Raw genomic sequence first — 71,232 nt, forward strand, 5'->3', positions numbered from 1 at the left:
AGTGAGAAGGTGGGAGAAAACAGTCTTTGTGGCAAAGAAGAGCTCCAGGGAATGCGCTAGGCGATCAGAGCAGTCTTCCAGGTCTTGATTTATTGCTTCTTCTCCCTGTCCTGCACCCAGCCTCTTGTCCCCCTGCCCACTCCCACCCCCCATGGCCTGGACTCCACTCCCCTTCGCCCGTGGCTACTGAAGGCCTGACTCAAATGACCGTGGACTCAAAGCTCCACCCCCTGCCTGTCTCCAGCCACCGGTTGCCACCAGCTCAGAAGCCCCTGGGCCCTGCACTTCCCATGGGCCCCCTAAGTGCCTACACTGGCCTAGATCAAGTCCCTGAGATCAGATACACTGGTCCAGAGAACATCTGGGCCCACCTGCAGGCCTCCTCCCAAATGCCTACATGGACCCAAATCTCATCCCACCCCAAGGTCAGCGACCATGCCCAAATCAGACTTCAGAGCCATCTCCAAAGACCCCCCCCCAGGGCCGCGCCCAGTCTCCCCCACCCCCCCACCTGGCACTGAATTCAGAGCATTGCTCCCCACCTCCGCCAGCTGTACCTGAGAGTTGAGTCATAGCCGCCAAGGACTGGCTGAGAGCACCTGCCTCCTGGTTCCGGCATCCAGCCCCGCCCACACATCTGTGGCACAAGCCTCCTGCCCAGCCCGGCGCACCCAAGGCCGCCAGAGTGTGCCAGGTGGGGGACAGCTGCGACTGGGGGGGTGGGTGTGGCGAGACGCGGACGTATCTGTGGAGATGCTCTGCCTTCTGTGGCTCCATCTCCATAACCAGCGTCACCATAAAATGATAATTTAAATGATATATAATAATGGTAATGATTAAGCAGTAATTCCCACAGAGCGCCTCCAAGTCTCAGACACAGCTCAAGGGCTTTGCATGGATTATCTCAACAGAGCGGAGGTAGATGGGATTATGCCCATTTTACAGGTGAGCACGTTGAGGCACAGAGACATGGTAAGATTTGAGGAGGCACAAGGAATCTGACCTTTTCCAGACCCACACCTCTTCTCAGGCTGTGAACACCCAGGAAACAACCAGAATGACTTGGCTGGTCATTTGAGGAGGGAAATCATTTCTGGCCTTGGAAGCGACACAGGAGCTGACTGGTCAGGTTTTTCTGGTGTTTAGAAACGTGCCTGGAGACTGTTGGTGGTTGTGTGATGTGTAGGTTTTAATCCTAACACCACACAGATTTCGAGCTAGGCACACAGTATTTTTTTTATCTCTGAAGGGAAGAGTATGAAAGCTACTGGTCTGGCCCTGAGGGACCCCTGCAAAATTCCAAAGTCATGGAACAGTTTATACAGAGGCAGTGGTGCTTTATACCGCCCCTATTACAGGCACTAGTTCAATGAATCCTCCCAGTGGATTTCTCAAGCATTCCTCCCCAATTTTATGGGTGAGGAAATCAAGATCATGAGAGATGAAGTATCTTGAGGAGATGGTGCAGTTGGACAGTGGCAGGTATGGAGTCCAGACCCAGATTTTCTGACCCCAGATCGAATCCTCCAACCCCTGCCCTTCTTTTTCCCCATTCTCTGATCTCTCCCAACTCAGAGGTCTTTCTCCCCTGCTTCAGATTCCCAGGACTCTGCTGCTTCTTTCCTTGCCCCCATGAATGGTATCAGATAGCAGTCATTTACCTCTTAGTATGAGTAAGTCTCAATCAATATATACTTTCTCCAAAAGCAATTGTCCTTCATTTTATTCTGGATTGTAGAGCCAGTCCTCTGTAAAAGGACAATCTGGTATCAGCAAACAGGCGATGTGAGCTGAGAGCATACCCTTGCAAGTAAAGGGCACCTTCTTACCAGCCCGTGCATGGTTTTCACCAGACTGCTTTCTTTCATCTTGGAAGGAGTGCTGGAAACATGGATGAATAAAAGGAACCTTCCTTCCCATTTTTCTGATATGCCTGGTGCCTCCTTCCATCCGCAGGGTAAGCCTGTGATGACAGCTTCCAGAGCTCTGTCATTGCTCATTTCTGCACTTGTGGCTTGTGGCTGGTCCTGGACCCCGTGTGGGATTGCGTGGAGCAATGCTGGAAAATGATATATAGGCTTGGGGGTTTCCACATCACTTCTTCACCCACATAGCTCGGCTTCCCCAGCCATTGGCCCTTTCCTTGGTCTCAGGTAGACAGCCACTCTGTTTTCCTCAATTTCTAAAAACTCAGAAATGAGTATTTCCCATCCTTGACTGCACTGTAGCACATAAAACACCCAGTAGTTACCCAAAGACGGACTTCTTTTCCTGTGCTAACTAAATTACCTACAGACCTCAGCCTTCCTTAAAACTCTGTTCTCACTGCCTGATCCATTATTATAGCATTTTCTATTTGATGGGGAAGAACTGCCCTGCTCCTGGGCCTCCAGCAGCATTAAGACCCCAACACACTCTCTCCAGATGCCAGAGGATGAAAAGGATGAGCAGTACGTGACTTGGAAGACCAGAATCAGCTGTTCCTCATGTCCGTTACTACTACTACTATTATTATTAATTACTGCTATTATTACTAATTATTATTAAATTGCCACCTTCACATTGCCTGTTGCATTTGATAGCATTGCTAACATCTTGGTGGAGTGGGCAAAGCAGGTACTTCTGTGATCCCATTGGACAGATGGAAACAGTGAGGCAGAGAGAGGCGAGGCGACCTGGGCCAGGTGGCCCGGCTAATGCGTGATTGCCCGGGATTAGAATGCAGGTCTCCCTGGCTTGAGGACCTGTGCTGCACCTCGGGACCACAATGTCTCCCTGAGAGTGGGGCTGAGAGTGGATGAGGGAAGCCAGACGCTGCTGGGTTGTTTGGAGGCCTTGACTTCATTCAGTGTGCACCTGTGATGGGCGCGTGCAACAGTGAGCCCACCCCACCCAAGTCTCTGCCTGTCCTTGACTTGGGGTGGCCACAGTGTGCTGCAGCTTGAAGCAGGATCTCAGTTCCCTGATTGGGAATCAAATCAGACTGCGGCGGTGCAAGTGCTGAATCCTAACCACTGGACCACTGAGCCACTTCTAGTGGCTAGAAGCAGGGCCCTGGCTCTTGCCTTCTTCAGAGAAAGAACTTCAGCAAAGAGACGGAAATTTGTAAAGCATATTGAGCATTTATTAGAAGCAAAGTAGGTGCAGAAAGACACACGGGTGGGTTCAGACAGTGTCGGCCGCCTTGGGATGGTTTAAACATTTATACGGGGGCAGTTTTCCAGGTTCCCTCTGGCCAAACATCTCGCGTTGTCTGGCTCAATGTCCATATTTGGTCTGACTCAGGGCCCTTCCAGATGTGCATGACATCTTTTAGCCAAGAAGGATTCCAGTGCGAGGGTCTCTGGGATGTCAGCAGGACATATTATGGGCTAGTGACCTCTCCCTTCTCTGACCCCTGAGGAACCTTTCTGCGAAGGTGTAGTTTGGGAGGTCTCCTTGACCTCAAGGATGAGGAATATGTAGCCACCTTATCGTTTTACCCAAGCAGGGCTCAGCGCTCCTCTCTGCTCCTGCCATTATATTGATCTTGAAGTGTCTGTCCTCAGGGGACACACTGCAGCTACTCAGCCTGGGGCCCATCTACCTCCTGCCTCATCCCGTCTGCCCGCTTCCCTGCTCCGAGCCTGCTCAGCCCTGCCTTTCTCTTCTCTCTGTCCCCGAGCCCAGCATGATGGGAGAGTTTGACAAATATCCTGCAGGCTGTCCCCAAGAGCTCAGCACTTAATAGCAGTGACCTTAAGTGGAGCTGTGGAGAGAGTCCCAGTTTTTCCTCAATTTCTCCCAAACTTTTTCCGCTAATAGTTTCTACATTTAATTTTTTTCTTTCCCTTATATCAAGATATTCTTAGGAGGATGTACATCCACTTACTAACAATATGATATTCAACAGATTGTTCACTATCCCGAACCTCAATTTTCTAATCTGTATAGTGGGAGTTATAGCAGCCCTTCCCTCATAGAAAGAATTAAATTTATATATGTGTGTGTGTGTGCTTGTGTGTGTGTATATGTGTGTGTGCCTGTGCACACACTGCTGGAATCAAATTGGCGGGTGTAGTATTGTGATATAATAAGAAATATGTGTTTGGTTTTTTTCCTCCATTTCCAGCATTGAGCTCCGAAAACCCTTGGAATTTCCTGCGATGAGATCAATAAAGATGCCTTTTGTTATGTTAATGAGGTGACTTTTGGAAAGCGCTTAGGTAACCTCAGGATGAGGGGCTGGTTGCCAGGAGAACCAACTGTGTGATTACAGGACTGGGACTTTCCATCCCACCCTTCTGTCCTCTGGGGAGAGGAGAGAGGCTGGAGGGCGAATGGCTACCAAAGGCCAATGATTTAATCAATCACGAATATGTAATGAAGTCTCCCTGAAACACAAAACGACAGGTTTCAAAGAGCTTCTGAGTTGGTGAACACAGGGAGATCTGGGGAGAGTGGGGCTTGGAGAGGGCATGGAAGTTCCATGACCTTTCCCCCTACCTTTCCCTATGCATCTCTTCCATCTGGCTGTTCCTGAGTTACATCCTTTTACGATAAACCAGTAGTCTACCGAGTAAATGGGTTTCCTGAGTTCTGTGAGCCACTCTAGCAAATCAATCAAACCCAAAGAGGGCGTCTTGGGAACCTCTGATTTGTAGTCAGTTGATCAGAAGCACAGGGAACAACTTGGACCTGTGACCGGCATCTGAAGTTGGGGGAGAGGGGGCGCTGAATCCCTAACCTGTGGAATCTGATGCGATCTCTGGGTAGATAGTGTCAGAATGGAGTTAAATTGTGGGACACTCAGTCGGTGTCCAGAGAATTGCTTGGGGGGAGGTAAACTACCCATCCCCCCATTAGAATTGGGATCTGGACACTTTTAGTGGGCTTATCCTAAAGGGTAATAAAACCTTAAATTAGGGGCTTTGGGGCGGGAGGGGAGGGGGGAGGGGCTGCAATTTACAATGTTCCTCCCATGAAGATTTTCTTCTGTTGTTCTGCTGTTGCACTGGACTCTGGTCCTGGCTAGACTTAGGTCTGTGTTATTTAAAGTGGAACCGATTGACAGCATTGTTGCCAAACCAGGCTTGTATGCCTGACGCACAGCAAGCCGTACGCTGAGATGCCGAGGTCTGCGGCAGAGAAAGTTTATTGACAAGGCAGCCAAGTGAGGAAACAGAAGAACAAACGTCCACCAAAGGCGAGAGACTTGAGATATTCATAGGATAAGTAAGCTGGGTGGTCTTAGATGTGGGGAAAGCAGACTGGCAGGGGGAGAAAGTGAGGGAATCAGTGTCCTACACAGGCACATCTGGGTTACATGCTTCTTCATGGGATACATGTTCAAAAATGGAAGGGCTTAGCCTAATATGAGGGCGGAGTTTTCAGCCCTCCAACATCAAAAGGTCATCCGTCAGACACCTGTGCCGGCCCAGTCTGGAAGTCGGCGGTCCCAACCAGTCTTGGCCAGCTTGAACTGGGCAGGCGCTGACTCCAGGTTTCTGGAAAACAACTAAAGCCCCCCATTACTTTAGTGCCCCAAACATCAGTGGTGTTATCTATAGCGGTGGTTAGGAAGTCTTGTGCTGTTACCTTGGCTACATGAAGCTTGGAGGGTATGCAATTAAAGGGAAAAAAAAGAAAGCGGCTTAATCAGTAAAGGCGGGTTACAGGCAGAGGGGTTTTTGAACAGGCTGTTCCCTTGTCTGCTGTTCTGTAACGGCACAGAACACTCAAGGATTTCTGTTAAGGCACCAGCTTCTGTGCCTGTGAGGCATGGTTTCAGGATGACTAGCAAGAGATCGGCCTCCTCGGGTAGCCATAGACCCAGCGCATCCCCCCGGCCCCCGCTGAACACGGTGACTCGCTGCTTGCTTTGCACACGTGCATACCCGGGCTGTGGACCCTTGGTGACCTTCATGTGAAATATCCGTGGATTATTTTGATGTATGATTCTTTGTCTTGAAAACGTATATGACGGCGCCCTCGACTTCTCACAGGTGGAACAGTTCTCAGAGCTTTCTGAGAATCTGCTTCCTGGGTGATAATCCTCAGTTTGGTGTGAATAAAATTTCCTTCTTTTCTTCTTGACTTGAAAGTTAATTGCATTTTTGTCAACAGTATGTATGAAAGTGTCTGTTTCTGCCGAGGTAAGGGTAACGGAGAAATTAAGATAAAGAGAATGAGATGAAGAAAAGCAAAGCCAGACCCCATTCACAATGCTTCAATGCGTATTTCCCCACATTCCTTACCTGCCCATTAAGGAGCATATATGGTTATTACTGATGCATAAGAAGTCTCCATTGTGAAGACCATTAGGTCTCTACCACGCACACACGTTCCTGTTTGTGATTGGTCCTTATTTTGTGTATGCTGTGCAGAGTTTTAAAACATGATATTACTTTATATCCATCTTTCCTTTCATGGTTTCTGGCTTTTGTATATATAGTGCTTAGGAAGTTCACTCTAACAGATTTTCCTTTAACTTAATTTAATTTTTAAATGATGTGTTCATTTCCCAATATTTGTAGAATTGATTACCTTGTCTCCATTGTTTCAAAATGCCATCTTGGATGCAACGAGTTTTACTATTTACAGAATACTTCCTAAATTTCTTATGACTTGTATTTATACCTCTCTTCTTCTTTTTTTTTTTTTTTCTTACCTGTCTAGATTTTTTTTTTTTTAGGAAAGAGTTTCAACATTTTGTACTGAAACCTCTTTGGGGTGACCTAAAGTCGTGTTGGAAATTGCTTTAAAAATAAATGTTCATGGGGCTTCCCTGGTGGCGCAGTGGTTGAGAGTCAGCCTGCCGATGCAGGGATCATGGGTTCGTGTCCCGGTCACGGGAAGATCCCACATGCCTCGGAGCGGCTAGGCCCGTGAGCCATGGCCGCTGAGCCTGCGCGTCCGGAGCCTCTGCTCCGCAACGGGAGAGGCCACAATAGTGAGAGGCCCGCGTACCGCAAAAAAAAAAAAAATTGTGTTGAATGAATGGATGAGTGGAAAGGTAAGTTTGAGAGTCACCGGGCCTACTGTTGGTGTTTAAATCCACGACACAGAATGAGATCCCTCAGGAGGAAGAAAAGATATACAAGAGAAGAGGAGCAGTGGGGAGCCTGGGAGCACCATGGTGATGAGACAGGCAAGGAGGCGGAGCCGCAGAGGACGAGAGGAGTGGCAGTAAAGGACGGGGAGAGCAGAGGGCATGGACTTGGGTGGGAGCGCTTCGAAATGGAACAAAGCGTTGACTGTCCAGTGCCGCTCTCGGAGATTCGGCTGCTGGCTCTAGCAAGGCAAGGTCAGCGGCAACTCTGGAGAAATGGGTTGAGGCAATAATGGGAGAACGTGGAGATGGTAGAGACAGCTTCTGCCCTGAAAGAAAGAAAAGACATGGGCTGGAAGCTGGAGGCGTGACTAGGGGCCAAGGGAGATGTTTTTGCTTTTGATTTGAGGATGGGGGTTGTTAGAGCCTGCAGTCTGCCCCGGAGGGTGATCCAGTAGATGTCATTTATGGACGGTGCAGGAGAAAAAGGAAACGAAGGCAGGAATGAGGTCCTTGCAGAGGCAAGAAGAAATGGGGTCCACGACCAGGTGGACAGGAGTCCAGGGTCCACAGGTGCCTCAGGACATCTGACCCCAGGCCCAGGGCAGGGAGGCCAACCCAGGTCCCACCCACGGAGGACGTGAAGCTACTCCTTCAAGGCCAAGGGGAGACACTGACGCTGCTGAGAACCTTCCACGCATTCGCTTTAGCCCTCTTCTGGCCCCGTGGGTGCTACCATCGTCATTTTCATACAAGTGGCTTAGAGAGGTGAAATCATCTGCTCCGAGTCACAGAGCTCACGGAAGGCAGAGTGGATTTGAACTCAGTTCTGCCTGGCTTCCGACCTTAGGGCTCTGCTGCTTCTAGCACCAGATCGCTGGGGTCACGATTAGCTCAGGGCTTGGGCATGGCTGAGGCTACAGTGGGGATACCCTCAATGGCTGCGCTGAAGGCGTCCTGAGACGTGGGGACTCGAGGACATTTCTGTGGATGAGGACACGGGCAGTTTTGATGGGAAATAGGAACACAGTTCAGAGAGCATGGATGTTTTAAAACCCCATCCCAGGTTTAAGGAGCCTCTCCTCATTCTGTGGATGGCGAGGAGTTCTGAGACCTCAGGGGCTGGGAGGACAAATGCCTCATCATCACCTCTCCTAAAGCTGCCTGGAAAAGCGGCAGGGTCCTTCTGCTCATCTGTGTCACTTTCTACTCCCTAGGGTCACAGATGTGTTTGTGCCCCGGGTGTTCATCACCGGAAACCTCGACCTGAAGAAGACTCTTTCCTACCTGGGCATCACCAGAATCTTTGAGGAACACGGTGATCTCACCAGAATCTCTCGTCATCGAAGCCTGAAAGTGGGTGAGGTAAGCCTGCCTGGCCCAACGCTGCCCCCTCCAGCACAGGGAGTCTTCATACAGCCCCAGGCCAGAGCCACTGTCACAGCAGCTGTACGAGCCAAGAGTTCACCCACCAGTCAGGCAGGGCTGAATCCAGCTCCGCCTCTAACCAGCCATATTGATCCTGAGCAAATCACATAACCTCCCAAGCCTCGTGTTTCTAGTCTTTAAAATCTGAACCATCAATCTCCTGGTCCTACTTTGGAAGTTGATTCAATGCAGCAAACAATGGATGGAGGCTTGGAACATTCATCAGGCCTAGAACTGACCCAGGCTTGCGAGGATTAAGTCGTAAACATGTTCTACGTAATGTAGAGATAAGCAAGCAAAGGACTCCATGGTCTCCAGCAAGGCTGAGCACCTGCCTATTGGCAGCAGTCAGAGAGGACCACTCGGGGTAGGGTGCCCAGATTTAGCAGATAAAACACAGGACACCAGTGAAATTCAAATTTCAGATAAGTGATGAATGATTTTTTTTCGTATAAATATATCCTGAATATTGCATGGGATATACTTGTGCTAAAAATTTCATCGTTTATCTGAAATTCAAATTTAACTGGACATCCTGTATTTTATCTGGGAACCCTACTTTTAGGCTTAAAGGGCACTGAGAAAGGGGAAGATTTCAGCAAGCAGAGAAGGGTGCGGGCAAGATCTACCTGTAGGGGGAGCAGCATGGCCTAAGGATAGGAAGTGGGAAGGCGTGGAGCCCAAGTGGCTGGGGATTGGCTGGGGCTAAATTCAAGCCAATCTAGGAAGGATCTGAGTTGCCAAGATGAGCTGACAGTAGGTGGATCACTCAGCTGTATTTTCTAGCTTGCAACAGGAAGAAAGACAGTTAATAGAACTTTATTGCTTTTAAAAGTTTTCCTGCTGCAGACTTTGCATAAACATTCCATACCACCTGCCCCTTTCCTATAGGCCTTTATTGAGTTCAATGGCCCTTTTCTTTTCCGCAGTCAGATGTGCTGATAGCTGCGATTCTATACGTAAACATCAGCTCTTGGCTTGCCAGTAAAATTGTTAGCATTTTGTAGAATGGAATGAAATGTATCAGTATTTCACAGAAGCCCATCAATTTCCCAGTGTCAATTACTTAGTGGCAGATGTTGATGCCTTTCAGGTGGATCTGGGGTCTGAGTCATCAGTCCCTGGAATCTGACTCCTTCTTAACGTTCCACCAGGAGGATGAAAGGAGTGTGAAGCGGGCTGGAGGCTTTGGGCCAGGGATGCCACCATCTCCCTTCCATCTAGCTAAAGTTCAGGATAGCCTTTCTGCCATTATTACAATTGATGCTGCCCTGTAAGTCATAGCAAACCCCACTCTGTCCCCCTCCCTGTAGCTGATGCCCCCCGCATCATTTCTTTCCTTCATGCTGCATCTACTGTTGAGCATCCTTCAGTGATGACAGCAGAAAAGCCAGGAGCCCTGGGGCAGCTGGTACCAGCCAAGTTACTGCTGTGCTGGGTGACTCTGGCAAAGGCCTCTCCCTCTCTGGGCCTCTTGCTGGCCTTTGCCCATCCAGGACCTCCAAGTGGCTTCGCAAGCACTGACTTCGCTCCTGTTTCCCTCAGGCGATGCACGAGGCTACCCTGAAGATGGATGAGAAGGGCACAGAGGGGGCCGCGGGCTCCGGAGCACAGACACTGCCCATGGAGACACCGTTTAAGGTCAAGATAAACAAACACTTTCTGCTGATGATTAGGGAGAATGGAATGAATAACCCGCTCTTCCTTGGAAAGATTGTTAATCCTTCTGGGAGATAAGGGGGAAGTCTGACTTGCTACAGACCTCAACTATGTTCTGGGGTTGAATGCGTTTTGTCTCCCTGGGATTGAGACCACAGGGACTTTCTCACCTAATCTCACACTGTCGTGCGCTCCCCAAACCACTGTCCAAACAGGCCGCACCACTGACTTGTGGCCATCAGTTTTCTCCCCATTCAAATGTCAGGATTAGATGCTCCACCCACAACCACTTGACAGTGATCTTCTCCCCCTCTGGCCGGTGGAGGGGTTTTGTGATTTAATAAACGACACCCCCAAGGTCTGCTGACTGTTGGTGGACAATATGGGGAAGCTGTGAGCCACGACGAGTACCTGGGGTTCAGAATGAGTGAGACCCGGGTTCTAATCTTAGAAACAAAGTGTCTTTGGGAAAGCCATACCCTCTCTGTGCCCCTGTTTCCCTACAGAAACAGACAATGATTGAGGACAAATGATAATCCCCTCTAGGGCTCTGAGGAAACTAGCGCACTGCTTCAGAGAGGTTAATTCCCCTTTGAGAGCCCTTGGCTTTGAGTGTTTGGCACGTGAGCTACACAGATATCTCCCCAACAGGGTCCACACGGGAGCTCTGGACTCAGCCCAGCAAAACAGGAGTGGGCCTGGTCCAGCGTTAGAGTACATGCAACCTAGAGTAGCTGCAGTCAGGACTCAATGCCAGGTTTGTCTGACTCCAGAGCCACTATTTCGGCCCAAAACGAAGAGCCCTGGGGCTTGAACCTGTCAGCAAGCTCAGCTGAAGAGTGAATGGGGTCCATGCACCGCCCCTGGAAAGCATGCCCCTGCAGCGTCTGCATATGGCCACCAGGAGGCACTAGTGTTCACAGGGCTAAGAATATGAGTATGAGGTTTCTTTAAGCACTTGATTCCGTTGTTTCCTGCTGTGAATTCCCAAAGCCAGCGCTGAAGGTGTTTTGGGAGGAGGGGATCCTCACTGGCTTGACCCTAAGGAGCCTGAGCTGGAAGCAGTTGCCAACCCCTAGCATTCACAGCTCACAGTGCCTTTTGTGTTCTGGTCTCGGCTACCCCTCGGCAGTCAGAATGGACACTCATAGGCCAGATGTGGAAAGTGAGGCTCAGGGAGGTGAAGTGACTTCCCTTTGTCCTAGTGGCTAGGCGCAGGCAGCAAACAGCTGTGTCATCTGGTTTGGGCAGGAAGGGAGGGGCTCCCCATAGACCTGGGGGTCCGGCTAGTCATTCCTCAGCTCCAGTCCAAGGTAAGAGAGCTGCCCAGTCCCGGTTAGCATGTGTGTGTGTGTGTGTGTGTGTGTGTGTGTGTGTGCACGTGTGTGTGTTCAATAAGCACCTCCTCCTCTGTCCTGGGTACCCGCAGGGCCCTGGAGATCTACCCCCCACAGAAGACGGTAAGGAAGGCAGCCTGGAGAGGGATAGAGCCGGTTTAGGGTGTTAAGTGTCAAGATTGGGGAGCACCAGAGTAAGCAGCCTCTCTCTGAGAGGGTGGGGAGGGCAAGAAGGTTGAGATCCTGCACCCAGGACACAGATGTGGGAGCAAAAGGACCCCCATGGAGTACTTTGCTGACAGTCACCATTTCCCTGGCACCAGCCTGGGGATGGAGGTAGGAGGACACCAGATGAACACCAGAACCCTCATGAGTCGTCTCAGGTCCATGACGTGTGCCACTGGGGACATGGGACAGGAGGGTAAGCCACTTAGTAGCTGGGTGACTTGTGCATGTCATTTAAAGCCTCTGAGCCTCAGCACCCCCTCCTTTGTTGAAAGGTGCTGTCCCCTCTACTGGGCATGCTCACCTCCTGCCTAATGAGCTCCTACTCATCCTTCAATGCCCAATCCTTTATGACCTCTTTATGGAATTTTCTCTACCAAGAAGCCCTTCAGTAAAGTACTCACCTCCACGCATTGTGATGGCTCCTGGGTCTGAATTTTCCCTCCACCCCCATGTGGGCTACAATCAAATCCTGCATGAAACAATGACTTATGGCGCAGCAATCCCTGGGCTAGAAGCTGATACAAACAGACCTGGCCCCTGCCTTCATGGAGTTAATATCCAGTGAAAGAAACAGCCATGAATCGAGTAACAACACATAAATGTATGATCATGAGCTCTAGTGAACATGATGAAAGGCGGTCATGGGGTGCTTTGAGAGTTTGTAATGGGAGGGTCTGACCCAGTGTGGGGGATCAGGCCCTGGGAACATGACAATTGGGAAAAGCTCTGAATGCTGGGAGCATATCTGTTTTTGAACCATAGCTATTAATTAAAACTGCCTATGGGTGTATTTTTCCTCATGTAGTTAATAATATGTAAAACACTGGTTGGTCTTTCAAATGGAAATGAAGCTTAATATCTAGCGCTTTATTCATCTTTATTTTAACTAACTTTATTCTAAAAAGGACTGTTGCACCTCTTCAATATTTTTCTATATGATTTCCTACTTTCACAGCCATATTTTCATTCTTCACTACAGAAATAAATTCTATCTGGGCAAAAAAGAGGGGGAAGCAGCTGGGATGGGGAGCAGAGGGAAACCATACCAAGCAGAGGGAACAGTATGTGCAAAGGCCCTGAGGTGGGATGGTGGTGTGGACAAAAAACTGACATGAGATGAACATGCCAGAGCAACAAAATAAGGCAGGAGGAAGTGGGCGGTGAGGCTGGAGAGGTAGGCTGGGGCCTCGTGGGCCACGGGGACAATGCTGGTCTTTAAATGAAGGACTGTGGACAGCTTTAGCAGACATTTAGTTGGAGGGTGACCCAGACAAACTCGTGCGTTGTTAAGTGTCCCGATGGCTGCAGACTGGGTGTCCCTGTGTCCCCAGGGCCCAGAGCCAGGTCACATGGAGAACATGCTCAGTACGTGTTTGCTGAAAAGAAAGACTGTCCCAGAAATCACCCATGTTGCAGACACAGCCAGCCCCACCCAGAGCTCTCCTCTCCTCAGGGAGGGAAGGCCACGCGCCTTTGCCTGGCAGGCCTGCCGTGGGGCTCAGCCATGCCTGCTTCTTCAACACACCCTCTGCATCGCCACCTCCCTGCCCTGCTCCTGCCGTCCCACCCCGCCCGGATGCTCCCCTTGTTCCCCATACTCTCCCCCTCCCACCAGTTCCTTTCAACGTGTTACTCATCCATCCAGAAAAGGCTGACTCCTACTTCTTCTAAGAAACCTCACCAGGCCACATGTTTGGGGACTGACAGACCTCATGAGCGGATGAATGTGTTTTGACTTTGATGTAACCAACACTGACTATATGCCTCTCAGGATCCCGGCACTGCATAGGGCCTTTCCCCAAACCCCTGACACCCCAACCCTTCAAGTTAGTGTGGCCATTCCATTCTACGGATGAGAAAACAGAGGCTCAGGAAGATCACTTAATTTGCCCAAATCCCCACAGCTAGAAAGCCACAGAGCTAGGACTCTGGAACATTTGTCCATCCATCCATCCATCCAACAAAGGTTTGCCAAGAGTCCACTCTGTGCCAGGGACTGTTCCAGGGGCTGAGACACATCAGTAAACAAAACATATCCAACTCCTTGCCCTTGCGGGGCTTCCAGGCTGGGAGACAGAGGCAGATGACAAACAGGAGTGATAACTAAACAAGAACATTGCATAGCGCAGGTCAGGGTGATTGGAGGGACTGCTGGTGGTCAGGTCGACCTCTTTGGGAAGGTGGCATCCCTGAGGTGCTGCTTTCCGTGGTCTCTGAGGTATGATTGGTGTCTGGAGACTTCTGACCCAGGAGATGCCCACGAATGGGTGTACTTGATGAGAGGAGAGAGGCTAGCCTCGGCCAAGGACGGAAGTGCCCAGCATCACAATCCCAGGGTAGGAAGGCCCCTGGGACGTGATCCAACTTGACCTTCCAGTAATGCAGAAAGCCTTTATGTGGCTTCCGAGCAGACGGCTTTTCAAGCACACGCAGGGCGCCAGGAGGCTGGTTTCCTGTCTGCCTGGGCTGAGGTCATTCGTGTGGTCACACACCGGAAGTGACAGGCTGGTGTGCTGGCGAGGATAATCACAGGTGAGAAGCCCTCCTTCCTGGCCCTGCTTTTCCTGCAAACCGTGTGGCTCGGGCAAACACCTTCTTCTTCCCGGGCCTCCATTTCCCATTTGTGCCATGATGGGGTGGCCCTGGATGGTCCCCCAAGGCCCTTCTATCTCAGAAAATACTTGGACACTCATATCGGAAATGACAGAACTGACTCCAGAGTTTTATCTGCATGTTCATTCTTCCACGCATTCGTTGAGTCAACAAACATTTTTTGAGCATTTGAGTCTGTACCAGACAGGGTGCCAATGTGGGAAAGCCAGGCGAGAGCTTGGGGCCCCGTGGCCGGCTTCCTCTGGCTCAGGCCCAGCCAAGGGAGCGTTTCCCACCCTCCTGGGCCACCACGTCAGTGAGCAGGTGTGACAATAAGAGCCCGAGGCCAAGGCACCCTTTTTCTTTGTGAAACGTGCTTTCCATTTCCACTTAATTTCCCAACTTTCATCCACTCCTGAACCACTTTGACGATTGTGGCTGAACCCCCATCTCTTTCATTCCATTATTTACCTAGCTTGATCTTCAAATCGATGCACGTTTTAAAACAAAAAAAGTTTAAGCAGAAAAATTAACATCACAACCAAATATAGAAAACGAAAAATAAAGACTTGACACAAATAAAAATTAATTGTAAAAATATACAACGCAACCAAGGTGGTGATTATATTCCACCGAGACCGTTTTCTCCTGCAGTCTCTGAGTCTGAAGCCTGCTCTCTTTGTTAAAAAGGAAAGTTAACAGCCACCCGATGGCTGTAGAGACATGCTGGCAACAAGGAGAGACTTCCTCCTTGAGGAGATCAGGAAGGAGAGCTGGTAAAGGAAGGATATTGCTCCTGCACGGGTCCACGTCACAGGCAGAAAGCACTTGAGGTTGTTTCATGGAAGTCACCTTCCCCATCCCCTGACCCGGAGTCTCAGGCCAAGGTTGGAAAGTGTTCATGACTTATGTGCCTGATTGGCCATTCTTCTTTCTTAAAATAAATTTTAAGCTTTTGAATCACTTTAGATTTACAGAAAAGGTGTGAAGATAGTACAGAGTTTCTGCTTCCCCTGGCCCCGATTTCCTCAATGTTAGCATCTTACGTAACCATGAGGCATCTGACACAATTAAGGAGCTAATGTTGGAACATTACTCTCAACTGAACTTTATTTGGACTTCAACAGTTTTTTTTCACTAATATCCTTTTGTCTGTTCCAGGCTCCAACCCAAGATACTGTGTTGCGTTTAATGGCCTTTCACTTTAAGGACTTCGGCAGGGGCTTCAAGGCGCTGGAGGTTGGCAGGAGGCCCTGGCATCAGATAGGCTGAACTTCAAATTCCAGCTCTGTCTTGCATTTGGTTTGTGACATTAGGCAAGGCACTTAATTGGGCCCAATCCTTAGTTTTTCCTCTCTGTGAAGTGGGGATGGTCAGAGACGTCTCACAGGGTATCTGAGGGGCTTCCATGATGTAATGCGTGCGAATCTACTTTGCACGTGGTAAACATCCATCCGGATCTGTGACGCCTGTTAAAGGCATCCAGGCTGGGGAGGGAAGTGCACTGTGTGCGCTTCCATGAAAGCCGCTTGTCCTTCCAGCACAGGTAACATTTTGACTGTTGTTTTTCTCGGCATGATGTAAACAAAAGACTCACAGATTCCTGGAATAGGCTGGGGAAAGGGGCCCCCCAGGAGAAAGATCCCTTCTGGAGCGGGAAGCCTGTGTGTTTCATAACGTTGAAATAGAGACCTCCTTTCCAAAACCAACCAGAAACAGATGAACAGTCAGAAAAAAAAAACTCCTCAGGGCTTGGGCATCTGTCTAGATCTACCCACCTTCCACATCTCCACCCTCAGCTTGACTCAGATGCCTACAAGTCAGGTGATCATCCAGGCAGGCTAAGAAATGAGCAATGTTGCAGCAAAAGAGGTTGCCAGGAGCTCTGGGTAGCCCTTCCCCTTGAGACAGGTGCACAGGTCCACAGTGGGTAATGTTGGGTCCTTGTTGGGAGGCTCTGAAGGGTCACTTGTGGTTAAGATGGCATTGCAAGGTCAGCCTTGAGGCACCCGATCTGCTCCACAGTTAATAGCAAAAATACATTAAAGAGAAAAGTATATGAAGTGATATGAAGGTCTTCATAAACCAGGAATGGGACCAAAGCATAAAGATATGTGAGGCAGGCAGGAGGTCCTATAGCCCAGAAAGGAAGAGTCTAGAGTGGCCCGGACACAGCAGGAGAGGCTCCATGTTGGAGGATGGACTTGGGAGAAAGATTCCATCCTGATGGGACCATGGATGGGGGTCCGCTCCTGCTTTGTTGCTGAGCCAGCCAGATTGGTCTTATGATCTGGGGAGAAACAGGACTTTGCTTTCCAGGAAGTCCAAGACCTCAGCAGCTGAGGAGCTCAGAGCCAAAAGTAATCTTGGAGAGCTTCTCTCTGGGGCCAGGGCACAAGCTGTGTGGGGAGGGAGCAGCCAGCTTTCTCCACTCCCAAACCTTCTCATATTTCCCTGGAAAGTCTGACTCTGCAGTTCTAGGTTGGGCCTGGGAATCCGAACTTTTACAAGACTACAGGCTCTCCTGACAATTAGCCAAGCTTGGAGAACCCCATACTCCTTTAGGTTGCCAACTTGCGTTTCGCCAACTGTAGGTCTTTACAAAAGGCCCTGGGCGTGGGTGAATCAGCAAAGCCTGGCCCTCGGGGCTCCCACCTTTCCTCCCACTGCCCTCCCACTGCCTCTACCGTCTTTATATTTCCCTTTATTCTTCTCCCCATCACTCCCTGATCATAGTCCCTGTCCCAGAGGAAGCCACACAAGGTCCAGACTGTCTGACCAGGAAGACAGACACGTAGGAATGTAAATTGCTCTGGTTTGCTCCAGGTGTTTCTAAAGGGAGGCACAGACTTTATATGGGATCCAGGAATACTTGGTGAGTGGGTGATTTGGAACTGGAGCTGGCAGGTGGAAAGGAGTTTGTCAGGTGAGAGAGTGGAGAGGGCAATCTAGACAGACTGAAAATCATGTGTGATCATACTGCATAGGGAAAGAAATGGCAGGGCTGCATTCATTTCATTTTATTTTATTTAGTCTATTTTACTTAGGTATAGTTTATATAGTGTAAATTACACAAATATTTCTGGCCATTTTTTCTTCAAAGCTTCTTCTGTCCTCCCCTACCCACTTTTTGCCTAGACTCCAATTACACATATGTTAGGCCACTTGATTTTGTCCCACAGGTCACTGGGACACAGTTATTTTTTTTCCCCCAGTTTGCTCTCTTCAGTTTGGAGAGCTCCTGTTGCTCTATTTTCAAGCTTACTGACCTCTTCTACAATTTAGATTTTCTTATGAGCCTAGCCAGTGAATTTTTCATTTTAGTTACTGAATTTTTCATCTCCCAAAGGTCAATTTGATTCTTTTTTATACATTTGATTTTTCTCACATTATATCAATGTTTTATTGTTTAAGCATATTTAAATAGCTATTTTAAAGTCCTTGTCTGTTAATTCCATAATTTCAGTCATGTCTATGTCTGTTTCCACTGACTGATTTTTTTCTTCTGGACATGGATCACATGTTCCCATTTCTTAGAATATTTCACAATTTTTGATTGGATGCTGGACATTGTGGCATTACAATTTTTTGATCTGGTTTTGTTGTCTTCCTCTGTGGTGTGTTGACATTGGTTTTGACAGTGAACTAAATTACCTACAAAACTGCTTTATTCTGTCAATGCATATTTTCAGGTTTTGTTAGGGTGCCTAGAACAGCTTTAAACCAAAGTTAATTTAGCCTAATGTCAAGATGCAAAACTTCCAGGGTCTCTACTGAATGCCCCAGGTGTTCCATGAGGTCTCGTCACTCTGGCTGGTTATAACCTAAATACCTCCCCATGCTATGTGAATCCTAGGAATTGTTCTGCTTACATCTTAACAGCAGGGTTTTTTTGTTTGTTTATTTTTGTTTTTGACCAACTTTGTGGAATTTCACTTTGTGCATGCAGAGCTGAGCACTTAGCTTTGGATTTAAGCTAATGTACATTTTTGCTGCACAAATTGTAACTTCTTCAGCTTTCCCAAACTCTGATACCCATCTTCGAAGCAAATCTACCGTGTTCTTCTTGGGCTCCCCTCCCTGTGTACAGAACGTGCCAATAGGCAGAAAATTGAAACAATTATAAGACTTACCTCTTTTGTTTCCCTTCTCTGCCTGTTGTTCAGTGTCTGAATTGTTTCATATTTTTTGTGTCTCAATTGTTTCATATATTTTGTCCAGTTTTCTAACTGCAAGTCCAATGTCAGACTTATCTTGGCCAGAAGTGTAAGTCAATTCACATTTTATATACGTATATACCTGTGGAATGATCATCCTAATTAAGACCCTAAAAAAGTCTCTTTTGCTCGTTTCCAGTCAGTACCACCCCTCAGAGATAAATCGCTCATTTAATTTTATTTCAATTATTGAGCACTTATTATTGACCACACAGTGCTGTACAGGGAGAACAATATAGACAACTTCCTGATTCATTAAATTTTCAGCCACACAAATAAAAGCAAAATTATGACAATGGTAGGTATTTCACTAAGAGGTTAATGGTGCTATGGAAACATTTCATAGGAGGAATTTTTCTTATCTGGGTAGCCAAAGAGATCTTCCTTGAGGAAGCAACATGAGCTAAGATCTAAACAATGAATATGAATTAATTAGGGGGAAGATCAGTGAGGGGAGTGTGGGTAACATTCTAGGAGTAGGGTCCAACAAGCATCACCTGTGAGGATCATGAAAATGGGCAGAATGGCTGGACATAGCAGTCTGAGCATTGGCTTTCAGATGTGTGATGAAGTTAGAGAGGCCAGCAGAGCACAGGCTCTGTGGGTTGAATTAAATGTCAGCTCCCACTCTGGGAAATAGGAGGCTGTTGGAACATTTAACCTACGTAAGTGATATGTTGACAAGGGGAGTGAGGAAGAAGGAGGTGCAAGGATGAGTCCTAGGTTTGAATAACTAGGTGAGTGGTGGTGCCGTGGAAGGAGATGTTGAAAGGAAGTTTCGGTTGTAACTTTGGTTGGGAGATGGTGCTTGGGAAAGAGTCTCAGTCCATTTGGGTCACATTGAGCTTAAGGTTCTTTTGCGACATCAGAAGGAGATATCAAGTAGGTGGTCAAATACATGAAGTTCAGAAGAAAGGTCTGGGCTGGAGCTTGAAAGTAATGAATGATTTGCGTCTCTTAGTAATGAAACCGTGGGCGTGATGAGGTCAGCTGGAGAGAATGGAGAGATTAAAATGAAGAGGGCAACACAGCCAAGTACAGATGCTGGCAGGCTCGCCAACACGTGAGGACTGGGAGAAGAGGAACCAGCAGAGGAGACAAGGGGGAGGAGCAGAGAGATACGATAAATCTAGGAGGACGCGGTGTCCCAGAGCCAAGGGGAGGGAATGCTTAGGGCTGAGTGTGGTCTCCAGTGTCAGAGGCTCCTGGGAAGTCAGGTAAGATGAGAACTTAGATATGTTCATGGCCTGGTCCTGGTTCTGTGGATCCAGAAGCCAGGCTAGAGTGGGCCAGGGGGTGAGTGGAAGGTGAGGCCATGAATACACAGCTCTTTCAGATTTGGGCCGTGATGGAGAGGATGGAGATAGAGCAATAGCTAGAAGGCAATGTGCTGGTGGTAGTGGTGGTGGTTTGTCTTAATGGACAAGACCTGAACGTATTTATAAATAAATAAAAACAAACTTATGGGTACCGAAGGGGAAAGGGGGATGGATAAATCATGAGTTTGGGATTAACATATACGCACTACCATACATAAAATAGATAACCAGCAAGGACCTACTGTATAGCACAGGAACTATACTCAATATCTTTTAATAACATGTAAGGGAAAAGAATATGAAAAAGAATAGATATATATGTATGTATAACTGAATCACTTTGCTGTACACCTGAAACTAACTCAAGTTTAGTTGTAAACTAACTGTACTTCAATAAAAGATAATTAATTAATTATTTTAAAAAGCCAGTGGCAAGGATCCAGTTGAGTAGTGTTTAAACACAGAAGAGAGAGATATAAGGGTCCTACGATGGAGATAAAGGAAGGTTTCTAGAGTTTGGGGAGGGAGGCGGACCTTAGAAGTAATGGGGGAGGGGAGGCAGTTCCTTTTCTGAGGGTCTCTCTTTAATGTGAGGTAGGAGGCAAGGTTGTCTGGTGTGTGTATGTGTGTGCACGCATGCGTGGGTACATGCGTTTGTGGCAGGGTGAGGAGTCCATCTCAAGGAAAAGGAAAAGGTTGAGAGATTCCCCAAAGTCCGTGCACGAGTGCATTGGTGAGAGCTCTGTTGCCAGGCAAATAGAGGTGGCTGGTTGGGAATTCACAGTGGACCAGCTCGCCTTACTGAGCCTCCTTCCCCACAGCACTGGCAGAGAAAGAGCAGAGAGGTGGCTTATTCCAGGTGTGGGGACTCACCAAAAGTGAGTGTCACAGACACAGCGGCCCCGGGGAGCATAGGGTTTGGGAATGAAATGAAGCTCTTTGACAGCAAGCTAGATAAGGAGGCAAATGAAGACAGGAGAGGGTGGGTGGACTAAGGGAAATGGGACCAGCTGTCCAGGAAACAGGACCAGCTGTGTGCTCCAGGATAAACCTGGGGGGCAGGTAAGTTGGGGCCCAATGGAGAAAGACCTTGAATGCTAGGAGTTGGGCATCCCTCCCCAGGTTGGTGGGGAGCCATGGAGGGATCTGAGCAGGTGGGTAACCCCCAAGATTTGCATCTGGGGGAAGCGCAGGCTGTCTGCAGTGTGGTTAGTGACTGGGGCTGGTAGACTGTCAGGGATTGAGGGCGTGTGAGCCTGTGGAGGGTGAGATGAAGGCAGTGGGGTCTGGGAAGTAGGACCCCAGACGGGGCGAGCACAGAGAGGACGGAGTGTCCCTGTCACCCCGTCAGGCAGAGCCCCCAGCAGGACGCACACATACCTCCAGGCAACAGTCGTCACCACAGAGAGAGGGGCGAGGGTCTTCATGGGGCTGGGGGAGAGAAGGAGTGGCCTCGGGTGGACAGGAGTTTGGGAGGAGAGAAGACAAGCGGGGAAAGAGGTTGGATTTTTTTTGTTTTGTTTTGTTTTGGTTGCACTGTGAGGCATGTGGGATCTTAGTTCCCCGACCAGGGATCGAACCCACGCCCCCTGCAGTGGAAGCGCCGAGTCTTAACCACTGGATCACCAGGGAAGTCTCAGGAGGTTGGATTTGAAGAGACGACAGAATAAGATTTTTTCCTGGTGCTTTTCCCCCAAGAGCATAAAGACCTGCCTCTTGAGGCCTGTGGATGTGGAGCCCAGGCTGTCGAGTAAGGAGCCCTTTGAGGCCTCCTCCCTGAGGCCCAGAGAGAAGCAGCAACTTGCCTAAGGTCACGTGGAGGCCACCGCCATTGAGGGGGCCGGGACTCCTAGCAGCCAACACCCATGAGAGGCTACTAGTTCAGAGGGTGCCCCCTGCTCAGCCCAGATCCCCACTCAGCAGGATGGGGGGCACGGAGTTCGAAGTCCTCCAGCAAGGCCGTGTCTGCTGATGGGGATGTGGGCTTCCGGGGAGGCACAGGGTGTTAGCAGGTGCCCCACCCCACCAAGCCCTCTCCAGGATGGGACTCTGGCCCCTGGTAGGATGGCCCCGTGCTCGCTGGTGCCTCATCCCTGAACCTGGCAGCAACTCCCTTCCCTCTGGGCCCGGCCTACAGCCTCTCCCCGCTCACAGTCGCAAATATCCAGCCAAAAGCCTGTCTCTCCACCCCGCTCCCAAGTGAAGAATGGAAAAGCACCAGAGCCATGAAGGAGAAGCGGCTTTGATCTATGCCCCCTGGGCCCAGGGTGGGATGGCTTAGGGGCTCAGCTTGGAACGTGTGGATAAAGAGTCCAGTAGGTGGGTGGATCTATGTGAGCCCCGCTTAGAGAGAAAACTCAACTCTAGTCAAACAGACACAAAGCTACAAAACAAAAAATGGGTGAATCAAATAAATGGAAATGGAGAGAAATTTGCAGTTTCCTAAAGGAATTACTCATTCAGCAAAAAGATTCCTCATATACTTTCCTCTAATTTTAGTCATATTTGGTATAATAAAGTGTTATCCAATTTACATAAATTTAGTTTCAACAAAGAGGCTGTTGGGAACGTGGCTATCACGTTGGGGCTGGCCTGACATAGGCAAGCACCCTATTGCTCTCCATCCTCTCTGAACAACTCTACAGGGTGCAGGTAATTACCCCTATGTCACAGAGCGGAGAAAGAAAACTGAAGTCCAGAGAGGTTAAAAACTTGCCCATCGTGGGGCTTCCCTGGTGGCGCAGTGGTTGAGAGTCCGCCTGCTGATGCAGGGGGCACGGGTTCGTGCCCCGGTCCAGGAAGATCCCACATGCCAAGGAGTGGCTGGGCCCGTGAGCCATGGCTGCTGAGCCTGCGCGTCCGGAGCCTGTGCTCCGCAACGGGAGAGTCCACAACAGTGAGAGGTCCAGTTGATACAAGCCCAACACTGACTTACTCCAAAACTGCTGGAGTTTCCAACTGCTGTCGGGTCACTTAGTCTAAAATCCTCCCGGCGCCAGTCTTGCTGGATGAGGCCCGTGGAGGGAGCAGGAATCTTAGTATTCTTATAAGGCAGGTGTGCTAGGGACAAAACCTCTGCTTTTGTTTATTATTGGAAAATGTCCTGATCTCTCCTTAACTTTTGAAGGGTAGTTTTGCCCAATGTAGAATTCCCCTGGTTGACAGGGTTTTTTTTCTTTTGGTGCTTTGAATGTGCAATCCAACTACCTTCTAGCCTCTCTGGTTTCTGATGAGAAATCAGCTGTGAATCTTACTGAGGATATCTTGTACATGATGAATCACTTTTCTCTCGCTGTTTTCAAGATTCTTTCTTTAGCCTTTGCTTTTGACAGCTTGATTATGATGTGTCTAGGCTCTGGATCTCTAAGTTTATACTATTCAGTTATTGTTGAGATTTTTGAATGTTGTACATGAATGTTTTTCATCAAATTTCAGAAGTTTTGGGACATTATTCCTTCCCATAATCTTTCTCCCTTCTTTCTCTCTTCTCTTTTTGGGATCCCATTATGTCTATATTGGTATGCGTTACAGACTGTCACAGGTCTCTGAGGCTCTATTCATTTGTCTTCATTCTTTTTTCTCTCTGTTCCTCTGACTATATAATCTCAATTGCTGTAGCTTCTGGTTCACCAGTTTTGGGGTTTTTTTTTCCCTTCTGCCTAGTCTAAGCTGCCATTGAGCCTCTCTAGAGAATATTTTTTAATATTTATTTATTTATTTATTTGGCTGCACTGGGTCTTAGTTGCGGCACATGGGATCTTTAGCTGTGGCATGCGGGACCTAGTTGCCTGACCAGGGATTGAACCCGGGTCCCCTGCATTGGGAGCATGGAGTCTTAGCCACTGGACCACCAGGGAAGTCCTCTAGAGAATTTTTTATTTCAGTTACTGTGCTTTTCAACTCCAGGATTTCTATTTGTTTCTTTTCAAAAATAATTTCTATCTTATTATTCATGCTCTTTATTGGGTGAGACGTCATTCTCATACTTTCCTTTAGTTATTTAAACATGGTTTCTTTTAGTTGTATGAACATGTTTAAAATAGCTGATTTAAAGTCTTTGCCTGAACTTCCTCAGGAAAATTTCTTTTGATTTCTTTCTTTTTTTGGGGGGTGGGGTCTGCGTTGGTTCTTCATTGCTGTGCACAGGCTTTCTCTAGTTGCAGCGAGCAGGTGCTACTCTTCATTGCAGTGCGTGGGCTTCTCATTGCAGTGGCTTCTCTTATTGTGGAGCACGGGCTCTAAGCATGCAGGCTCCATAACTGTGGCTCACCGGCTCAGTAGTTGTGGCTCACGGGCTCCAGAGTGCAGGCTCGGTAGCTGTGGCGCACAGGCTTAGTTGCTCCGCGGCATGTGGGATCTTCCCGGACCAGGGCTGGAACACGTGTCCCCTGCCTTGGCAGGCGGATTCTTAACCACTATACCACCAGGGAGGCCCTGATTGCCATTTTAAGTTGACTTTATTTTTTAAGAGCAGTTTTAGTTTCACAGAAACATTGAGGGAAAGTGCAGATTTCCCATCTACCCCCCAACATGCAGAGCCCCCTCCTTTACAAACATCCCCCACCAGAGAAGTATGTTTGTTATATTTGATGAACCTACATGTCATAATCACCCAAAGTCCGTAGTTTATTTTCACTCTTAGAGTTTTACGTTCTATATTTTTGAACAAATGTATAATAATATGTATCCATTATCATGGCATCATACAGAGTGTTTTCACTGCCCTAGAAACCTCTGTGCTCTGCCTCCCACCACGGATCTTTTTACTGTCTCCAAAGTTTTGGCTTTTCCAGAATATCATACTGTTGGAATCATACTGTATATAGCCTTTTCAGATTGGCTTCTTTCACTTAGTAATATGCATTTAAGCTTCCTATTTGTCTTTTCATGGCTTGATAGCGCAGTTATTTTTATCTCTGAATCATATTCCATTGCCTGCTTGTACCATAGTTTTTTCATCCATTCACCTACTAAAGGACAACTTCGTTGTTTCCAAGTTTTGGCAGTTATGAATAAATGCTATAAAAATACAGGTGCAGGTTTTTGTGTGGACATAATTTTTTATTCCTTTGAATAAATATAAAAGAACATGGTTGTGGTATCATATGGCAAGAGTATATTTGTTTTTGAAAGAATCCACCAAACTGTCTCCCCAAGTGGCTGTACCATTTTACATTTCTACCAGCAATGTATTAGAGTTCATAGCCCCACATCCTAGCTAGCATTTGGAGTTGTCTGTGTTCCAGATTTTGGCCATTTGAATAGGTGTGTAATGGTATCTCACTGTTGTTTTAATTTGCAATTCCATGATGACATATGATGTGAAGCATCTTTTCATATGTTTGTTTGCCATCTGTATATCTTCTCTGCTGCAGTATCTATCAGGGTCTTTGGCCCATTTTTTTAATCAAGTTGTTTGTTTTCCTGTTGTTAAGTTTTAGGAGTTCTTTGTATATTTTGGATAACAGTCCTTTATCAGATGTGTCTTTTGCAAATATTTTCTCCCAGTCTGGCTTGTCTTCTCATTCACTTGTCATTGTGTTTCACAGAGCAGAAGTTTTTAATTTTAATGAAGTTCATCAATTATTTCTTTCATGTATAATGCTTTTGATGCTGTATCTAAAAAGTTATTGCCATACCTGAGATCATCTAGGTTTTCTTCTATATTATCTTCTAGGTGTTTTATAGTTTCATATTTTAAATTTGGGTCTGTGATTCAAGTTAATTTTTATGAAGGGTATAAGGTCTGTGTCTATGTCTAGATTTTTTTTTTTTTTTTTGCATATTGATGTCTGTTCTTCCAGCACCATTTGTTGAAAAGACTTTTTGCTCCATTGTATTACCTTTGCTCCTTTGTCAAAGTTCAGTTGACTGTATTTATGTGGGTCAAGTTGGGGGCTCCCTATTCTGTTCCATTGATCCATTTGTCTGTCCTTTTATCAATAACACACTGTCTTGATTACTGTAGCTTTGTAGTAAGTACTGAAGTTGGCTAGTGTCAGTCCTCTCACTTTGTTCTAGGGTTCCAGCCCTATGTTTTCCCTTCAGTGACTGCCAGGCTGTTATATCTCACTGCTAATTCAGGCCATTATATTTTCAGGCTACAAAAGAGCTGGGAAGTGGAGAATGGACCTAGGGCAAGTTAAAGTACCACAAAGCTCACTGTTCTTACCAAGATTTTGTTGTTTTCCTTTAACAAATTGTTCCCTGATTTTCTGAAAGCATTTGGTTAATTTCCAGAGTTCTAAAAAAGTTAATTCTGACCATTGTTGCAGTTTTCTCATTGCTTTTATGGAGGAAAGAGTTTTCAGAGGTCCTTACTTCACCATTCTCGCTGTCTTCACCTCACTAATTGTACTTTGACATAAAGACGTCTCTTCTCTCTTTGTGCTGGCCAAGTAGGAGAAGCGCTTTAACCCTGCATACACAAGTCAAAGCTTCCCGTTCCTGGTGGGCAAGAGGACCACTGTACATGTTCCAATGATGCACCAGGCGGAACAAGTTGGTTTTGGGGTGGATCCAGAGCTGAACTACTCTGTGCTGCAGATGGACTACAGCAGAGACACTGTGGCCCTCTTTGTCCTCCCTGGCGAGGGCAAGATGAGGCAGCTGGAACACGCCTTGTCAGCCAGGACACTGAAGTGGAGCCGCTCACTCCAGAAGAGGTGGGTATGTATGCCAATTTGCTGTGGCCTGAGGCAGGTGATGGTGCACATCCAAGGATGAGGAAAATGTCATGATAACAGCTGTTGCATAATCACTCCTGCAGATTGAGCACCAACTACATGCTGGACAGTGAGCTTGGGACCGCAGACATGTTCTCCCTTGAACTTCACGAATACCTGACAGATGAGAAGTGTTACCACCCCGATTCACAGATAAGGAAATAGAGGCTCCAAAAGGAGAAGTGGATCGCCCCAGGTCATATAGCTAATAGATCACTGCAAAAGTATTACGTCACGGTAGCTATTCTATGTTAGCAGAGCTCACTCTATCAGCCAATTCAATATTGAATTCTGTAGAATTATTGCATAAACACACACACACAAAACTTGCTCTTCATCTATAAAGTGAGGATAATAATATTATCAAACTCACAGGTTGTTGAAAGGATAGAATAAGTTGCTATTTTTAAAGTGCTTAGGAGAATGTCTGAGGGATGGTAAGTGTTCAATAAATGTTACTCAGTCGTAATATTCTTAGTAGTTCTGTGGTTATTATGGAGGGTATCAAAAGGATGTTAGTCATAAGATAACAAGGCATGTCAAGGTCTAATGCACAGTCTCGTAGCAATATTTTCCTGGCATCGTTAGCATCATTCCCAGATGCTCATAGTCTAGGAGGAGAGAAAAGACAGTTTTAGGGATAACTGTAATTCAAGAAAGACAAAGGTCAATGGGTGGGCAGAGTCCTGAGGCGCTTCTGAGCAAAGAGAGATCAGAGCTGGGATTGAGGGAAGGCGTCAGTGAGGTGACACATTTGAGCCACAGGTATGGAAAGGACTCAGGGGCTTGGGAAGGGCATTTTGATGACAAAGGCAAAGGGGGATCAAGGGACACTGTAGGACGTTTCAGGTTCCTTCTTTCCTAGACTGCAACCGGGGGTGGATGGAGAAAGAGGAGGCAGCACGGAGACTGGGGTGGGGGAGGGCTCTCTAAAGAGCAGCGGACAGAGCAGAGAGAAGATGGAGATGGCCAAGCCAGTGCCGGAGACGGTAACAGGGGCGAGAGAGCTGTCCATTGTGCTAGATGTCCCAAGAAGTCCCCCAATGAGGAATTTAAATGTTCATCCAACACTTCTGTACTTTCACTTCTGTGACTAAGTACATGGCCTTGGGAAAAGCACTAAAACTAAGATTTACCGTCTTTAACATGGAGATAATGTTGATGAATGTGTCTGGGACAATGCCTGGCACATAATAAGTGCTCAGTAAACGTGAGCTATTCACTCTTGGTTCAGAAAAAACCATCGCAGAGAAAGAGAAAAGTGTACCAAATTCTAGACCTATGCTGTTCGATATAGGAGCCACCAGCCACACGTCATAACCTAAATTTAAATTACTTAAAATTAAGTACAATTTTAAATTTACTTCTTGGCACTATCCGCGTTTAAGTTGCTTAATAGCCACATGCGGCTGGCTAATGACTACCATATTGAACAGCACAGGTAGAGACTATTTCTAACTTTGCAGAAAGTTCTACTGAACTTTGCTGCTCTCAGGGATTAGCAGGCTTTGTCTCAGGAAGGGTGGTGAGAGGCACATTCTGGGCCAGGGATGGTAGACACACTTCCATCGCTGCCCAGTGCCTCCCCTGGGCCTCTGCTATAGTCACCTTTGCTTGTCCCCCTTCTCAGCTCTGCCCCCTACTTCATTAAGGGGCCCATTTTTCATCTCGTATATCTCCAAAGCTGGACTTGCTCATCCAGGAGGCTTACTTCCAGAGCAAGCTGGGTTGGTGGTCGGGGATGTACTGATCCCTCTAGCAGCAACTGGTGCCTGGAGGAAGAGTGGAGTCTCCTGAAATGTCACCTGGAATGGTCACCATGGGCTCGTGATCACATCTTGTTCTTTCTTCTTTTCCACAGGTTCTTAGAGGTGTTCATTCCAAAATTTTCCATTTCCTCCTCCTATAACCTGGAAATATCCTCCCCAAGATGGGCATCTGGGATGCCCTTGACAAAGATGCTGATTTTTCTGGAATCACAAAGAAAGACTTCCTTCAAGTTTCCAAAGTGAGTTGGTCGATTAGCACATTTGCATGAAAGCGTGAGTCGGAAGGGCCCGTAGAGACTGGCCTGTGGAGCAACCTCATCTCATTGATTAGCAACCAGAGGCCCTAAGAGGCAAAGTGACTTCTGTGTAACAGGAGGGCTGCATCTCACGGCTGCCAGGCCTGTGGCTTTATGGCCATCATACCACTGATACACAGGCATCTTTTATCCCTCTTCAAATAAATGTTCCTAAGGTCCAACTACAGTGCTCTGAGAATCAGACCTGTACTCGGCAGGCAGCTCTGCTGCCCCAAACCCACTGCAGATGAGTAGCTGTCCCCTGGATGTTTGACCTCACCTCCCTAAAGCCTAGGTGCTCACACCGAGGTCATAATGTAGCTGCTCATAGGCCATGAGTACCCTGTAGATGTGTTGTGTTTGGTCTGCAGTCAGAAGAAAGGAAGAAGGAGAAGAAGAAAGGGAGGAAGAAAACGAAAAAAAGGAGAGGGAGGGAGGGAGGAAGGAAGGAAAGAAAAGGAGGGAAGGAGGGAGGAAAGGAGGAAAGGGAGCTGACTTCTAAAATGTAACATACTGGACCTAAACATTTAGATTCTGATTCTCTTTATTGAGCATTTACTATGTGCCAAGCCCAATTCCCACATGGCAACAGTGAGCCCAAACAGTCAGCCCAAGGGAGCCCTCCAGGTTCCCCATGTGCCCCCTGCTCTTACAAGACATCTCATCATCTCATGGGGGTTACCTGCCCAGCCTCTGTCCACATATGAGTTTCTGATCCCCAACCTAAACATTTATTTTTATGACAGATTATAATCGTCAGAAGTGGTCCTGGGCCACAGAAGGGGATCTGTGTCACCGGTGTTCAGGGAAAGAATTCAGACAGGTCTCACTGGAATACGATGACCATAATGAACCTTTCCCACGAGATGCTTTTCTGCACATATGAAAAACAGTGATTAAAGTTCAAATTTTAAAAAAGAAAAACAATGGTTGTAATTGTCGGGAATTCTCCAGCCCCCTGCAGTTTGGGAGTACATGAATTTCTTCCCTAGAAGACCAAGCAGGGATCCAGCATTTAGGAATCCCTAACCTAGGTCTCCTGTGCAGCAATGGTAGCAATTACAAGTGCTAGCAAGTTCATGAGCACTCGCTTTGTAAGATCTTTAACTCACTGGATAAACTTGTGGGAGGCATGCAGGTACGATCATCGTTGAACAGAAATGAAAATTGAAGCACACAGCACCCAAATAAGTTTTGCAGCAGTAAGTGGCAGAACTGGGACTCATTTAACTCCGTGCTTAAGGGCCAGCTGACCAGTGACCACAACAGCTGTAGTTAGTTGAGCCAACCTAATGCCAGGTATCACCTTGGAGCCACCCGAGGGGGTGTCCCTGTTCCTAGGCAGAACACCAAAACTCAGTACATAAAGGTGTGTGCATGTGAACTGCTGATGTTTCCTTTTCCCTTGGCAGGTGGCTCACGAGGCTGTGCTGGACGTCAGAGAGGAGGCGACCCAGGTTGCAACAGCCACCGTCACCAAACTCAGAGTCCAGTCCACGTCCCTTCTTACTCCACCATCTGTTTCAATAGGTCCTTCATGCTGCTGATTATAAACAAGGCCACACAGACCACGTTCTTCCTCGGGAAATTTGGGAACCCCACTGAGTTCTAGGTGGAAAAAGCCCTGTCATCTGAAGACACACTGACATGCACAGAAAACGATCCTCCGCACTGTCTGACCCCCAGATGTGGAGGCGTGCCGCCTTCTGCTCTCAGGTTCCACCTGACCCTGGCAGAGCTGCGTTCCACTCAGTCATCAGAGGCAGCAGAGATCCCAGTCACAGCCAGAGCCCATTAACCTCCAGTTTCTTTTCCACAAATTCTCCCAGGTGACTAGCTTCATGGAACAGTTCTGGGTTGGTGTATTTCCAGTCCTCGGAGCCCCTGGGAAGGGTGACATATAGGTCAGTCACCTTTATCGCAGAATTACAATAACAAATTCAATAAACCCCAAGTGTGAATCCAGTCAGCAACCGTGTTCCCACACGCCTCCAGGGTCTTCACCTGAAGAGGGTCCATCGTGCTGACTGGCAGTGGCTGGGTTGTTAATATGTGACGTTTCAGGGGCTGCATGAATTCATTCATCCATTCATTCAACAAAAACATATTGAGCAACTACTATGTGCTAGGAGTCAACCAGACAAACGAGTCCCTGGCCAATTGGGCCTCCATGGGGGCAACAGACGGCCACCACCACAACTGTAAAACCAAAGCTGTAAATAAACATGATTGTTGCAGGTTACGATCAGTGCTGTGAAGGTATGGAATAGGATGAGTTGAAGGAAACGAGATGGCGAGGGGCGTTTCTGTGAGCACAAAGGCTGAGTCCGGGGTGAGCAGGTGTGTTGGAGGGACAGCAGATGCCCGTGTGGCTGGAATGGCAGAACCAAGGTCAGAGAGGTAAGGGGCAGTCAGACCGCGTAGGGTGTTATCGGCTAAGGAAAGGAGTCTGGGCGTGTGGGGAGAGGGCATTAAACCAGTTGAGTTTCTCAAACCGGAAAATGAAGGGTTAAGGTATGGGCTGTGAAGACCTCTCTGAGTCTGTGCAATGGTTTTCCACCATCAGGGCTGCTGCCTTCCTGGCTCTGACGCTGTCACACACACGTACACACAGCCCTTGCGTTCGTCCTCCTCCCTGCTGGTTGGTAGTGACGACGGCCCGGCTGCCTTACTCTGATTCCTCAGGACCAGCGTTGCAGAGGGTGCAAGGGCCACAGGTGTCAGGCAGAGACCGCTCCATCATCCTCCCCCCTCCCCCATCCCCAAACCCTCTGCAGACAGGCTGTACTGGCTCCTTCCTTTTCAGATTCTGAGGGCACCAGTGTCCCACACCACCTCAGATGTGCTCGGGGGCCTCACGTTGTCTGTTCCAAGTTCTTTACACAGAAAGAAACGGGGACTGAAACCTGGCGGTCCAGTGGTTAAGACTCCACGCTTCCACTGCAGGGGCGTGGGTTTGAGCCCTGGTGAGGGAACTGAGATCTAAGTTCTCATTGATCCAACCTTCCAGATCCACCTAGCGTGGATGCTGGTTAACCAGAGCACGGCAGCCACCGCCTTTGAAAGCGAACTCCCCCGCAGTGTCTACTGCTAATGGGATTCCTCAGCTGTTAACTACCTATCCCTAGAATGTAAATAAAAACAGTTGCTACCTCCCTCATGTCTGTGCAAGGACATCATAGAAATATGGTCACTCAGGACATTGGAACATCTGGCTTTTCTAGGTGAGTGTTTCTTCTCCACCCCCCAGTCACCTGCCCAGTGGACCCACATGCAGGCATTGAGGTGAGTTGAGTACATTCTGTGGACCAGACACGGCACTGAGGCTGAGGCTACAACAAGGAACTAATCCTGCCTCGTGGGGTTTACAGTCCGGCGTGGAGGAGGGGGAGATACCGTAAGTGATGTTCAATACGGCCCTTCACGAAATTTTAGGACAAGAATCTGGAGCTACTGATGTGACTCGAAAGCATCCACCTGGGCACAAGCACTAAGAAAGCCCCCCAAGTGCAGCACAGTCACCTCAAGTGGCACCATTGCTCCCTGGGGAACGGCGGCCACCCATGTGCCGAGGCAGGCAGAAGCTGGGCCTGGGGATGTGGCATCCGTGACCGCCCCCCTGCCCCAGCTCCACCCCTGTGCGGGACAGCTACACAGCACGGGGACAAAAGGGACAACGAAGCTCAGGAACAAGGATTTCAAAAGCCTCCAGTTCCAGCTCCCAGTCACGGTCGGAAACCCAGGGCTCCTGCATCACTGGGTGGTCATGTGAGTCAACCAGAAAGCCCTCAGGACAATGCCTTGCAGACTGTCCACGTCCAGTGAAGGCTACCCATTAATGGCATTGTTCTATTGTTTCCATATCAGGAACATTTTAAAACAACAAAGACGTTTCTTTCTTGCTCCTTTCCCAGCTGGGAGTTGAGAAGAAAAGGCAAGCGTCTGTGCAGAACGTTGTGCCCCAGAGCATCCCTCACAGTGTGCCCAGCGTCCTCTGTCCCACTCAGACCTCAGGACCATCTACAACCCAAAGGGTCCCTTTTCATTCCCCGGTGTGCGGCTGATCTCTGGTACTAATATACCCTCATTCCCCCCAGCTCAGCAGATCCCACAGAAAATGTGTTCAGAGGCCCAGCTTTTAAATGAAATACTATGGGGCACATTTATTAGTTGAAGCCAAAAATTAAAATCTCTCTGTACCAAGGAACTTACATAAAATTTACTTAAGAAAGGAGGCTGACGTTGCCGTCCTTGATAAATAACGTCATTACTGAAGATGAGATGAAGCATTTAAAGAATTTTTAAAAGCCCTTATCCCTGAAAGTTTGCTCGCTACACTTTAGTCCAGGATCTACTACCAAAAGTGGAGATGACTGGCCAGGAGATGACTGGGTTAGGAGCACGGCTGTGGTGTCAGGTAGACGTGGGTGTGAATCTCAGCTTTGTCCTCTGCTAGCTGTGTGACTGTGGGCGAGTGACTGAACCTCTCTGAGCCTGGATCCACAGCTCTAAAACAGGAACAGTAATAATACTACCTGCCTTGGTGCGATTGTTGTGAGGGTTAAATGAGGTACTGCAGATCAGGTGTGACATCCGGTGACGTTCGGCACAGGGGTGACCACTGTTGCTATTCAACGTACACAGTGGTCTAGGCAGAATGAGGGCTGGTAGCCCCACCTCCTCTAGCTCAGAAATGCCCCAAGGGACCCACCTCATATGGGCAGAGAGGGCTGGCCCTTGGGAGGGCATGGGGGCTTCTCTGTGAAGACAGGGTCCCTCAGAGGAACATAATGGACTCATTTGTTCATTTACTCCATGTTTGTACACCTACTGTATGCCAGCACAAGGAGAGAGTCATGAATTACATACAGATTATTCCAACCGAGCTTTCACAGACTCGAGGAGATGAATCCAAGTATGTGAGCCAGCGTGATGAGAGGTGAGCACGGAGTATTATGGGAGCTCACAGAGCCTAACCCAGCCCAGGTGGAAGGAGAGAAGGGTAGCTGTCAGGAAAGGCTTTCTCAAGGAGAGATCTGAGTTGAATCCTGAAGAGTGGGTAGGAGCTGAGTTAGCCTGAGAAGGGGGAGGAGTGGAGACAGCGTTCCAAGGCAGGAGGAACAGTGCCTGGCTCCCAGGGGACTCAGAACCCCATAGAATGTCCGATGTCAGCCAGGAGAGCATCATGTATTGGGTGCCTACTGTGTACATACATTAAGTCATCAAGCTCTCAGAACAAGCTACAAAATAGATACTATTTCCTCCATTACCGAGGAGGAAGCGAAGGCTCAGAAAGATGAATAACTTGCTCAAGGTGGCCCGCACACGACAGTCAGGGCTCTGGTATTCACTTTCAGGTCCATGTGACCCCAGCCCATTATCTTTCCCACACAGCCTGCTGCCACTGCCCATCTTTCTATGTTTTAAAATGGCTTTATTGGGTTCATAATTTGCATACCGAAAATTTCACCCATTGTACATGTATAATCAATGATTTCTCATTCATTCATAACATTCTGCAGCACCACCTCTATCCGGTTTTAGAACATTTTAACTACCAGAAAATGTCCTCAAGCCCATTTGCAGCCTATCCTAGTACTCATTCTCCACTCCAGGCCACCACTAATCTGCTGTCTCTTTCTAAAAATTTACCTTTCCTGGATTTCTTATATAAGTTGTATCTTACATAGTCTTTTGAGTCTGGACTCTTTCACTAGACTAAAATGCTTTTGGAGTTCATTGATGTTGTAGCAGGTATCAGTATTTTACATTCCAACCTGCAATAATGTATTAACATGAGGGTTCCACTTTCTCCACATCCTTATCAACAATTGATATTTTCTTTTTTATAATAGCTATTCTGATGGGAGTGTAATGTTATCTCATCATGTGTGAAATTTGCATTTCCCTAATGACTAATGATGCTGAGCACATTTTCACGTGCTTATTAGCTATTCATATGTCTTCTTTGGTAAAATGTCTATAGAGTCTTTTGCCCATTTTTAAAAATTAATTTATTTATTTATTTTTGGCTGCACTGGGTCTTCATTGATGCACAAGGGCTTTCTCTAGTTGCGGCGAGCAGGGGCTACTCTTTGTTGTGGTGCACGGGCTTCTCTTGTTGTGGGGCACGGGCTCTAGGCGCGTGGGCTTCAGTAGCTGTGGCTCGAGGGCTCTAGAGCACAGGCTCAGTAGCTGTGGCACATGGGCTTAGTTGCTCCATGGCATGTGGGATCTTCCTGGACCAGGGCTTGAACCCATGTCCTCTGCATTGGCAGGTGGATTCTTAACCACTGTGCCACCAGGGAAGTCCCTTTAGCCCATTTTTAAATTGGGTTGGTTTTCTTTTTATTGTTGAGTTATAAGAGTTATTTGCATATTCAGGATACAAGTCCCTAATTAGATACACGTTTTACAAAAATTTTCTCCCAGACTGTACCTAGATATTTCATTTTCATTATGTCCAAAGCACCAAAGTTTTAATGAAGTCTAACTTATCAATTTTTTTATTCTTGTATGACTCATGCTTTTGGTGTCAGGTCTAAGAAGACTTTGCTTAAACCAAGTTCACAAAGATAATTTCCTCTGTTTTCTTCTAGAAATGTAATGATTTTAACACAAACTTAAATCTGTGTCCCATTTGAGTTGAATTTGGTATCTGTTGAGAGGTAAGGTTATAAGCTTTTTGGTTTTACTTTTGCAGATGAGTTCTCAATTTTCCAAGCGCCATTCGTTGTAAAGACTAACCCTCTCCCCCTTTAATTATCTTGACACCTTCTTTTCTGATATACGTATTTAAAGTTATAATTTTCCCTCTAATAGCTGCTTTAGCTGCATCCCATACATTTTGAAATGTTGATTTTTTTTGTTTCATTTACTTTAAAATATTTTTACTGTCCCCTGTGATATTTTCTTTGAACCATGAGTTATATAGAAGTGCTTTGTTTGTTTTCCAAATATTTATGGCTTTTTCAGATTCCTTTCTGTTGTAAACATGTCACAGTCAGACACCATACTTCTTATAATTTCTGTCCTTTCTGTTTATTGTTAAACCTGTTTTGTTGACCAGACTATATACTATCCTGAATAACATTTCCCATCATTTTAACCTATTTATGTCTTTGAATCTAAGCTGTGTCTCTTGTAGACAGCAGGTGGGTGGGTCTTGCTTTTTTATTCAGCCTGACAGTTTGTTTCACTTAAATGCAATGTTTAGTGCATTCATATCTAATGTATTTATTGATATATTTGAATTATGTCTCACATTTTGCCAGCCTCATGCCCTTTTTGCTTTTCTGTTCCTCCTTTATTGCCTTCTTTGGGGTTAAATAAAAAATTTTAGTGTACCACTTTAATTCCTCTTTGAAAATATTTTTCTTCTTGTTGGCTCGAGGGATTACAATATACACCTTAACTCATCACAATCTACTTCAAGATAGTATTAATTTCAGTAAAATATAAAAACTTGAGACCAATATAGCTTCATTTCCTCCTCCTCCTTTTTGTTATTATTGTATGTATATTGTGTGTATATATGTTATAAATGCAGCAACACATTGTTGTATTTATTGCTTTACACAATCTTACGTATTTTAGAGAAGTTAAGAGAAGAATGAGAAAACATATTTAGAGTCTCTATATTTACCATTTTTATCATTGTTTATTTCTTCCTGTAGATTCAAGTTACCATCTGGTGTCATTTCCTTTCAGTCTGAAGGACTTGTTTTAGTATTTATTGTAAAAGAGGTTCTCCAGCAACTATTCTCTGAGTATTTGTTTACCTGTAAATGTTATTATTTCACCTTCATTTTTCTATCCAGTTTTGCTGGATAGAATTCTTTGTTGACAGGTTTTTCTTTCATTCAGCACTTTAACTATGTCATCCAACTGCATTCCTCCCTCTATTGTTTCTAACTAGAAGTCAGCCACTAATTGTTTTGTTATTCCCTTGCATGTGATAAGTTATTTTTTCTCTTGCTGCTTTCATGATTTTCCCTTTGTCTTTGCCTTTCAATAATTTAATTATGGTGCCTAGGTGTGGATCTCTTTGAGCTTCTTGGATTTGTAGATTAATGTTTTTCCACCAAATTTGAGGAGCTTTCCATCAGTATTTCTTCAAGTATTTTTTCTGCCCTTTTCTATCTCTCCTCTCCTCTGGGACTCCCGTTACAGTTATGTTAGTATGCTTGATGCTGTGTCACTGGTCAGTGAGGCTCTGTTCACTTATTTTTCAATTTTTAAATGTTCCTTTCTCTGCTCATATTGGAGCATTTCTATTGGTCTAGATTCAAGTTCACTGATTCTTTCTTCCACCATCTCAGATCTACTGTTGAGCCCTTTAGTGAATTTTTATTTCAGTTATTGTACTTACAAATCCAGAATTCCCATTAAAAAATAATTTCTATCTCTTTACTGAGTTTCCCTATCTGTTGTATCAATGTCTTCATATTTTTCTTTCATTCTTTAAACTGGTTTCCTTTAGTTCTTTTGACATGTTTATTACAGCTGCTATGAAGTCTTTGGCAGCTAAATCCGACATCTAGGGACACTCAGAGACCACTTCTATTGACTTCATTTTTCCTGAGTATGGATCACACTTTCTTATTTCTTTTCATTTCTCACAATTTTTTTGGTTGAATGCTGGACATTTTAGATAACATATAGCAGTAACTGGATTCTGACTTTTCCCTCTTGAGAGTTTTTGTTTTTGTTTGTTTAGTAATTTGCTTGGACTGAATCTGTGAAGTGTGTTTCCCCTGAAATTTATGACCAATGATGTTTCTTCTCAGTCTTTATTTTTAAACCTGCCTCCTAGAGGTCACCCCTGTGTCTGTATTGCTTATTGTTCAGCCACATATTGGCCAACCTCAAGTACCATCATATTTTACTTTCCCCCTTTCTCTCTTGCTTCCCCAAGGGCCAGGGAGGTGTGGGTATCTTGGGTCTGCTCCAGTCTCTGTTTGCACATGTGCAGAACCTCCTTTCAACTTGGGATATGCAGAGAGCTCATCAAGCCCCCAGTAGCTGTCACACCTCTTGGGACTCCCTGTTTAATCCCCTGCTAATCCATTAGTCCCTTTATTGCTCCAAACACAACTCCAGGCTAACAGAACTGCTGCCCCCACCCACACTCACACACACTCTGCTTGCCACCGATGTCATCACTTTAACTGGCAATGCTCCAAGTCAAGTGAGTCTGCTCTGGCGACAGCAACCCCCTCCGGTTAGACAACCCACCAGCAGAGCTGGATTAGGGTGGAAGCAGCCCCAGACAAGCATGCCACAGGCTCACTCTGTTCTTACACGGAGTTCAGTACTTTTCATGAATGAACACTTATCTGTTTGTTGTGGGCCTTTGGTGGATTTTCTATAGCGCCGAAACGGTTGTTTTGACAATTTTATCCACCTCTTTAGTTGCTATTGAAGAGAACATTTGGCATTCACCTCACTCCACCATGCCAGAAGTGAATTTCTCCTAGACTTGGAGAAACCCTGCACACACAGCCTTGACCACCACTCCCCCAGGGAACTTCACCCCAGCCCGGCATCTAGAATTCCCTCTTCAGGCTTCCTGGACAATACATTAACTCTTGTGTACTTTTTTAAGACTTAGAGGAAATGTTACTCAATCTCTCCTAATTGTCCTAAATTATTAACTGTGCCCTTCTCTTTCCATGCACAGCCCCTTACTGGTAATGCGGACTCTCCACGAACTAGTCAAAATGTAGCCCACAGTCCTTTTACATGTTTGTTTCTTCCTCAAAACCAAGATCTCCTTGAATTCAAGGGTGAAGTCTCCTCAAGGGTGGAGGTCAGGCCTGAAGCCTTGTGTTCCCCCAGTCCCTAGCCCAGAGCATGGCTCTTAGTAGGAGCTAAGTAAATGTTTGTTGAAATAGCACAGGAGTAATTTAATGAACAGTAGCTCAAACGGTACAACAATCCATTAATTTGTTTATTGTCTCACTGGGAACTGAAATGATTCATCTCTTGTTTGTTCTGGACAATATTTGAACACAATCTTTTGGCCAAGTTAATATTAATTCAGGTTTATCCATTTCATTACACCAGTGGCAGTATAAATAAGTCACTGATGGACGCAGAGAACAGCAGCAGTAGACAACAGCAGGCTCTCCTGGAGGGTAAGTCATCTTTCTCCTCTTGGGGACAGTGAGGGTCCACATGGGTAGGCATTTTATTGCTCTTTTGCTATGGTTCAAGTAGCATCTGCCTTAGTGCACAGCAGATGCTATTTCAGTAGCCATGAAAAAGGTCACCAGTGGTGGCAGTGATGATGCAGAGAAGTGGACCCTGTACCCAGAGCTGAGCTGGTTACTGTAGGAAAATAAGGAAGGGAGGACATGGCCCTGCCCTAAAGAGGTGAAACTTGAACGCAAGCTCAGGTCATGGTTCTCATCTTCTCTTTTCCCATCAGTGGGGCCAGAAATCCACCATTGGTGCCCCCTTCAGATGCAAGGCCTGACTTTTGGTCTCAGTCAATCATGGGGGGCACTTATGGGGGCAGAGAGGGTTTTTGCCCTGACAGTGGGTGAGGGACCATAGCTGTGAGCACAGGGAGGGCTTAAGTGAGGTGACCAGGATTTCCTGAGATGACCTTTGCCAGGCCCTTGATTCAGCTGATGTCCAAGTCGCCTGAGCACCACCTGGGCTTTACTTTAGAAATCACGCTGGCAGCTCTAAAGCCAGATTTGGCTGGGTTGCATCTGGGCCAGCTGCTACTAGCAAGTTGCTTTTGGCAAGATTGAATTTTCATGTAAAAACATGGATTTCTAGATGCTTCAGAAACAAAAAAATCCGGCACCACTGACCCAGCACTGCCACTAATCACAGCTGGAGCTGAGTGACACCTGCCTCTTCAGCCTGGCCACGATGACCCATTTTCCACAGTCCCCAGCACACCTTATTGCATTACACTTGCTGTCTTTCCACGTGGGTATTTCTGGCCAGATCTCTGCAGATGTTTGAATCTGCAATCTGTGCTCTCTCTCTCTCCTCTTGTTTCTTTCCTTTCCACACTTTTCAGGATTTTTGTCATGACCTCTGTATTAAAAAAAAAAAAAGAAGAAGAAGAAGAGCAAGCAAAAAGGATAGAAGAAACCCCAGTGTGGATGGAGAAGACCCACTTGCAGCGTAGGCTAGGGGCAGAACTGAATCCCTGTTAATCAGGTCACTTACCTTTAATTTGTCTGAAGTCATGTTCCAGAATGCTCATTAGACTTTCCTTGTTAGACTTAGCTAGGATCCTTCAATTAAGGACAAATAGCGACCCCACCCAGGTGAACTGCACCCAGGTAAGAATGAGCCTTTTTCAATCCCCTCAGCATTGAGAACACGTTCCATAGAATATTCACCCGTATACCTCTTCCTTCCAATAACAGCTCTGGATTGTTGCAGAAATGTCCCACAGGAAAATACATCTGGTGCTGTCTCTGGTCCTCATCCTCTGTGGCCTTTTTAATAGCATCTTCTGTGAAAAGCAGCAAGACTCCCAAAAGAATATCAACTTAGTCTTATTAAAGAAAATTCCATCTCTCTCCCAGAAGACGGAAGCTGGCCATAAGGCGTTTGCCCAAGAATTGTTCAAGGCTTTGATAATTGAGGATCCCAGAAAGAATATCATCTTCTCCCCTGTGGCCATCTCCATCGCCCTGGTCACCCTCTCCCTGGGGATCAAATCCACAACGTGCACCAACCTCATTGAGGACCTGGGACTTGACCTCAGAAAAATCCAAGTGTTAGACAAGGACAAGCATCTTGCCCAGACGTGGAATGAGCTAGTGAAGCAAGAGCAACTGAAGCACAAGGACGTTCTCTTTATCGATAACAACAGGAAGATCAACCAGATGTTTCTGCAGCAGATAGACAGAGTACATGAAGTGGACATCCAGACGATTGACCTTAAAGATACAGAAAAAACCAAGAAGGCCATCAATCACTACGTGGCTGAAAAGATACATAAGAAAATCAAAGACTTAATCACCCACCTGGACCCTCAGACTGTCCTATGTCTTGTCAACTATGTTCTCTTCAAAGGTGAGGTTTATTAAATGCATGAATTCTCATTTGGGGTAAACTTTGCCCTTGTGTTTCCTAAAAGATTTAAGTCAGGAAAAAAACCCATTTTGTCAGTATATCCCATTTTCCCAGAAACCAGTAGATCCAAAACTTTTTAAATGGACTTTGATATCATTGTGTTGTCTAGCATTTTTCAGTATTTCTCCTCTTAGTCTTCTCAGTCATCTTGTTTGCCGTGCTTAAGATATTTTGGAGTAAAAAGGCAATGACTCTTGCTGGTAAAAAAGGGAAAAAGAAATCTTTTTGCAGAGGCAGGAGCATTGGCTAATTCACTTGTTTTGTAAGGTCAGATCAGCGTGAGATGAGATGCGTTTCGAAGTTTTGTCCATTGTTGAATTCAGGATCACACGCCAGGTGTCTAACCTAGCAGTTTAAATTCCAGGTCACAGATCTTGACGTGGCCCTTGTTTCTTCAGGTGGGCTCAGAGTTACCGCTCACTGGCATATATTTATACCCTCTTCCTCCACTTAGCATTACCAGTCTCCTTCCGCCATGGACTCTCAGTCAATGGCCTTGCCTCCTGCCTGAATGGGGACAAGAAAGCAGTTCTGACAGGATGTCCTCCATGTGCTGCCCAAGGCTCACATACCTCTCCTCTCACTCTCCCCTCTGGTCACAGTGAAGGAGAGCTTGTCCCCTCCCCTTCCTCAGGGCAGGTCCCCTTCCATCCTCCCTGCCCAAGGACTCCCTCCACTTTCCTCTTACCCCATGGCTCATGCCTCTTTTGTCTCCTTGGCTGGTTTCTCCTCTTCTGACTTCTACAACTGTCTCCTGCCTCACCTGAGCTCACGACCTCAAACACCATCTGTACTCGGACTATTCTCCGCACTCTAGATGCAGCCTGGACCACCTCTTCTGAGATCCAGACTCTAGTACTCATCTGCCTACTGACATCTCTTTGGGGATGTTTCACAGACCCTCGAACACAATCCCCCCAACCACGCCCAGCATCTGCTCGCCTCAGAGAATCACAATGCCATTCACCCACACTCTCCTGACAAAAGCTCCCCTCCAACCTCCAGATTCAAGAATACAGTAAGTCCTATGGATTCTGCCTGCAGAGCTGATCTGGAGTGTGTTCGCTTCTCCCCATCTGGTCTACCACATTTGTAGCCAAGGCCACCACTATCTCTTGCCTAGATGACTTGCCCCAGCTGTCTAATTACTATGTTTCCATTCGTGCCTGCCTCCAATTCCTTCTCCATTAAAAGACCAGAACAATTTTCTTAAAACATAAATCACATCATTCCCCCATCTGAAGCCCTTCCATAGCGTCCTGATGCACTTGGAATGCAATCCCACCCAGAGCCAGCTGTGCGTGCTTTGAGCCCTGCCGATCCCTCCAGTGTCTCCCCGTCACTATCCCTCTCATTGTTATGCTTTGCCCACGGAGACCTTCCCTTCTTCCTTAAATGCATCCTGCTTTTCCCTGTCTTAGTCCCTGATGTTCCTTCCCTAGGAATGTTCTTCCTCCCCTTCTTTGCCAGATGGAGCAGCCTCTTCTTTTAAGCCTCAGCCTCAATGCTCCCTCCTCCAGAAGGCCTTCCCTGGTCTTTCAGAGGAAGTGCTTCCATGCTAGCACTCAGCTCTTTGCTTGCATCTTTCTTAATGCTCATCACACGTTTGGCCATTTACAGTGGGGGCTGCTTTTCTCTCTGTACCCCTAGAAAGTAAGCGCCTTGAGGACGCAGGTCCCTGTTCTATTCACTGCTGTGACCTCAGTTCTTAGCGTGGTAACTGGCACATTTTCTGAGCTCAAGAAATTTCAGATTTGAATATGAGTCAGTTAATGGATAACCTGTTGTGGATTAAACAGGGTTCCTACCAGGACATGCAGATTGTTTGTTCTTTACATGATAAGTGAAGGAAATGTTCATAAAAACAATGCTTCCCAGCACAGGATGCTTGCTCAGGCTACTGGGACCATTATTCATCTTTGGACTCACAGTCCTAGACTAGGTGCCTGGGACATAGAAAGTGCTCCACAAATGATCTTGGAGGGATCATGTTCCCGGATGCTTCAGAGAACTCTCGGGCATGATTCCCTCTTAAAAGCTTTATCTATATCACACTTTAGAAGGCGAGTCGTAAAAAGAGAACAGAGAGGACCGTAAGCCTGGCTATAGAATCGGAAGCAAGGCTAACACTTGCAGAGATTTTCCAGACCAAACTAGATGGCCGTCACTCTGGGTGACATGCATTTTTTAACTGGTGTGTACCTTGAATCTTTTTTTAAATCCACTGGGGAAGTGCATTAGCTAAAGTAGGATTTCACGCAGGGGTGTGCATGTATGCTCAGGTGTGTGTCTTTCTGATGAAAAGTTTCCCTCCTGGAATAAGTTACGTAAATTTTAAACAGATTTCTTTACCATAGGACTTCTTTGAACTCTTAATACACTCAAATGCAGTGGGAGTTTTCAAAGAAGGGTTGCTGTGATCAATGTTTCCTAAATTATTTGATGACAGAATCCTTTCTTGGTGTTATAGTTCCAGAGGCAGGTATTTTGGTAAACATCCTTTGAGAAATACAGATTTAAAGAAATTCTATGGTGAATATCTTTGAAAATCATGTGTTAGCTTTTCTTTCCTTTGCACCAGTCTGGAATTTTAAATATTCTGTTCACTATGGTCAAGGTATCACCAACAATAGACTGCTTCCTTCCCAAGCTGATGACCTCTGGGGTCCCCAAACCTGGGGGTGGTGATGATTTTCCGCCAGATCACTCTTTGACTTTTTCCTTCCTGATTCCCCCAGGCATTTGGGAAAGAGCTTTTCAGAGCAACCTCACGCAGAAGGAGGACTTCTTTGTGGATGAAAACACCAAGGTGCAGGTGGACATGATGAGGAAGACAGAACGGATGGTTTACAGCCGCTCCGAGGAGCTGCTTGCTACGATGGTGAAGATGCCTTACAAAGGAAATGTGTCCATCATTCTTGTGCTCCCAGATGTAGGACAGTTCCACTTGGCTCTAAAAGAGATAACTGCTAAGCGAGCTAGACTCCAGAAAGCCAGTGACTTCAGGTATCCTGTTCAGGAGGAACATTCTATTGCATTGCATTTTTGCTCAGCCCTCACTTCCTCTATGTAAAAGCCTTATTGTGGGGGGGTGGGAGTTTGGCATCTGGTTATTTCCTAGCATATTTGTAGAAAATGAAACAAACCAAACAGAAAGAATAGCAGCCTGAGTCCCCTTACCAGCCAGAAGCCCCTTAAACTGTTAATTATGGTCCTTTTTGTCACATGTACAGCATCAGAAACCCACTTCATACAAGCTCAGGATGGGTAAAGAGAGGAATTTATTGGAAAGATACATGGGAATTTCATGGAACCCCAGGGAATATACACACCCGGGTCTCATGAGGGATTGGAACAAGGGACTACAAGGGCACCCAGAGCCCCATCTCTCTTGGTGTCACTAGTCCTTGCTTCTAACCTCTCTAGCTCAGCAAACCAGCTTTTCACACACAGGTTAGCCCGTGATCCACTCACCCAAAAAATATTTTCTGAGCACCTATTGTATGCGAGAAACTGCTTGGTGCTGGGAATATAATGGTTAGCCAAACACTTCCCTACTATCGTGGGATTTTCAGTCCGGTGGAAGAGGTAGAAAGTCAACTAACAAATACACAATTTCAAACTGCAGTAAAAGCTAAGGAGATAATGAGTAGGGTGACATCAGCGAATTCAGTTGTGAAGTATTAATTAGGGCTCTTAATTAGTTATGACAGTCAGGGGAGGAGCCTACGCAGGTAAATTTCAAGCTGAGACCACTGTAGACAGGCATGGCTCTCTTTCATTCAATCAAATGCTCCTCCCCACACTGAACTGAGTATCTTTCGATTCCTGCTGCATATTCCTGGAAGGGAGCGTTGAACTAACCGAGCTTGGGTATGCTATTCACCAAGGTCCCATCAAATGTGGGTAAATTAAATAGTGAAATCATGATTTTCAATGGCCCACTGATCTGAGCGGCAGGGTTGGGGAGACAGTCTTCAGGCAGTAAATGTGTAGATTGGGAAGAAATCTCTCAACAGCGTTTACTCCTACAGTTGAGGGCCACGGCAGAGGGGGTCTGCCATCTTCTGCCATGGTTGTGCCTACCACAACGTTCCTGGCTGGGACAGAGGGGGTACAGCAGTAGAGAGACCCAACTGAACGGGTTGCTAGCCCATCAGAAGCTCAACACCGCACTGACATAGTCTAAAATGTTGGGTGGGAGGGCTGGCGCTACGCACTCTGATACTCTCCCTTAGTCATAGAGTGACTGGTCTATAGAGGGAAGAGTCCTCTCTGTTCGATAGCTTCTCATCCAGGCTGGAGCCTCCTCTCCTGTGAAAACTCCCTCTGCTCTACCTGCAGCATGGGGACCTCATGCCCTCCATCTCCCTCACCACATGTAGGGTCATTGCCCAATTTAAACCCCTGCTTCCAGAAGAAGGGTTGGAGGGACTCGGCTGGATGCTCTTGGGCTGACCCTCATCTTCTCTTGCATAGAGAGCCTGTGAAGGGAATCATTTGAATAGCAAGGCATATTTTGAGTAAGCAGTTTGCTTGGAAATTCAACATTGCAGCTCATACCCCGGCATCTTTAATATCTCCCCAACCCAGCACTTCAGAACAAACACTTCTGTTACCTTTTCACTCGGAAGAGGTCTTTCAGCCTAAGCAAGGTGCTTCCCCTAGACTCCAGGAGAGGGACGTTGTTCAGCTTCCTTGTCGTTTTCATTCTCAACAGATTGGTGCACTTAGTTTTGCCCAAGTTCAAGATCTCCTCCAAGATAAACTTAAAACATCTGCTTCCCAAGATTGACGTCAAAGATGCGTCTACTACAACAGCGGCCACCCAGAGCATCACAAAGAAGTCTTCTCTATCTATTTTGGAGGTGAGTGGGGCAATTTCTAGAGTCTCTGTTTTATCCACCACAGTCCTGATAGAGAAACATTTTTTTTTATACAGCAGTTATAACTCTTATCTGACTGGGTCCCTGGGCTTTGGGGGTTCTTTCGTCATTCACTCACTCAAAAGTAATTGCATCAAGCACTGGAGGCACTGAGGGTGAAGTCGTGAGCCAGCCAGACAACACCTTACTCTCGTAGCCGTTCCATTCTATTGACGGGGTAGGCAGTGAGCACGCCAACAGACAGATATGTATTACGTCCCCCAGTGATACTTCCTGTGAAGAAAGGAAAGCAGAGAAACTGGGAACGGCATGCTGGGGTGCAGTGAGCAGGCTTGAGAAGGCCTGGGTTGGCCTTTATGCCAAGGCCTGAATGAAGGGCAGGAGAGAGAAGGGAGCAAATACCTGGGGACGTGTGTTCCAGACAAAGAGAACAAGTGTATCCTAAGGGAATGTGAACTTGAAATTTCTGAGGAACCCCAAGAAGGCCCAGGCAGTTAGAGTGCTGAGTAAGATGGAGCCTGGTAGGAAGTGAGGGCAGAAGTCAGGCAGGGCCAGGTCATGTAGGTGTCCCAGGCCCTGGACAGGATGGGGGTTTATTCTGACTGACATGGGAGATCACCGAGGCTGACATGAGCTGACATATGTTTTACAAAAGACCACTTCTTGCCGCGTGGAGAACAGGTAATGGCTCTGGAGGAAGAGGGGGACCCATTAGGAAGTTTGGCGGGTAACCCAGGTGAGAGGTAATGGAGGATGGATGGGGCCTTCGAGGGAGGGTTAGCTGTGGTGAGAAGGCTCTGTGTGCCTTTTGAAGACAGAGCTGGGGAGCAGGGAGGGAAGAGTCGGGCTTGTAAGCTGGAGCCTGGGAAACGATGGAGCCAATGCCTGAGGCAGGAAAGATGGAGCAGGAGTGGTTTGGGGGAGCAGACGGAGACTGGCTCTCTAAACTTGAGGTGCCAGTTAGACATCCAGATGCCGGGGAACATTTATTTATGAGATAATTTTACTCATCCCGGTGGGCACAGGGGCTGCCCTCCAATGACTCCACCAAGGTCACTAACTGGCTGGCTGCTATGTCGCCGCCATAGGGGCCAGGATACTTTGAGGACTTTGCCCAGGACAAAAATAGCAAACACAATCCCTCCCCGTGATACAGCCCCTGACAAATTACAAAGCACTTTTTCATGGTTTCTCTTGCTCGAGTCTCCCAATGACCTTGGGGGTCGGGACAGGGCAGGGGTCCTGTTCTTTAATTGGGAGATGATGAACCTGTCACTCACAGACACTGGATGGAGTTCCCAGGGTTGGGACCCCGAGGGGATGCCGTGCTTCCCGTGGCCCAGTGTGTGTAAGCACTACTTACCGTGTCCAATTAAAACAGAACCCACCCAGCAGGTGTGCACTGAGTGCTGGTTGTTGGGCTGGGTTTGAGAGATGTTGAATCCTTCACCAGTAATGCAAGCAATGTCATGGCCACGTTCCCCAGCAGGGCCTCTTGCAGATCAGGGAGGCCAACATGCATGTTCCGGCACAAGCACTTTTACACGGAGGTTAAACTGTCCTTGCATGGATGGAGACAAGAAGAACTAGCCCCCTAGTAGTTTTTATCACATTCTTCTTGAAAGTGTTGGAAATGACTATCTCTCAGTCGTTCCATGGGATTTTTTTCTAAGCCTACAGACCACCCAGCCTTCCTCTGTGTTTTATTCCCCTTTCCTCCCTTTTAAACCTGTTAACACCTTGAGCTGTCTGCCCTGCGCTGAAAATGTCTGAACTCAACAATTACCAACCCTAGTATCAACCCCACTCGGGGACGTCTGGCCTTCAATGGTGAAACTGAGGGTGGGAGCTGAGGGTGGTTTTCTAGGAATGGAAGTCAGCTTTCCTCCACCTGCCATCGGCCATGGAGGGAAGCTGCCTCCCTGATCTTGACCACAGGAGATAGCTGGGCACACCGCCCCAGCTTGCTCTCCAGCCAGCCAGGTGAGCTCACTCCCAGAGCTGAGAAGGAAACTGTCTCTCCCAGGCCGTGCATCAAGCTGAGATAGAGGTGAGCGAGCATGGCTTAATCACGGATGCAGCCAAGGACGCGGACGTGTGGAAGGTCCCCGTGGACACGAAGGAGGTCCCTGTGGTCGTGAAGTTCAATAGACCCTTCTTGCTGTTTGTGGAGGATCAGATGACTCAAAGAGACCTCTTTGTGGGCAAAGTCTTAAACCCCAAAACTGAGTAGAGGGGCCAGGCTGTGCTGCGCAGGAACTTAGCTGGTCATGAATAAAATGAATACAATTCACCACCCTGTGCATCAAAATGCTGAGACTGACAAGTGTGGTCTGGGAATGGAGTGGGGAGGGCCACTGCTGGTCTTCTGTCCAAGAACAGAGCAAGATAAGAAGCAGGTTGAGGGCCTGCCAGACACATTTGTCTGGGGCACCTTCTGTCCTGGAAGAAGGCTGACATAGGCAGGGAAGCAATTCTGAGGGGGGTGAGCAGGTGCGGGGGAGCTGTTTCCGTCGGTGGCTGTCTCATCAGCCTTGCTTCCTGTCCAGCTGGCAACCAGAGCCTGTCGTCTCATCTGTACAAGAGGAGCTGTACTAACTCCCCCAGGCAGCTTCGGGCAGAGGCATGTCCCACAGCAGAGAGGAGGCTGGGAAGAGGGTTGGTACCCACAGACACCTCGGTGGGCTTCCATGTGTTCACCCAGCTCCAGGGGGAAATGGGGATACCCGGAGAAGCACAGGATCCCAGATATGTTGGCAGCAGCTTCTCTGCCCCATGCTCTAGTCTCTTTTCATCTTTACAACAACCCTCTATGAGGGAGTTATTATTGCCCCCTACTGGAAACGAACTAAAACTGATGAGGGGAAAACAGGATTGTGTGTGTGTGTGTGTGTGTGTGTGTGTGTGTGTGTGTGTGTGTGTGTTTGAGAGGCTGGGACTTGGGAACTAGCTGGCTGGCCATGACTTGCCTTGGACATATGGGAGGGATCATGGAGTCTGATGGAAACCAGACATTTGACTAGGGAAGTCAGATCCAGAGGCCATGGGCACAGCTGGCAAAGACACTGGCCAAACAGGCTGACCCAAGAGTGATACCCAAGAGGCGGGACCTTGCCTGGGTGGGCTAGTTCAGAGCAGTAACTGCAGCAGACTAGGACAGAGGGTGAAATAAAACTCTTCTGGTAGACAGCCCAGGCTCAGTGCTGAAAACACAAGGCCAGGAATGAGATTGGAGGCCAAAGATGGGGCAGGGGGGACTGACTGCAGAGCCATGCGATGACATGACCAAGCCAGAGCTACCTGGGGGCCCACAATTAGCCCCAGGAGCCTTGGACTGGATGAGAGAGGGCTGGTCACCCCAAACCACAAAAGTCCCTCTGTGGTGGGGTTTAGGACACAACCCAAGTATTCTCTTCTGGGAACAATGTGACCCTGAAGGAACTCCATCCACTACCAAAGGAGTCACTTCAGGGCTAAAACTTTCATTCCTTTAACAAGGATGCTCAAACACCCAAGAAAAGAGCTTGTCACTTGCATCACCACTTACAGCCCAAGCTCCAAGAAAGGAGAGGCCTGGGGATGGGCCACAAGAGCAGCTTGGAGAAGTAGCTCAATAAGGAAGCTAACGAGAGAGAGGAACAGTAAAGTGGATTGTTCTAGAAAACGTGCAGGAAGTGAGTCAACAGCACAACCAGAGGGAGGAAGGGCTAGAGATCCATGCTTGTGTATGTCTTATCTCCAAGCAGATCCACGGCAGAAGCAGAGGGGGAAGGTGCTCGTGAGGATGTTGGGGGCCTGGACCCATTTAGTAGAGGGTATCCGTGGAGGATATTGAGGGTCCAGTGTCCCACACGCTAAAGGGAGGTAGGCAGTGGCACGTGAAACAAGAAGATTATTGGCACATATAGGAAAAAGCCCGGGAAACGACTGAGAAGCAGTCGGCACCCAGGTCAACTCTGCAGACTTAACCAAGCCCACCTGCCCAAGCTCATGACGAGCTGTACTATCTCACAAACTTTGGTGCCACAAATGCGGTGTCTTCACTAGAGGCCAGGGTGGGCTTTTTCTATGACTGCAGCAGTGAGCTGGTGTGATTCCAAGGTTGACGGTGAGAGGAGTTTACTTTCATACGTGTAAGGGCACATTTTCCTGCCCTTTGCCTCTGAGATTGGACACACAGGTGAGGTATCTGTGCATCAAGGTCAAAGGTTTGCACTCCAGGAAGGAAACCAAGCAACCCAAGGAGGTGGTACTCAATCCTCTTTCCTACTAACACATGACATGTGTGATAGTTAATTTTATGTGTCAACTTGCCTGGGCCACAGTGCCCACATACGTGGTCGAACATTCTTCCGGATGTTTTGGTGGGGGTGTTTAGGGGAATGATTAACATTTAAATTGGTGGACTTTGGGTAAAGCAGACTGCCTTCCATAAGTTGAAGGCCTGAATAGAACAAAGACTGACCTCCCCTGAACACGAAGGAATTCTACCAGCAGGAAGCCTTAGGACTTGACCTGCAACGTCCACTCTTCTTGGGTCTCCAGGCTGATAGGCTACTCTGTAGACTTTGGACTTGCCATCCTCCATAATCACGTGCGTGAACCAATTCCTTAAAATCCCTCTCTCTCTCCTTGCTCTGGGCCAGGCACTGCATAAACGTTGCCCACGTACAAACGTTTCATTCCCACCACAGCTCTGTGAGGGTCTCTACTGTGGCGGGGTCTGTAATCGATTCCAAAACGTGGGTCTCCCGGGATTGTTTCTTCTTCCCTAGCGTGTGACACACGATTGTAAAGAGCCAAGTAATTTATGTGCAAGCCAAGAGTGAGCTGGATTCCTCTTAGGTGAGAAAGGAACTCTGGCCGTGTACTTCAATTTTTTGTTTATTCATACTGCAAATGTGTCTTTATAAAGCACCCAGAAAGTTCTCGGCACTGTTCTAGACCCAGGGGTAGCGTCTCAAACATCAGTGGGTGTACCAGACTCCATCAGTGCCTGGCCAAAGTGTCTTGGCTTTCACCTTTCCAGCACACACCTGTTGGGTTCTACTGTGAGTACCTTCTGCTCTCCATCTGGGGCTTCAGCACACCAGACAGGCCAGAGGTACCTCCAGCCCCACCCTATCATAGCATCAGATTCAGTATCCTAGGAGCCTTTATGTTTTAAAAGTGCCTTTTGATTGGAACCACTGTGCCGACCTGAATGAGCTTTTATTTTGCTTTACGTGTACAATTAAATAATTCTACTTTTTAACAATGTTTTTTGTTAAAAATAAAATACATGCCCTTTTTGAGAAATTAAGAGAAGACAAAAATCTACAAACGTAAAAATTACCCAATTCCATCACCAAAAGACCCACTCATAAAAAATATTCATTTAGTTCCACGTTTGGTTCTAGATCTTAGGTAAACAAAAATCAATGATCGGGCTTCCCTGGTGGCGCAGTGGTTGAGAGTCCGCCTGCCGATGCAGGGAACATGGGTTCGTGCCCCGGTCTGCGAAGATCCCACATGCCGCAGAGCAGCTGGGCCCGTGAGCCATGGCCGCTGAGCCTGCGCGTCCGGAACCTGTGCTCCGCAACGGGAGAGGCCACAACAGTGAGAGGCCCGAGTACCGCAAAAAAAAAAAAAAAAAAAAAAAAAAAAAATCAATGATCCCACTTTACAAAGCTTTTGATATGGCGGGAGAGAAAATTTTGCTCTATTCTCTGAATTTCCTTCCAGTCTTTCTTTTCCTGTACATGGATCATATTTATTTAAAGCATCAGTGAAATACCGGAACGGTTTAGTGTTGTAGTGAAGGCCTCGGCCGGGGGGTCAGAGCTGTCTTCTGAGGATGGATGGCTCCACCACCCACTTAGTGAGCGAACGAGTTACTGACCTCGCTGGGCCTCAGCTTCCCATTTGTAAAGTAGAGAGAATCATGCCTCTCACATTCTTTAATGGCCCCAGTTTTACTGAGAAATAGTTGACATCCATCACTGTATAAGTTAAAGGTATACAGCACGATGTTTTGACTTACAGATACTGTGAAATGATCACCACTGTAGGTATAGTTAACGTTTCACATTCTATTGTGAGAGTGGTTCATAAAGAAAATGGCCTGGAATACACCAAACACAGGTAATGCATCAGCAGCCTCCGCATCACGACCCCCTGCTGCCACCTCCAACATGAGAACATCCTCAAACCACGCTGGGTCCAGAGTCACAATTCACTTTGTAGGACAGGCTGGCAGGGCAGAAACTTTGAAGAAAAGGTCACTTCCTGTTTTCATACCGGTTCCAGGAATTGACCTGACAAATATTGACTAGGCTGCCATGACTTTCAAACACTATTTTCCTGTGGGTAGGAGGTGATGCAGCGCTGAAGACCCAGGGCCCCCAGCCCAGGGACCTTGCTGTGAGTACCACGCTTGTGTCTGAAATGAAGGCCGGGGTGGCAGCTCTCTCTCTCTCTCTCTCTCTCTCTCACTTTGGCAGAATAAATGGGAGAACTGAGTCCCCTAAAGGAAAAAAGTGATGATGTACTCCTTCTAAGGCTTGAAGTAGGAACTTCAGGTTTTAAATAATATTTTATGGATAGCTTGGCCTTTAAATTTTTTGAGAAATTCCCAGTATTCCTCAAAAAGTTAGACAAGAAAACGGAACAATACAACCCAAAACAAAATGATAAATTTTTTGCAGCAACTTTACTGGAAACTCTGTTATATGAAAGAGTGATGATTCAGGGGCCTGGTCTGGAATTTGAATCATGCCCCTGCCACTTAATATGTGTTTCTCTCCTTAATAGGTGTTTCTCTCCAGGGATAATATTACCAAGGTCTTAAGGTTCTCATAAGGATTCAATTTAAAGAAATTAAGCAAGTTTTTCTCCACTGGGGCACTGCTGGCATTTGGGACGGACCCTTCTTCTTTGGCTGTGACTATTCTAGCATTTTGAGAGTTTTCTCTCTCCCATTAAACTCCAATAATAGCACCTCCTTCTCCAGACTTTGAGATGATCCAAATACTATCCCCACTTCACACACATCCCTCCCCCTGCATTTGAGAACAAATCTGTCCGGGAACCAATGATACAATATAGCTAATATCCCTACCATAAAAGAAATAATAAATAGGGATATTATAATTAATTATGGAGTTCTTAATTTTCCTCTGGGATCTTTCTGGAAAAGGAATAAAGGAATAAATTGGGTGTAACTATATCCAGCCTCAGTAGAAAGGAGTGAAAATTAACACTGCGTACTTCCTATGTGCTACGTGCTATATACATATTATGTCTTATAATCCACAAGCAACCCCACCCCCAGGAGGTAGGCATTGTCATTTGCATTTTACAAATAACACACTGCAGTTCAGAGAGCTTCCTTTACATTGTATCACCCAGTGATTTAACTGCAGAGCCTTGATTCAAACCCGGACCCCCTGACTTACAATTCAGTCCTCTGGGAAATAGATCCTCTGCAAGTTTGGGTATCCTGGGGGTTCAGTAAGTAGAAAATGGTGGTGAGTTCATTGGGTTAAGAAGAATAAACTGGAAATAGTTTTATTACAGCTGTACTTCTAATTTTCCCCAGGAGCAGACCGATTTCTAAGTTGTTCTGCTTCCCAATATGAACAGAAATTAAGCGGGCCTACAGCAAGCTGTGCTGGAGGGGGTAGGACGTGGCGTTGGGAAACTGCCTGCAGTACTTTGACCAGCAAATGTGTTTCAACGTAATCGATAACGTGGCTAGATTCGTCCCTCCTGACAACTGGCCTTGGGGGTTTGGTTGGGTATTTAGAGCACCAGGCGCTATAAATCATCTACAAAAATATGTAAGCGACCCAGAGATCATTGGTTTGGGCAAAAGGTATTAAAGGTGCTGATTAAGACACAAAATTTATCAGGACAGATGAGCAACAAGGATGGGGTGATTAGCTGTGGGCAGCCGCTGTGGCAATGGGACAACAGAAGGGTCAGTTTTGAAGGGAGAGAGGGGACGAGACTCCTTACGGAGGACAGCAAGGCGGGGGATGGGGGGGTCCGAGTGTGTGCACGTGGGGATGTGTGTGTGACAAGCACATTGTCTACACTGCAGCTTCACCTTGAGCTGGAGCTTCGCTCCCAACCCTGAAGCACTTTGAACCCCTCGGGTGACACGAAGTCTCTTCCGGCACATTTTATAACTTAAAGCACAGGAGTTACTGCATTTGTTTCCTAGGGCTGCCATAACAAACTTCCACCCAGCTTAAACAACAGGAACGGATTCTCACAGCTCTGAGGACTAGATGTCCAAGATCAAGGCGTTGGCAGGGCTGGTTCCTTCTGAGGCTCTGAGGGACAGTCTGTTCCAGGCCTCTCTCTTGGCTGCTGGGGGTTTGCTGGCAATCTTTGGTGTCCCGTGGCTTGTAGAGCATCACCCTGATTGATTTCTGCCGTCATCTTTACATCTCCTTCTCCCTGTGTGTATGTCTGTGTCCAATTTCCCCTTTTTATAAAAACACCAGTCATATTAGATTAGGGCCCATATTAACCTCATATTAACTAGTTACATCTCAATGATGCTATTTCCAAACAAGATCACACTCTAACATGCTGGGGATTAGGACTTCAACATATGAATTTGTGGGACGGGGTGTACAATTTAACAGATATCTTTCCTTAAACTCTCCATCAACTAAGATACAGGTTTCAGCCCTTGCGTGTGACAAGAGGTACACGAAATAGCAGGTTTGATGGAGACAGAGTAGATCTTTCTTGTCTCTTCCCCACCCTCAGGCTCCATCCATCCTGCGGCTTTGCCACCCCTCATTCCTCATGAGCTGTGCCCACCAACAAGGTCCCCAGGGCTGATCGTCGCATCCACACTCCAGCGAATGGAGACCAGAAAAGTAGGGCATTCCTCTTTCTGGGAGAGCCTGGCCCAGGAGTTCCACACATCATCCTCTCCCCTCCAGTCAGCAAGATTCTAGTTACTGGCAACACCTAGGTGCAGGGGAAGCCCAACATCACTTGTGTCACAGTGTCCTGACCATGCGTTCCATAGTATTGAGGGTTGCCCCAGTCTTTGAAAGTTAACGAGTGATTGAAAGAATGACTGGAAAGGAGAAAGATAAAAGAAAAAGAAGGAAGGAAGGAAGGAAGGGAGGAAGGGAGGAAGGAAGGAAGGAAGAGAGGGAGGAAAGATAGATGCAGGGAGGAATGCAGGCAGAAAAGACCACAGAAGTTCTTTTTTTAATAGCCCAGAGTCCTTTTCTCAGCAAAATCTTACAGGCAAATCAATATGTAAAGCAGACAAGAGGCCGCCGCTCTGACTCTAGCCTGGGGGAAAGCATCTGGAGCCCACTGGCTCATCACCGCCTCACCCTCTGTAGCAGCGGTCCCCAAACTTTTTGGCACCAGGTACCGGTTTCGTGGAAGACAAGTTTTCCATGGACGGAGTTTGCGGAGCGATGGTCCAGGCAGTAACGCAGGCAATGGGAAGCGGCAGATGAAGCTTTACTTGCTTTCCCGCCGCTCCCCTCTTGCTGTGCGGCCCAGGGGTTGGGGACCCCTGCTCTACAATACCCCGCCTGATACCTCTGTGGGATCCAGTTTGGATGGGAGGTTTGCTGAATGTAAATGTAAATGTAAATCCCCTGACAAATGTAAATGTGAAGCTACTTATGAAGGAGAATGATGTGTTCACCATCTTGTTTTTAGAGGATGGGGCCAGCGTGGCAGTGGCTGCTGGGAGCGGGGATCCTGGCCTCTGTCTACTGGCAACCCTTTCCTGCCCGCGGAGATAAGAGCCTGGGGGTGCCTGAAGCTCCCCGTGGCCAGCTCTCGGAAGCCCTCCCAGCCTACCGCAAAATCACACCCACCATTACCAACTTCGCTTTGCGTCTATATAAGCAGCTGGCAGCAGAAACCTCAGGAAACATCTTCTTCTCCCCGGTGAGCATCTCCAGCACCCTGGCCCTGCTGTCTCTGGGGGCGCAAGCTGACACTCCAGCTCAGATCCTGGAAGGTCTCGGCTTCAACCTCACGGAGACCCCAGAAGCTGACATCCACCGGGGCTTCCAGAGCCTCATCCACACCCTTGACCTGCCCAGCCCCAAACTTGAACTGAAAGTAGGCAGCTCCCTGTTCCTGGACAAGCAGCTGAAGCCTCAGCAGCACTTTTTGGGCAACATCAGGGAGCTGTACCGGGCTTTCGCTTTTTCTGTCAATTTCACGGACTCTAATACAACTAGGAGGCAGATAAATGACTTCGTGAAGAAGCAAACGTATGGGCAGGTCGTGGACTTCCTGGAGGAGCTCACCCAAGACACGCTCATGGTTCTCTTGAATTACATGTTCTTCAAAGGTGAGGGCTACCTCCGGCTCCTCCATCCCCAGCCCTGCCCCTAAAAGGCACCTAGCTAGAAGCCTGTAGCTGTTTCTTCTGAAAGTTGCCTCTGTATATTTAAATAATGTTCTTATAGGGCTACTTCTTAATTTATCAATATTTGATTTCTCTTGCCATGTTTTTCCTATTCTAGTTTTATCCTGATTTTTAATACCACTGACACTCAATCTCACTTTTCTATTAATACTTCATTTTTTTAGAGAAATATTTTATTTTTTATATTATTGCCTATTTCAAACCTACAGAGATATGCAGAGAATGACAGAATCCACCATGCACTCCCTCCCACCAAGAATTAGCAAATATTAACATTTTTACTATTTACTTCAGATTTTTATTTTTTTTAAAAAATGTAATATTGCAGATACAGTTCAATTCCTTTTTAATCATCCCTTGGTCCCATTTTCCTCCTTCCATCCCCCCCCAGAGGCTACCGCTATCCTAGGGTTGGTGTGTATCCCTCACATCCATGGGTTCAACCATTACGGTCTGAGTCTGAATCATCTTTGATTCTCCAAAGGTGAGGAAAGGTCCAAGGAAAAGAGCTACCATTGACTTTCAAGAAACAAATTTCGTTGGACTGGAGCATAGAACACAATAGTGGAATGCCTAGGTGGGAGTGCTGAGAGTTGTAATAAAAAAAGTAATCAGGGGCTGTGTTGAGAACCCTAGACTTTATCTTAGGATCCCCAAATCACCAAAACGTTCAAAGCAGTGCAGTGACATACCTGTTGTAGAAAGTTCAGTCTGGCTACAATTTGGGAAATGAGAATAAGGGTGGAAGAACAGAGACAAGTTAGCTTAGTGAGATGGTTCAAAGTAAGACAGTGGTCTCAAATCAAGGTGTGGCTTTGGAGGCAGAATCAGCAGTACCTGGTCACTTGGAAGTGGGCGTGAGGGACAGGATGAACCAGCCCCCTCTCCCTGTCACCAAGATCGGTGCTGTCAGGAGGTGGTTGTCAGTGGAGATTATAAGTAGAAAGAGACGAGATACTGCACACGGGGACAAGTCTGTGGCAGATTCTGCATCTCTAACCAGTGTGGCTTAGTGCATGTCTGCCTAGACTTGCTCTCTTAGAGTGTGTTCTCATGGTTTTGTGGGTTTTTTGTTCTAAGCCAAGTGGAAGCATCCTTTGAATCGCTACCAGACCCCGAAGCAAGAGAGCTTCTTTGTGGATGAGAGGACCTCTCTCCGCATCCCCATGATGCACCAAAAGGAAATGCACAGGTTCCTCTACGACCAGGAGGTGGCCTGCACCGTCCTCCAGATGGAATACAGCGGAAACGCCCTGGCCCTGCTGATCCTCCCTGACCCGGGAAAGATGGCTCAGGTAGAGGCTGCCCTGCAGCCAGAGACCCTGAGGAAATGGGATCAACTGCTCCTCCCCAGGTAAGTGCCAGAGTGCAAGGACTTTGTTCAAGAACTCGAGCAGGCCTTGATCAGCTCCAGTTGCAAGACCCTAAGCCCTGGCTTGGCTCACTGCCCTACCAGCTAACCAACTGTGTGGTCTTGGGCAATTCTTTCTCTTCGGGCCTTGAATTTCCTCACATGTAAAATGGGGCCATGATAACCACCACATTGGTTGGTTGGAGGATTAATCGAGTTAATATGTATAGAATATGAAATTGGTACCTGGTGCAGGAGAAGTGCTCACCAGGTATTAATCATTCTTATCCCCTCCCAGACATCTTTCTGCCTTTGCTCTTCTCTTTTTCTCCAAATAATAATTTACTACCAGAAGGTAGTTAAGTGTAGGCAACAAATCAGATCAAGGACAATTATTAAGAATAATTATGACCCCCACAGAACAGTGGGTATTTCTTAAGAGTGCCTCTGTTTTAATTAAAACATTTCTTTAAAAAATTAAATACCAAGAAAAACATTGTAAAAATCAAAATGCCAATTGCCAGTTTGGGGGAATCTCTACCTACCCCCTTCCATCTCACTTGCTTTTTGGTTTGTGGTTTTTCTCACAGTGGTTTTAGCCTTTTCTGATTTCCCTAGACTCCAGCTACCCATTCTTGAAGTGTATCTTCCTTTATGGGGCACTCTGGGATAAAATCTGGCCTCAAGTTCTAATTACCTCTTGCTGGATAACAAACCACCCCAAAATGGAATGGCTTGAAAAAAAACCCATCTGGTATCTCTCTCAGTTCTGTGGTGGACTGGGCTCAGCTGGGTGGTTCTCACTTGGGTCTCTCAAGGATGAAGTCAGATGATGGCCAGGGGGGAAATATTGAAGACTCCTCCACTCAGATGTCTGGAGGCTGGGCTGGCCGGCTGGCTGAGCTAAGGGCCAAGCAGGCACCTCTCTCTCTCTCCATGCAGCATGTCCATGAGGCTAGCTTGGGCTTCTGCACAGCAGCTCAGCACAGTTGATATTGTTATATGACAGCTCAGGGCCCCAAGAAGGAGCGTTCTAAAAGGCAGGAAGTAAAGACTCCCACTCTCTTAAGGCCTGGGCTCAGAAATTTGCCAGTGTCATTTCTGCCATATTCTATTGATCAGATCATTCACAACCCACCAGATTCAAGGGACGGAGGGCGTATAGACTAAACATCTTGATGGCCATCTTTAATCCACCATCACCAACTGGTAGGCATCAGTCACCTGCATGTCCACGGGAGCCTTCTCTCAGCACCCCAGTGACATTGAGGTATCAAGGATAGAGAAAGGGTGTTTTGTTTGGGGTAGAGATTCAAGTACCAAATAAAAGAGATACAGGTCAAGAACAGAAGCCAGGATTTAAAGTATTAGTCCTGTTGTCTGTGAATCTACATAGCTCTGGTCAGTTTCTGATTCCAGCCCCATATTCCTAAACTCCCTTGGAGTGAACCTGCCCCTTCCCCCATCACAGGAGGAAATACTATAGGATCTTCTAGACCAGTAGGTTTTCCCTTAAGAAGGGTCTCTTTTGACCTCCCACTTAGACCTTCAAAAATCAAAACCAATCCAAGTTATTTTTCTAAACCTCAGATGCTCCCTGATACCATTTCTTGTGCCCGAGGGTTACAATATCATGGCAGCATTTGAATGGGCTTTCAGACATGGAAAATTCAGGCTGCCAGGTTTCCCTCCATTCAGCTGTGAGAAAGATGAGTTTTTTCAGAGGAATCATGCTTCCTGGTAACTCCATTTCTTCATTTACACTGATTGAACACCTACTCTGCGTTGGGCTCTCTAACAGACACCCCTCAGCTAGACTGTACTCAAAGCCCCCTCCATGGTAGGGCCTACTCTCCAAGTTCTATCTGTGAAAAAATTATGTCAAGTAAGCCCTGTTTTCTGTTGTCCACATTTGTTTCCTTTTTTTCACCATTCAACCCCTGACTTCCAACTACCTCCCATTTCAGTTAGACATCAGGACCCTCATATTGGCCCAGGAGTTAAACCGGTAAAGATGCTCTAACCTGAATTAGCATCTCTAATCTGAATTCATTCGAGGCAGAAGTTTCCAAGCTGGCTATTAAATAAGCAAGCTTGCGGGTGTCATGGCAAGTGTCAGACAATAATTCCAGAGGAGAATAATCCCAGGAAGAAAGGGACAGCTTTTCTATGGGTCACAAGAAACTTGCGAATGTAGCACAAGGAATATGGCAATCTGATGGCAAAGGCATGACAATAACAGGAGGGAGAGTTAGTCTATTGATTTGTGCCCACACTGTACATGCATGATCTCTCATCAGATCTTCAACAGGCTGTGAAGCTCAGACAGGTGAGAGATGGTGTACCTTCTATTAGGGGGTTGCCAGTAGATGGATTTAGGATATAGTTCAGAATCTGAGCCAACAGAGCTTGCTGATGAATTGGATATGGAGGTGGGATAATGTTAACCGTACTTAACTTCCATGGTTATTACATGGCTTTGATCAGTGAAGCCTTGTAATCCAATGTCTGGCACCTAGAAAGCCCTCCAGAAATGTGACAAAGATGAAGACCTATGGCTATGCCAGGAGTCTTCTCAGATCCAGACACAGACTCTCTGTGAGGTCTGAAGAGAAGGAAGCTCTGGGTTGTGGAATGTCCTGGCATAGCAGGTAGTGTCATGAGAAGACTGGTTCCCACACTCTGAGAAGCACATCTCCTTCCCAAAGCTCAGGCTGCCCCCAGACATGTCAAAAGCAGCACAGATAACAAGACAGCAGTGCTTCTCCGTCTGATTCTCTCCCCAGCCTGTTGGATTTGCATTTGCCAAGGTTTTCCATTTCTGGAACATATAACCTGGAAGAGATACTCCCCCATATTGGTCTCACCAGCTTATTCAACTTAGAAGCTGACTTCTCAGGAATCACTGGGCAGCTCAACAGAACTATCTCCAGGGTAAGGTGGTGAGTGTGGATGTGTGTTGGCAGAGGTGGGGTGTCTTTTCTCCTCTGACATGAGGTGCATTTGAAAGTCAAGTTCCCCCTTTTTTCTATTCTGGCTTTTTTAATATCACAATCTTTAAGGCTTCTTTTCATAAGCATCTCTCTTTCCATCCCCACCCCCTTCTTCTAGACCTTTATATTCTTCAAAGCAAGGATGGAGTCTTGAATAGAGTAGACACACATTCAGGGTCATCCACAGAGCCAGAGTTTCCCCAGGTGTGGGACTAGCCTTGTTTTTATCCCTTAAACTTCCTCCGAGGGCAGGTAGTGAGTGAGACTCTATCTACCTTTGTTATAGCTGTAGAGAGTAGTGGGCATGAACAGAAAATATATCCATCAGTTTTGCTGCAATAACAAATGATCCCCAAATCTCAGTGCCTTATCATCACAGAGATTTATTACCTGGCCATATGACATGTCAGAGGTGTGTCACTACCATCTGGCTACAGATCTACTTCTCATGTTTTCTTCCTTCTAGAATGTAGGTCAAAGGAGAAGCTCCTATTTGGGACATACCATTCTTATAGCAGTGGGAAAAAAGCAGAGATAATGTGCTATATCTCTTAACACTTCTCCTTACGTGTGGTCTCTGTCAAGGCCACTCACAAGTCATTGGCTAAAACAAGTCCCACAGTCAAGACCACCGTCAATGAGGTGGGCTCATGTTCTCCTGCAGGAGGTACTGTAAGCCACAAGGCATGGGCGAGGGCTGATGAGATCCTACAGGAAGGGAGAGTTCATACTTGAGAATAATAATGCAATTTTTCACAGGAGGGAAGGCAATAAAAGACACTTCTCTGTTCTTCCATCATCTTCCTAAGATAGAGTCATTATCAGTTGGGTCTTTATTAGAAATTTCATAAGGAAAGTTTACTCTCTTTTATTTGGGAAAGACCAGCTGAGATTTGGAATGTGAAACCAAGGAACTTGGTTCTTGTGGTCTTGTGTGTGTGTGTGTGTGTGTGTGTGTGTGTGTGTGTGTGTGTGTGCGCGTATGTGCACCCTCTGTGGAGAAGGTAAACAAAAAGGAAAAGAAATAGTTTAGTTTTTTACAGAATTTCTTCCACAGTGACCTCAGATGTTAGATTTATCTCTTCATAGACCTTTATGGAAATGAAAGAGACTGTGAACACCAATGTTTTTCAACTTTTTTTAGTTAAAGCCTCAGAATCCTTCCTAAGGAGTTGTGTGAAAATGAGGTTTTAAAAAAACAGAATTCTTTTCATGGAGCCCAGTGGAGGGCTCGGCACATCACACAACCTGGTTTCACTGAGCTTATTTTGAAAACCATTGATTCAGGCTGAGCAATCCATTTTTCTTTTCATGTTTTTTAAAAAAAATTTCTTTTTTTTAAATTTTATTTTTTAACATATTTATTGGAGTATAACTGCTTTACAATGGTGTGTTACTTTCTGCTGTGTAACAAAGTGAATCAGCTATACATATACACATGGCCCCATATCTCCTCCCTCTTGCGTCTCCCTCCCTCCCACCCTCCCTATCCCACCCCTCTAGGTGGTCACAAAGCACCGAGCTGATCTCCCTGTGCTATGCGGCTGCTTCCCACTAGCTATGATTTTACATTTGGTAGTGTATATATGTCCATGCCACCCTCTCACTTCGTCCCAGCTTACCCTTCCCCCTCCCCGTGTCCTCAAGTCCATTCTCTACGTCTGCGTCTTTATTCCTGTCCTGCCCCTAGGTTCTTCAGAACCATTTTTAAAAAGTTTCTTTAATTTATAATCATACTTGCCCTATCAAATCAGGACCTTGATCCATCAATTGAAACATTCTAAACTGCAAATCTTTTTTAAGCTGGGAGCACCTTTCATCGTATCTCTAAAATGCGAGTGCTTTTGTTTTGGAGCTCCTAATCTAATTGGGATATATGTATACATATGGCTGATTCACTTTGCTGTATGGTATAAACTAACACTATATTGTAAAGCAACTATACTCCAATAAAAAATAAATAAAGCCAATTAGGTGAGCAAGCTATTTTAAAGATGAAAAAACTGAGGCTAAGAGAGGGCAAATGCAGCTCGTAGCAGAAAATGACAGAAAATGTCCTTGGGTCTGTGCCACGTGCACCCAGGTGCTTGGGAAATGCCCCTAAAAGTCGCTGTTGGGTTTTTGCAGCCTGGTGCATGCTCAGGTAGCCTTCAGCCCTGTTCAGGCCCATCTGTCTCCCCTTCAAAGAACAAACAGAACGGTCAGGGTGACTCCCAGGAAATGATGGAGGCGGAGAAACCGGAACGGGGCGGGAAATGAAATAAAGGTTGGAGTGCTGCCTGGGAAGGTGGGACCTGAACGGGGTGACTCCGCTTCCATCTCCCTCGTGCCGTGTGAGGTGGCATCAGCCCCTCGAAACGCCCTGCCCTGACGCTGTCTCTGCCCCTCTTCTCTCCTTCTAGGTGTCACACAAGGCGGCAGTGGACGTGAGTGAGCGGGGAACAGAGGCAGGTGTGGCCTCCGGCCTCCTCTCCCAGCCCCAGTCTCTGAACGCAACGTCGGCCCCACACGCCCATTTCAACCGACCTTTCCTGGTGCTGTTTTGGGAGGTGACCACCCAGAGCCTACTCTTCCTGGGAAAAGTCGTCAACCCAGCTGCGGGGTGACGGTGGTAGGAGGCCAGGGGGTGTCCTGTCCCCTCCCTGAAAAACAGGAAGGCCAGCGCCAGCCTGCATCTCAGGGTTGCTCTGAGGACCATTTAATCAGTGTGCAAAAATGCTAATAAAGTTGGCCTTGGGTTTTGTGAACAGTGAGGGGCGATGCTTACGGGGGGTGGGGGTGAGCACGCAGAGCAGCGGTCAGTCATTCACTCTACAATCTCCTCCAATCTAGTGTCAACTGTGGTTAGAAATTTGGAGGTGAGAACAGCCTCCGATTATGGTCTCCTCAGAGACGTCCACCACTTCTGCCGCCACTGCTGGTCTTTCCTGAGTGTCTTTTGGGTCCTAGGAAAAGGCACAAAGGATATCAGGAGGAATAAGCGAGTCTCTCACTTCATAGTGGCCAATCTTGGCTATGCAGCAAAGTGAGGTCATCCTGAAACGTCATTGCCTCGATGTCAGGAGTTAGTTCACCTTGAGAGGAGATTGAAGCCAGGGCAGGGGCTCTAAGACATGTTCTATGAAAAGAAAGGGATGTGAGGATAGGCCAATGCAACAATGGGCCAATCCAGAAATGGAGATCAAACGCCCAAGGACAACCCCAAGATCAAAGAAAGTGGAAGGGTTGACATGTCCTGGTGAGAGAGTGGGCTTAAGGCACAATCTTGGTCAGTGGGATGAATGCGGGGGCAGTATTCAGAGGCAATGATGCATTGTTTAGAGGTCAGAAGTCCTACTCCCACAAGTGTGCCCCCCAGTCTTAAAAAGGCATCAATCTGGAAGTGGTGGGGAAACTCAGAAATGCCATCTTAGCTGCATGTATGTACCATACATGTGACAATACATCCCCACAATGAAGTCAGTGTCGAGACCTAGAGGGTGGCTGTGCGTGGTACATGTCTAGGAAGAAGCTGTACCAAAAATCGCAAGTGGTAGAACTCCCCCACGACCACCCAAAGGAGGCAAGACTTGAGTTGGGTCTTGAAAACAAGGGAAGCCTTAAATAAAGGGAAAGAGGGTAAGATAGTCCCGGAGAGGGTGGAAGAGACACGCTATGGGCAAAGGCCACCAGGGAAAAGAAAGAAAAATGTATGTTCTAGGAAGAGAAAACCAGTTTTGCAGCAACAGAAAGTTCATGTAGGGTCACAGTGGAAGGTCACGCAGGAGAGGGATTTGGAGGTAAAGGGTTGGAGGCTTTGGATGCCAGCGTTGAGGCAGACTTCCGGACACTAGTGCATTCTTGCCACCTCCCACTGGTCAGCCAACCTTGGACATGATGCTTGATCCCGCTGTGCCTCAGTCTCTTCTGAAGAATGGAAAACATAAAACCTGAGCTACAGAATTGTGAAAATCAAATGAGGTCACGAATGTGAAGCATTAAGCACCTGGTAAACCATAGGTGCTCAATGAACATTTGTTCATCTCCACCCTATTCTTTTGGCTGCCCCAGCCCTCAGGGCTGTCCTTTATTCTCACAGAACATAGCTCAGCTCTAGGGAATGTCCAAATCCCCCAAGTGGCCACTGGTCCAGGTGCCAGATGTGAACCCTCCCAGTTAAACCATATAGGTAGCACATCCTCAGAACCCAAAGGTGTAGATGGAGAGCCTTCAGGGACTTTGCCCAGGCATGAAAGATTCCATCTGGAGGGCAAGACTGCTCTTGCTGCAGGGACATTTGCTGTGACAGGGACATTCACCGTGACAGCACTGTGGCGCCCAGAGGGAACCGCTGGCCCAGAGATCAGGGCTGAGACTGTAGAGGCACACGTGGATGACAGCCTGCAGGTCTTCTCTAGAAACATTATTGTTAGTGTCATTCACTGAGTTGTTTCTTCCTTCCCATCTTAAGCTGTCACTTTCAGTCATCTGTGCATTGAGTAAATTTCTCCCCAAGTGGAGATTCCATATGTATTTATACTTCAAACTGAACTTTTAACCATCTAGAAGAACCCGATCATTTTCTTTTTTTAATTTTCATTTTATATTGGAGTATAATTGATTAAAAATGTAGTGTTAGTTTCAGGTGTACAGCAAAGTGACTCAGCTATACATATACATGTATCTATTCTTTTTCGAATTCTTTTCCCATTTTGGTTATTCAAGAATACTGAGCAGAGTTCCCTGTGCTATACAGTAGGTCCTTGTTGGTTATCTATTTTAAGTATAACAGTGTATACATGTGTCAATCTATCCCTGCCACCAACACTTCCTCCCTGGTAACCTAAGTTCATGAAGAACCTGATCACTTTCAAGGTAAGTCAACAACTCCCTAAAATGTATATTTTTAAAGATCTTGTGATTCTCTTTGGTGGGTCTTGAACCATTTCTGCCATGCCATTGAGTCCTTGCTACACTTATGTTGCCCCTGGGTCAAAGGAGGTAAATAGGCTTTGAACATTCAACTAAGCCCCTGGCCAGGTACAACCTACACGAATACACAGGACCCTGTGGGGAAAATAGCATTAAAGCCACTGTCACCCTACCTCAAGTTTCCATGAGTATCACAGAGTCCACGAAAATGGGCACAAATGTTCTCCCTTCATTCCAGCCAGGAACAGAGCTGAGAGCTTTAACGTTGTCCAAGTAGGAGAGGGTGTTTTCTAGACTCCTACTTACTCTTCTGTTGAACTCTTTGTCTTTTCTTGCGTCAGTGCTACACCATCTTAATCATCGCAGCTCTGTAAGTCTTGATATTAAGTCAAGCCCTCCAGCTTTGTTTGTCAGAAGTCCTTGTTAGCTTGTTTTAATTTGTTTTGCTTTCAATGTTTGTTTGCCATCCTGTCCACTCCAGTAGTTCAGGCTAAAGTAGTTGGTGACTTTCTCTGTTCCCCCAGCTGCAGTCTTCCAGAACTTCATACCGGCCCCAATCCACCCACACTCATGGGATCCCCAGTTCCTATAATAAAACCCTTTATTAGAAAAACTACTTGCAGTGCCTCTGTTTTCCTGTTCAAGGAACCAGACAGATTCAGATAAAAACACCTTTGTTTTGCCTTCATTCTTGAAGGATAATTTTACCGGGTATGGAACTTTAAGTAGGCAGATGTTTTCTTTCAGTGCTGGAAATATGTCACTCCATTATATTTGACTTTCACATTTTTAGTTGAAAAGTTATCTATAATTTTTATAATCCTTTGAAGGTAATGAATTTTTCCCCCTCTGGCTTCTTTACATTCTCTCTCTCCTCTCTTTTTTTTTGGTCTTTCACCTGCTTTAAAATGATGTCGCTAGGTACAGTTTTTCATGTATTAATCTGGCTTGGGGTTCATATAACTTCTTGAAAATGCAATTTGATGTCTGTTTTGAAAAATTCTCAGAGACTGTCTCTTTAAACATTGCTTCTATTCCCATTTTTTTCTTTTTCTGGGACCACAGTCATGCATATATTAGAGGTTCCAGGCACGTCCCATATGTCTCTTATGTGCTTTCCTGCATTTTCTATTCTTTTTTCTCTCTGGGCTTAATCTGGATACTTTCTACTTGCCCATCTCTCACTTCTGCTCTCTTTTGCTCCGTTTGATCTGCTGTTAAATACCTCTATTTTATTCTTAATTGAAGATATTTTAATTTTTTAGTACTAGAGTTTTGATTCTTTTTATGGATTCCACTTCTCTGTGAAATTTTCTATCGTTTCATCTATTTTATTATACAGAATAATCATGGTTGAAGTCTGTGTTTGATGACTCCAATATCTAGATACCTGTGAGTGTTTATTCTCTGCTTTTCATTTTCAGTTATTTTTTTCTGTTATTTGTTATGCCTGGTCATTTTTTATTAGATGCCGAACAATGTATATCAAAAATTATGTAGCTGTGGCTATTTCCTTCCTCAAGAGGAGATTTGATTTTCTTCTCTCAGGCAGATAGAGTACAGACTGGGTTTCAGTCTCTTTTGGGGTCAGGTTTATTTGGCCTCCCCCGTAATGTAGCAGTGAGGAGGTATCCACTGAAAGTGTGGCTGTTTTCCAGAGCCCTGGCCCCTTCACGTGTTCACGCACAAATTTTTGTTTCCTGAGTACTATGAGCCTACTAAAATCTGTGTTATTTTAGCTGGTGACTTTGTCATGATTATTCAGCATCTCATCCCATACATTCACCACTCAGGAGTCAGAAAATTCTTTGAAGGGAAATTGTATGCAGAACACTGGATTCACTTCCTTGTGGTTCTCTATTCTCTAGGAACTTGGTCCCTCGAGTCCTAACTTCTGGTTGCTTCTGAACTCCCGTTTTTGTTTCCCCAGCCTAGTGACACTATTATAGGCTCTAAGCCACTGTGTCCTGTGCCCCAGATTGCGAATCAGCAAAAGTCCCAGAGGGAAAAGGCAGCAGCAAATGTTAGCTTCACTATAACACAATTCCTTTCTCTCTGGAATCTTCTCCCCATCCTTATCTCATCCTTCTCCATTGTTCTCCAGTACCTTTAACCATCTATATTTTTTATTTTATTCAGCATTTATAGTTTTCTTGAGGAAGGATGAGTCTGATATTAGACTCTCTCCCATTATCAGACGCCAGATGTATTCTTACAAAGAGAAGCCCATGCTACGATTCCACGCCCACTGTAATAACCTCATATTAGGTGTCAACTTGGCTGGTCCATGGAGTGCCCAGACATTTGGTGTCCAGACATTATTCTGAGTGTTTGTGTGGTTTTGGGGTGAGATTAACATTTAAATCAATAAACTAAGTAAAGCAGATTGTCCTCCATAATGTGAGTGGGCCTCATTCAGTTCACTGATGGCCTGAATAGAACAAAAAACTGACCCTCCCCTGAGGAAGGGAGAATTCACTTGCCTGATGGCCCTCACGCTAGGACATCAGCTCTGCAGATTTGGGACTTGCCAGCCTCCATAGTCACTTGAGCAAATTCCAATAAACAAAGATGATAGATAGATAGATACATACATACATACATAGAAATAATCTCTCTTATTGGTTCTCTATAGGGAAACTTTTTTTTTCTTTTTAGAAGAGACCATTGTGTAATAATAAACAAGAATAAAATGCAATTCTTTATGGAAAAGAATAGTAATAAATTTGTATTTGCCAAAAACACAGTAGCTGATTATATACAGACTATTTACTGATGGACTGATAGATTTTTAACTTGATCTTATTTTATTAATTAAAGCAAAATTGCACTGATGCCAAAAGAGACAGATCAATGAACCAGTACATAAAACATGTAATAGACCCAACTGCATCTAGGCATTTGTTTCTTTTCTTTTTTTTTTTACTGGTTTTAATTTTTTTTAACTTTTTATTTTATATTGGCATATAGTTGATTAACAATATGGTGTTCATTTCAGGTGTACAACAAAGTGATTCAGTTATACATATACATGTATCTATTCTTTTTCAAATTCTTTTTTCTCTAGGGAACCTTGACCACACCACCCCACACTCATCTGCAATACCCAATGGCAACTCCACTGTGTGAGAAGATCCTTGGTAATGAGAAATCTTGTTACCTCTTCTCTGGATCTCTCAACATTGTAGAAGCGGGTTTGTATTTATTTTGTTCACTAATGTGTTAGAAACCAGTGTGCTATTAAAATTGTAAAAGGGCAGGGATCTGGAAACCCCCATGGTCTACTCCAATTCACAGTCCCACCTCTCCAAGAGTTTCCTGATAGTGATGCTTGAACAAGATGCAAAAGGCAAATGGAAATCCAAGGTTTGTTTCACTGTTGGCAATGGCTTTGAACCGATATCATCCACAAAACCCTGGTCAGCTGAGCTGGGCCCAGTGACATCTGCCTCAGACCCACAAGAACTGTTTCCTCCAAAGCCCAAACCCAAATCTGGAATCCTACCATTAAGACGGTTCAAGATAGAAAGCCTGTGGTAGATGGAGGGATGAGGGAGTGTGGGATGAGAATGTACTCAAAGAGCAGACTGAGAGGGGATATGTTTGCCCCAATGCCTCATGCTGCAAGTGTGATGGGGGAGGGGTCCATTCAAGAAAGAAAGCCCTCCCCGCCCCCAAGTTAGAGGAAGGGATGACCCTCTTGAAAGCCTGCCTGAAGGGCTCTGGCCTGGACTGACTGCTGTAGTTATACAGAGATGTTAGAAAGTGAGTGTCATAGCAGAGCCTTCTCCTATGTGGGGAGAGGGCTGGACATAAGATTGGGTCTGCACACATAGGCCCAAATCCAAATCCTGAGTTCAGCTTGTGGGCCACCAGTTTGAAATACCTATAAAGCATCCAGGTTGCTAAATGTTTAAATAATACCAGGATAGCCTGGGCCCAGAAGCCCATGGACTTCAGCACCAAATAGAGTAAGATTAATGAGGCGATACCGAATCTTGTGTATCTATGGTGATGCCTTGGTCGGCTTCATGTTTGAGAGGGAACTGATTCTCAAAGTAATTGAGATCTCTCAAATAATGTGTCCCCTCAGCCTACATTTTATCACCCACCATTTACAAGGAGAGAGAGACTGAGAAGATGTTGATCCCATACCCACTGCCCTATTATCGAAGACTAGCCCTGCCCCCTGCTGGTTATAGAGGATCATTGCCCATCCTAGAAGCAGCCCAGCACCCTCTCCTCTCCCTTGAGGCTGGGCCAAGGAGGACTTGTGGGAGGGGAGGGTTAACAGACAAAATAAGAACACCCAATTAAACTTAAATTTCAACAAGTAGGGGCTTCCCTGGTGGCGCCGTGGTTGAGAGTCCACCTGCCGATGCAGGGGACGCGGGTTCGTGCCCCGGTCCGGGAAGATCCCACATGCTGTGGAGCGGCTAGGCCTGTGAGCCATGGCCGCTGAGCCTGCGCGTCCGGAGCCTGTGCTCCGCAATGGAAGAGGCCACAACAGTGAGAGGCCCACGTACCAAAAAGAAAAAAAATTTTCAACAAGTAATCTTTTAGTTTAAGTATATCCCATGCTATGTTTGGGACATACTTCTACTTTAAAAAAAAAAAGGTGGTTGTTGTTTATACAATATTCAAATTAATATTGTCATATTTTTATTTGCTAAATCTGGCAATCCAGGGAGGGGTATAAATGCTCAATATTTGTGACGGGGTCAGAAGAAAGGAAAGGTCTATTAAGCTGGAGGGCAGGCTGGCTGGGCATCAGGGTAGAAAGAGCAGTGAATATGGTTAAAAGAGAACTTAGAAGAGACATCTGTGAGGCAGAGACAGCTCCGGACCCTTGCATGTGAGCAAATCCAGGCTGGCCTGCTGAAGGATCAGAGACACATGGCTCAGGATCCTCCATCACCATGGCTGACATCCAATCTCTTGCAAAACCGTGAGTGAGGCCATCCTAAACCAGCGGCCCAGCTGACCTGCCAGCTGACCACAGCTGCTGATCTAGCCCAGCCAAGATCAGCCAAGCCTGGGCCAGGCCAGAACTGCTCAGCTGACCTAAAGGTTTATGAGCTAACTTCTGGAGTGGTTTGTTATGAAGTATAGGTAACTGATATAAAGGGGAGAATGGGTGTGGGGATGGACCTCGGGAATTCCAGACCAAGAAGACAATATGATGAGTTGTGGTGCCTGAGTGTCCAAGTTCTCTAGGTCCTCCCCACCCCCACCCCAAGGACTGAAGTGGCAGGTTTTGAGGTACCTGCTCATGTCCCCATCTCAAGGAATCTGATGTCCCTGAAGGCCCTTGAACAGGGCCAGCTGAGCGAGGGATGGGACTTGATTCAAGGGTAACCCGTCCATTGGTTGGCTGCCCATGAGTTATGGCTGAGCTCAGAAAGATGAACTGGACCAATCAAGACCTTTCCTGGCAATTCGTGAAAGTACTGTGACACCAGAGCTGAAAGGTCATGGGTCAGCCATTAAAGGCCACTTGTGAAATGGAGAAGCAGAGGATGTTGTTTAGAAGTGAAGGGAGCAGATGCACAGAGAGACACAGTGGCAGAGAGATGGGCCAGAGAATGGCTTTCCTCATTTTCAGCACTGGTGAAGGGATTTGTTGGTGATCGTCTGGGCCTAGGGAGCAGAAAACTACTCAGGCTGGTATGAGAAGAGGGGTATCCATTGTAAGGATGTAGGGCCATCAAAGAACCCTCTGAAAGCCATATAAGCATTTGCGGAAAAGTGGAAACTGCAGAGTCATCAGACAGGATAACCTCTCTCTCTCACCTTCTCTCCTGCTTAGGCTCTGTCTCAATGCCAGATCACCTTGCTTCATTTAATCCAGTGTTTATCAAGGTCATTTGATCACAGATATATTTTTGTCTCATAACACTTACTAACATCCCACAGATTTGGTGTTCTGTGTGACCCACTTTAAGGAAAAGTGCTCTGTGGTCTGCATT

At 46.6% G+C, this 71,232-nt stretch overlaps 2 protein-coding genes across 2 annotated transcripts; both read left to right on the forward strand.

Annotated features, from left to right (window-relative positions):
* Positions 1-40,014: 40,014 nt before the first annotated feature.
* On the forward strand, positions 40,015-47,830 carry LOC132529304 (uterine milk protein-like). Its single transcript, XM_060165648.1, has 4 exons — positions 40,015-40,651; positions 43,450-43,717; positions 45,432-45,579; positions 47,624-47,830. The coding sequence occupies exons 1-4, from the start codon at positions 40,015-40,017 to the stop codon at positions 47,828-47,830; spliced, it is 1,260 nt and encodes a 419-aa protein (XP_060021631.1).
* Positions 47,831-55,287: 7,457 nt separating this feature from the next.
* On the forward strand, positions 55,288-62,958 carry SERPINA11 (serpin family A member 11). The gene is made up of 4 exons (XM_060165657.1): positions 55,288-55,930; positions 57,089-57,362; positions 60,146-60,293; positions 62,755-62,958. Exons 1-4 carry the CDS (start codon positions 55,288-55,290, stop codon positions 62,956-62,958), a joined length of 1,269 nt encoding a protein of 422 aa, XP_060021640.1.
* The last annotated feature ends 8,274 nt before the right edge of the window (positions 62,959-71,232 follow it).

Source organism: Lagenorhynchus albirostris, chromosome 1 (assembly GCF_949774975.1).
Source record: "Lagenorhynchus albirostris chromosome 1, mLagAlb1.1, whole genome shotgun sequence".
In the NCBI taxonomy this organism is placed as follows: Eukaryota; Metazoa; Chordata; class Mammalia; order Artiodactyla; family Delphinidae; genus Lagenorhynchus; species Lagenorhynchus albirostris.

What these genes read in the sequence shown, in the direction of transcription:
- LOC132529304 (XM_060165648.1), top strand. Translation starts at nt 40,015, where the DNA reads ATGTCCCACAGGAAAATACATCTGGTGCTGTCTCTGGTCCTCATCCTC. An exon ending in CAACTATGTTCTCTTCAAAG is followed by an intron (nt 40,652 to 43,449) that starts GTGAGGTTTATT and finishes TGATTCCCCCAG; the next exon opens with GCATTTGGGAAAGAGCTTTT. An exon ending in CTTCTCTATCTATTTTGGAG is followed by an intron (nt 45,580 to 47,623) that starts GTGAGTGGGGCA and finishes TGTCTCTCCCAG; the next exon opens with GCCGTGCATCAAGCTGAGAT.
- SERPINA11 (XM_060165657.1), top strand. Translation starts at nt 55,288, where the DNA reads ATGGGGCCAGCGTGGCAGTGGCTGCTGGGAGCGGGGATCCTGGCCTCT. An exon ending in GAATTACATGTTCTTCAAAG is followed by an intron (nt 55,931 to 57,088) that starts GTGAGGGCTACC and finishes TTTTGTTCTAAG; the next exon opens with CCAAGTGGAAGCATCCTTTG. An exon ending in TCAACAGAACTATCTCCAGG is followed by an intron (nt 60,294 to 62,754) that starts GTAAGGTGGTGA and finishes CTCTCCTTCTAG; the next exon opens with GTGTCACACAAGGCGGCAGT.